We start from the raw sequence: 62,460 nt of genomic DNA on the forward strand, positions 1-62,460 counted from the left end.
GCAAAGCTCTGTCTCCCAGGGCTGGTGTGAGAGGACAGTGACAGATGGGAGGACATCCACGATATCACATCTGCTTGGCGTGGTCTGAAGGGGGGACAGGCCACCTGCCAGCACTCAGCGACACTCTAAATCTCCCAGGCCGCACCCAGTTAGGCCCCTCTCCCCTGGACATGCACCGAGTTTGAAGTCAGTGGAGAAGGGAGCTTAAGTGAAGAAATGCTTCCCACGGGAAGTAGGCTGAGGTGGAAGGTGGGACAGACCCTAGCTGGGGCTCTGGGTCAGGGGAAGGAAGAGGACACCCCTCACCCCTGCTCGTCTTCTTCCATTCCTGTGCCCCAGTATCCTGAGGCTAAGTCTCGGGTGGGGTGAGCCCGGAGCAGGAACTCCTTGCAGAAGAGAGCTTCTGTGGGCCTTGGGCGAGGACAAGCCGGGCAGGGTGGGCATTTGGAGTGGCAATATGCAGAACCAGCCTCCTGTGACATTTCTGCATCCTCTCGCCCTGCTTGCCCGCGCGTTCCCCTCCCCACAGACACCTGCCTCTGCAGCTCCCCTTCACATCAGAGCCGTGGTCTTCCCTTGTGCAGTGGGCACAGCACCTGCTGTGTCCCCTTGCTGCAGTCTGGCTCCTGGTGTTCTGTCACTTGGCCTCCCACCCCCCACCCCATGCAAACCTCCCAGAAGCTGGTTTGCATACAATCTTGCCCCTGTTTGCCGGTGGCTTCATTTGGAGCCAGCCAGGAACTCCTAGATTTGGGGTCCAAGGAGAGCTTTACTACGTGCCTATCTGCCTCAGTAGGACGAGGTGCCTCAAGCCTTCCTCCTGGGGTCCAGGCCGGTGCCTCAAGCCTTCCTCCTGGGGTCCAGGCCGGGACCAGGGTAAGGCCAGAAAGGTGACTACAGTGAAAACAAAAGGTAAGCAGGTGATCACTCTCAGGTGCCAGCCCTGCACTTGCCAGACTCTGAGGGTGAGTGCTTCCTTAAATCTTGCACCCGAGGTTCCTCACTGGCCTTACCTGAGCCCCTGCTAAGTGTTCTTTCCTCAGGGGCCCGGAATCCAATGTCTGGAGCTGGCCTCGGCACTCCCTTCCCTGGCCCCTGACCCCTCTTGGAGGAGAGCTGGAACAGGTGGGAAGAGCGCATGAGGTAGGTATAGGACTGGAAGATGAATATAAGGATCAGGGGTGCAAGGGGAGCCCCCCCACACACACACACCCAGAAACTGAAGGAATCGTGGAGTGACCTGCCTGCAGAAGAAGCCAAACTGGCCAGGCTGTGGTTGGGACCAGTGCTGATGTGAAAGCCAGAACTCTGAGTTCAACTCGGCCCCAGAAGGGTCTGAAGGGCTCGGGAAAGGCCAGGGTTTAAATCCCAGGTCTCTGATCGGAATTAGCTGTGAAAGGGGGGCTACTGGGACACCAGCAGGGACAAGCAGTAAAGGTCCCCTGACTGTGTGGACATGGCGGGGGCGGGGGGGGGGTGTCCCCTGTCTGCATGCCCAGGAGCCTGCACCTGGCCAGGCACTGGGGTGGTCCCAGCCCTGCCCATTCTTCACTCAGCAGGTAGCTTTATCATTCCCGAGCCCTTAGGTAACCCTCCTACTTTCAAAGTGCATCCAAGCCAGAAACCCTCTCTGTGCCTGGGTCGCTATTTGTGGTCTCAGGAAGTATCTTCTTGAGTCTAGTAGAGGAGGACATGGCCGGCTCCCTGGCCCCTTCTAGTGATTGGGCGCCAGGGGTCTTACAGGCCTGTACGACTGGGACAGGGGGTGACCGGGTAAACCAAGGGCAAGGCGAGTTGTCCTTCTCGGTCTGGGGAGATGCTGAGCCAGAGCCGGGCTGTGTGTGTAGGTGCCCCTGGATTATTCCAGTCCAGGCCTTCTACATTCTCTGCATGTCTGGGAGGCCTGAGCTCACTAGACAAACAGCACCCTGGCAGCTGGCCGGCAGGGTATTGTTTCCAGGAGGTGCTTCCTCACTTTGGTTGAGAAAAGGTAAAAACAAAGACAACTGAGGATTCTGAGCCTCACCGGCCAGAGTGTGAAGTGATCCCAAACTCCCTGCCTCCCCTGTTTCTCCTCCCAGCTTCCTTGGGGCTGGGAAGCTCCTGGGAGGATCTGGACCAAAGCTTCCCCCCTGACATTCAAGAGACCTCCGATCGGTGGGCTTGTGCCTCACCTTGGCTTGCATCCCTCCAGTGACAGGGAGCTCACTGTGCCCCAGAGAATATGACGGGGTAAGGAAACAGAACAGACTTTGGAAACAGACTAAGAGGTGGTAACCTGGGGAGGCTGGAGGACGTGCGTATAGACTGGAAGTGGTCAAGTCGACCCCACAACACTGGCCCTGCAGCTTTGACAGTAAAGGGAAACAGAATACGCCACCTTAGAATGTGCTTTGGTGTGCGGATTATTTGAAGCTGGAGAGATCAGGGCCAGCAGACTCAGGAAGGGCTTTTTACCTCCTTAACTGCCTAAAAGAATTTAGATAGGGAGCCTGCACCAAGAAGAGAGCTATAACCAGAGAGAACTTTTTATATCAGAAAGAATGATCTGCAGGGCATGGCAAACATTTGTTTACCAAACATTTGCTCTTCCCATCTTCCCCCGAATGGGCTTCCTCCGCTTTGAAGTCCCAGACCCTTACCCCCTTCTGAGCTCAGGATAGCACATAAGCCTCAATTGCCTGACTACCACTGGGAGTCTTGCATCCTTAAGGGGTTCCTGTATATATGAAATGTGTTTTTCTCTTGTTAATCTGTCTTATGTCAATTTAATTATTAGACCAGGCAAAGTAGGAGAAGGAGAACATTTTCTGACCCGACAGTGGTGTCTGGGGCCCGCTAGCCAATGAGGTAAGTTAAGTCCCGGGGAGAAGGAGCCCAGCTCAAGAAGAAGGAAGCAGAACTGGAGGCCAGGGATCCGGGAAACTGATGAGTTCTCTGTCACGGGAGGAGAACAAGTGGAGCGTAGCCCATAAGCGGAGCTGTGTGGCTTCCAGAGGGCCCTCAGGGGGGACAGGACCCTACTGACAGAGGTCGGCCCAGTTCGAGGTCCCCCGAGGGTCCTGGTAGGACCAGCGAAGAAGGTCCTTGGCTTCACACCTGATAGAAATCAAACGCGAGTGGGAGGAGGTGAGAGCAGAGTTTCCTGAACAGTGTGAGCGAGAGCCCGACAGATGGGCGTCTGGGAGACTCGGGAGGAGAAGGGTGTCTCCCCGCCGCTCAGGTCAGGGGTCTCTACTGGAGAGGGGTCCGGTACGTGTTCCTTCAGGAATCCAGGGTGGGGGTCCCGTGGGAGGCGAGTGTCAGATAAACAATAGGTGTTTTCCCACCAGTCACTGAAGGTGGGGGGTATCGATTCCAGGGTTGCCCGAGGTTTGTTCGAAGCTTCTGTCCTGGAACACGTGTGGGATCCAGTTCCTCTTAGATGTGATCAGGTGTTTGGGGGCCTAGGATGAAACTTGGAGAATGGTTAACTTTCTCGTCTCCCCTTGGAACGGGATCGTGGCTTCTTTGGTTTACCCGGATGCGGAGTATAGAGCGTGAGTCCCTGGGACTTAGGAGAGAAGCAGCAGAAGCGGAGACTTTCTGAAAAGGAGTCCCTCCAGTTTCCCTATTTCACAACTCTGGGAAGATGGCCAGGAGGGCACCTCCTCCCCAAACCCCAGCTGGCCTGTCTGCGAGAGGGCTGGGGTGGAGGGACGAGCGGTGGAGCCTGGGCCTCGCCTGAACAGCCTGCTCTCGGAACAAGGCTCTCGTCCTCTGGCCAGCAGAGCCTGCCTTGCCTTCCTCCCCAGCTCTGCTTCTATCCCAGCTCCCGTCAAGACCCAGCAAAGTCTTGCAGCCAGGTAAGGCAGGACTGCTGAGGAACCCCCGCTGCCCGCGTAGACCAGAGCACCGCGGTGCCCTCGGATTCTTCAGGGCTGGGCCTCCCCCCTCACCCCGGGAGGAGCTAGTAAGTGAGGGCCCTTCCTTCCCAAAGCCCAGACCTGCGGCTCCAGTGAAGTGTCTGGCGTCTGATCCACAGCCCTTGCCCCTCCCGCGCTGCCAGCCTTGGCCTCTCCCGGGGAGAGCTTCACAGCCAGGCACTGACTGGTAGGGAAGGGGGCTCTGTGATACTGCCTGGGGGAGCTGGGGGGGCCAGAAGGGGTCCTCCCGAGTCCTAGGATCCTATAGGGGGGTCTGCTCTGGGTGTGAGGCAGCAGGGATCCATTCAAATGAGATGCAAATCACCCCACAGTGTCCCCGCCAGTCCCCCACTACCCCTTCCTCTTCCTCCGGCCCCAGGGGAAGCCACACTAGGTCGAGAGCAGCCACCAAGGAGGCTCAACGCTGGGTCAGGCCTTCCCCTCAGCCTCACCCTCAGGACAGGCTCCTTTCTTCCCAAAGTCTCAGTTTCCCCACATGAAGCCACGTCTAAGAGAGCTTGGCTCAGGTGAACTGAGGCTGTCCAGCCAGGCCTTGGGGTGAGCAGAGAAGGAGGCGGGGAGGTCTTGGAGGCCAGCGGAGGCAGGAAGCAGTCTCGGCCCTAGGGCCTGACATCCCAGCAATGTGGCCGGCCAGCCTCCAGCTCAAAGGGGAGAGCTAATGGGCCCAGGGTGGGAACAGCCTGTGCTAGTGGTATATACAAGTCAGGATGGTGGGAGCTGTGTACCCCAAGTGCAGGCAGTAAGGGTGGGGGGCACCACATGCAGAGAATTTAAGAACATTAATACTATAAAGTCTATCTGGCTTTTATTTTCGCCCCGTGTTAGCAGCTTTAAACCATGTCAGTGGCAAAACACTCCTCTCTGAAAGTCCACTATTGGTCAAAGTTCTAAGCAACGGCTACAATTACTATTGAATTTTTATAATAAATAAATTACGCATCCCATTAGCACCTCCGCTGCTTACTCATGACTGTTGTGTCATTCATCGAAGTTGACTCAGAATTCCCTGCTGCACACGTGCAGCCCGAGCTGCCAGCACACGTCTGCAGTTCCTGCCGGTCTCACCGCCCTGGCCGGGCCATTCCTGTCCCCAGCGCCTCGGGACGCAGTCCTATGCTTGAGCGGTGGATCCTACATCAGCAAGGTTGCCCCGGGGGTTGCAAAGGCGAAGGAACAGAGCTTACGTGTCTTCCATTCCCGCACTCTGTGATAGCTTGGAGGCTTTATTTCTGTTTAATACTTAAGCTAGTTAAGCTGTGCAAAGTAAGAGGTGTAATCATTTTTGTCTGATAAATGCAAACTTTAGTTCATTATGAAATGTATTCGTTTCATTTCATCATCTTTATGGTATAATCATGTCGAGGAGGCAAGTATTAAAGAATGATCCCCTGAAAGTCAGATGTACTTGAGATGCCATTGGCTGCAGCAGCTCTGCAGAGGTCGACCCCGCTGCTTCTCCACCTGGGGGACCCTGACCCCACAGGGAGGGCAGAGAAAGCATTCAGCCCCCCCAGACAGAGAAATGGCCTGCGCTGCCCTTCCCAGCAGTAGGCAGCCACCCTTCCGGTTCAGCTGTGGGTGAGTGTCCTCAGTGTAGCCTGGAGCCACCCCAATGGACCAGGTCAAAGGGCAGAGAATGGAATGGCTCCAGCTTAGCCGTGAGCAAGCTCTGATAAGGAGTAGAGGCCCCAAGTGGCCCAACCTCAGCCAAGGAGGGCATCCTGCAAGGCGTCTAGAAAACCGATAGGTGCCCTCCTGCTTTGGCCTGCATCTCCTATCCTACCCCACCTTCTCCCCTGCGTGATTGGATGGGTATAAAATATGCCACTGTGTCATAAGGATTATTTTGAGCTGAAGATATTTGAGAATCAACACATACAGGAAGAGGCTTTTCTTCTGAACCTCCCCTTATCTGCCTAAAATCAGAGCCTCCCAAAAGAATTCAGGTGTCATAAATCCCCTCCCCAGGAGTTTCACAACCACCGAAGATTGACCCCTGTCACCTGAGACTAGGATAACAAATCACCTAAACAGACATTATCACAAAACGACTCTATCTTCCATCTATTCTAGAGGCCCATCTATCTTCCCTAAAAGTCATTTGTTTTCCCCTAGCTGTCATTTTTACCCTCCCCCTATGGAGATAGTATCTAATACCTGACAAGGGGTAAGTATCTGAAATACATAAAGAACTCATGAAACTCAATAGCAAAAAAAAACCACAAGCAATCCAACTAAAAAATGGGCAAAAGGACTGAGTAGAGATTTTTCCAAAGAAGACATCCAGATGGCCAACAGACACATGAAAAGATGTTCCACATCCTTCATCATCAGGGAAACACAAATGGAAACCACAATGAGAAGTCACCTCACATTTGTCAGAATGGCTGTTGTCAAAAAGACAACAATCATTGGCGAGGATATGGGGAAAAGGGAACCCTTGTGCACTGTTTGGTGGGAATGTAAATTGGTGCAGCCACCATGGAAAACAGTATGGAGGCTCCTCAAGAAATTAAATTAAATTAAATTAAATTAAATTAAATTAAAAATTAAAATAGAACTACTGGGGCGCCTGGGTGGCTCAGTTGGTTAAGCATCCAACTCCTGATCTCAGCTCAGATATTGATCTCAGGGTCGTGAGTTCAAGCACCGTGTTGGGCTCCCATTGGGCATGGAGCCTACTTAAAAAAAAATACAACTACCATATGAGTCAGCAACCCCACTTCTAGGCATAGATGCAAAGGAAATGAAAACAGGATCTCAAAGAGAAGCCCCATGTTCATTGCAGCGTAATTCAGAATAGCCAAGACATAGAAACAACCTAAGCGTCCATCAACGGATGAATGGATAAAGATGTTGCATGTAAAAAAAAAAAAAAAAAAAAAAAAAGTGTTGTATGTACAATGGAATATTATTCAGCCATGAGGAAAAAGAAAATCCTGCCATTTGTGGCATCTTGTGTGGACCTTGGAGGGCATATGCTAAATAAAATGTTAGGCCGAGAAAGACAGATACTATATGATATCCCTTATATGTAGAGTCTAAATAAAAAGCAGAACTCATAGAAACAAGAGAAGACGGTGGTGATTGCCAGGATGTGGGGAATGGACAGATGTTGGTCAAAGGGTACAAACTTTGAGTTATAAGGTGAGTAAGTTCTGGAGATCTAATGTACAGCATGGTAATTATAGCTAATAATACTGTTTTATATACTGAAATTTGCTAAGAGAGCAAATCTTAATTGTTATCACCCACAAAAAAGAAAAGGTAATTATAAGGCGTGATTGGAGGTGTTAGGCAACCCATGGTGGTCATCATTTTACAATACACAGTTGTATTAAGTCAACACACTGTGCCGCTTACACTTACACAATGTGATATGTCGATTATATCTCAATAAAGCTGGAAAACAAAACAGATGATATATGAGCTCCAAATTCTAACAGCTTTTTTGAGTCACATTTTCCATGAGCTCCTGCATTAGTACATGAATAAACTTTATCTTTTCTCCTGTTAATCTTGTAACCTGTCACTTTAATTCGTGGGTCCTCAATCAGTGAAACTAAGTAGGTAGAGGAAAAGCTTGTCTTCCCAACAGGATTATAATAAAAGTCGTACTAGGTAACGTTCGTTGGCCATGTACCATATGCCAGGCCCTGTCCTAAACCTTTATATGTGTTATTTAATTTAATCCTCCCAATATCCCTTTGAGGTAGATGCTATAAAACAAAAATAAAGGCATAAAGAGATTAACCTGCCCAAGGCACAGAGGATAAGTGGTGGAGCTGGGATTTGAACCTAGTCTTACCCAGAGTTCAAGGCTTAGGAGTTGGGGCTACACCACAAGTGCTGTGAGTCCTGCTTCTGGCTCTGCCACCACCAGCTCTGTAACTTAGGGCCTCAGTTTCCTTGTCTCCACAGGGGGGTTGTCATGTCCCTCCTAGCTCTGACAGTCAGTCCTCAGGCCCAAGACATCAGGGCTGGCAAGGAAGGGACCAGCTTGAGTGTGATCTGTGGAGGTGGCCCACAGAGGCAACGTCAGGCTGTCAGGCCGCAGAAGGAAGCCACTGGCTGCAGAGGGAGGGACTCTGGGCTGAAGCCCTGAGATTCAGGTGTGCCCCCCCCATCCCTGCCACTGCCTTACTGTGGACCTTTGGCCCACCTATTTGTCCTCTCTTGAGTTTCAATGCCTTCGTCTCTCTCCACTTCGTCTTCAGTCTTGAAAATCTGAAGAGGGAGTGTAAACTATATAGAATAGACTCAAAATGTGGAGTGTATCGGAGCGTGAACTGTGAGTCCCAGGGACGTTGTGAGCACCTCTCAGCATCAACGTACGGTGGTTGCCTAATTTGCATAGTTATCCGACTACAGCCAGATTTGAGGGGGTCATGAAGCCTGCGTATCCGCCAATCCTCTCAAGAGCAACGTGTCAAGTTGCATATTGCCAATCATAGTGAAGAAATGAATGGCATCCCCCTTAGGGGAACTGTGGTAAGATAAAAAAATATACATGTGATTATATGTGATACATTTTCCATGTGATATGATACATGTAATGTATATCTACACTATATGTATTCCTGGCACAGAGCTCCTAAAACCCTTGGAATTTCCTGATAGGAGTGTCTTTTGTTATTCACAACAAGGCCTTCCACTATTCCGGAATTTATGCTAATGAGGTGACCTGGCGTGGGGAGGCCCCCAGATGGTTCAGGATGGGGACTGACCACCAGAAACACCAAATGAGCGACTAGAGTGGGAATTTTCAGCTCCGCCCCCGCCCTGCCCCAGGAGGAGGGGGGGCGGGGCTGGCTACTGCATTATAAAACGCTTAAACGATGCGATTCAGAGAGTTTCTGAGTTGGTAAACACTCGGAGGTGGTGGGAGGGTGGCGCACCTGCAGAGGGCACGGAAGCCTCGCCCCATCGCCTGCCCTAGGCAGGTCTTCCATTTGACTGTTTCTTTATATCCTTTATAATTACCCAGTATAAGTGAAGGTAGAGTCTTCCGGGGTTCCGTGAGTCATTCAAGCAAATTATTAAACCTGGGGGGGTGAGGGCGATTGTGGGAACCCCTGAGTTTTTAGTTGGCCCAGCAGAATTGTGGGGAGCCCAGGCACCCCATTTGCAACTGGTATCTGAAGTGAGGGTCATTTTGTGGGACTGAGCCCTTTAACTTGAAAGATCTGGCACCAACTCCAGGGAGTCGATGGCACAACTGAGTTGACCTGTTGGACACCCAGTTGGAGAATTGGTTGTTGGTGTGGAAAATCTCCACACAGGAAACAATCATATAAAGGGAGTTCTCGGGGCGCCTGGGTGGCTCAGGTTAAGCATCGGACTCTTGATTTCTGCTCAGGTCATGATCTCAGGGTTATGAGATCGAGCCCCGTCTACGGTCATGCCACCCTGGACGCGCCCGATCTCGTCTGATCTCGGAAGCTAAGCAGGATCGGGCCCGGTTAGTACTTGGATGATGGGAGATCGAGCCCCAAGCCCTGTGTGTCGAGCTCTGAGCTTAGCAGGGAGTCTGCTTGAGATCCTCTCTCTCCCTCTGACCCCTCCATTCTCTCTCTCTCTCACACATTCTCTCTCTCTCTCAAATAAATAATCTTTAAAGGAGGGGAGGGGAAGTTCTCCACTGCAGAGCGTAAGAACCCCGAGCTCTCTCGCCCTCATGCTGACCGCATCCCGTCTCTCAGCAACATGCACCAGGAAGTTTGAACTAAAAGCAAATCTCCATCCGGAGACTCAGTGTGTTGCATGAAGAGCTTCAAACCAGAGCTGATGCAGAAGAACATTCTAGGCAGCCACCACAGTTAGTGAGAGAGAGCATCTATCCCAGAAAGCAGACACCACAGGCATCCTCCTGGAGCCCGCAGCCCTTTTACTTCTGTCCCAAAGCAGTGTGTACGCGTGCAGATGTATTAATAGAGACTGTTATCTACATAGATGGAGTAATTCTATCTTAGGACCTTTTATGTTGAATAATCATATAATAAATGTGAATAATTTGGAAATGCTACCCATCTTGTCCTGGGTCCCCTGAAAAACAAGAGTCTGGTGCAAGGACTAAGGTGCTAATACTTTATTCGGAGATAAAGGGAAAGGAAGGAGGCCAGTGGGCCGCAGCGTGGGAGTTGTGGCTGGTGCAACCTGTGGCTTCACGACCAACAGGCATGGTGCTCTGTGCAGGGATGTGGCCGGAGGGCTGCATGGAGGAATGGCACCTTGGAGCAGTCCAAGGAGGGACAAAGGAAGGAGAATTCATCTGCCCAGCTGTTTCCCATCTCCTATTTCCCATTGATCCAGTGGGAATGACCTCGGTTGGAATGAGGTCACCCATACTTAGGGTTCATCACCACATTCCTCAGGGGGGACATCCATGCCTGTGATGTGGTATTTTCTCCAATTCTAAAAATGGAGTGTGGCCCAGTGCTGGTGGCGTGCCAGACAAGAATGAAGCTGATTGCGGAGTGAAGCCGAGCAAGCACGCAAGGTCTGCACCTATGGATACTGTGCTGTTTGGGTTCCCGAGTTATTCCAAAGCTGGTAGAATTAACACAATGTGTTCACTGCAGGTTGGCTCACAGTTTCTCCATCTGTAAAGTGAGTTTCTTGGGGAGGAAGGTGACCAGGGGCCCAGCACAGCTCAAGCCCACCTCCACCTTCTGCTGCCTGTGACCATGCCCCCCTCCAAGCCATCTCCCAGCACAGTCCAGCCAAGGCCCAATAATGGAGCTCGCATTCCCCAATATTGCCTGCTGTACACCATGGACTCACAAGTGACTCAGACCCTGTCTCTACTATTTGATTGCTAATAATCATAATGGTCCCCCCAGGACCACCTGTTATTGTAGCAACAGCTTTGTGTCTGGCACATAAACAGGGACACAGACACACACACACACAGGAATCTTGTTTAATCCTGACCGCGACCTTGGAGACAGGCCCCACTTTCCCATTCTGCAGATGGAGAAACTAAGGCTTGGACAATGCTCTGGGATTTGCCCAAGATCGTCAAGGGGGAGAGAGGCCTGGTGTAGACTCAAAACACTCTGTAGTTTGAATTTCTATGGGGAAGCCACTTGAGGAACATGCTAGAGGGGTGCCCATTTTTCCTTAATCAGACAGGTTTTCTCAATATGTTATAAATTGGTTTGTGGCCAATGTCACACACTTCGGGCTAAAGGTCCTGGCGGCTTCCTGTCTAGATAGCTGTGCGTGCGTGCCAGTGCTCAGCTGGAACAGTCGGCCCTTCCCCCTCCTCAGAGCAGCACAGCCTGCTGGCTAGAGGGCTGAGCTTGGGCCCCCACTGTGGGTCATCATCCAGACAGAGCTCAGGGGCACACAGCTCAGCCGAACTTTGTCATCAGGCTCCGGGGTCCTCTTGTCCTTCGCCCACACTCTGCGGCCCTCCTCCCTGGTGAGACGCCCCACACAGCAGCTGGCCTGGAGCCTCTGGGGCTAGTGTGGTCTGAAGAGTGCCTCTTCCAAATCCTCTCTATCAGAAAGACGCCTGGGACACCACGGCCATTCCCCTCAAGGGAACAAATGACCCTTCTTGGTACGTGGAAATACTTTTTTAAGCCAAGACACTGCTGCTCTAAATTTTGCTAAAACTGGGTCAATATTTGGCTTTAATCCCCAGGACACATATCAGGATGGAGAAAGGTTTTATAGCTGTAGATACTCTACAGACCAAGGAATGCAACCAATTGCATGTTGTACAGGTGGGCAGTGAATTGGGCGTCTGCAAATGTCATCTTTCATTTGTTTAGAAGCAAAGGGCAGATTTTTAGAAAGTATTTTCAAAAAGAGCAAAGCGGCCCAATGCAAATATAACACGGAGGAGATGAGGCCTAGAGTTGGGGATGAACGGTCCATAACAAAACCATATCTTTTTGTTTCTTTAACGAGCTCTTGTCCACTTGCAGAGTGCGCCGAGTGCTTTCCCCAGGTGAGGGAGCTTCCTCGCTGAGGAGAACCCTTTGGGAATCTCTTGGGTCTCTCCTCCCCCCAGGATCCCGGAGGATCTCCTGCAGTTCCTGGGGGATCCTGTAGGGGCATTCTTCCCTTACTTGGGTGACACACTCAGGGTCCCAGCCCAGGGCCCCTGGTTCAATGCACTGGGGTCATGGGCCTTTCGGAATTCTTCACCATTTTATCTTTGAACTTGTGTAAATGAAGTCCAGTGGTGGTGATGGAGCTTGTTGCCAGGGGCTCAGGGCCTCCTGCTCACAGCGGGCCCACCTCCTGCCCCCTCCCAGTCTCCCTGGCTGAGATCTTGGCTGCAGCTCCCTACCCCCTGGGGCACCTGCCCCCCCCCCACTCTTCCCCACCCCACAGCCACTGGCCTCCCTTCCCTAGACACGCAGCGCTATGGTGTGTCCAGCTTGGCATCGTGGACAGGGCGAGCCTCTCTCCCACTGCCACCGGCTGCCTAAGCATACCCTGGCTTGGAGATTGGGACCTGTGTGGGGACCCCAGGCCTGTGGGAATGGAAGATGCCTGGCCTGACCTCCTGGGGCACCTGTCCGGTGGCTGGCAGGAGGGGCAAGCTGGTGGCTGGTGGGCACCCTGTGAGGTGCCGTCTTGGGGCCTGTCCACTTCCAGCCCCTCCTGGCAGGTCCTTGCTTGCCCCGTGAGTATCCTCACACTGCAAGGAGTGCAACGTTCAATAAATAATAATGACATTATAGTGGATCGACAGAGAAATCACAGGAAGAAGGAAAACGCTCTCCTTCTGCTTTTTGAACAACGGACCCTGTAATTTCATTACGCACTTGGCCTGGCAAATTATGGAGCCGAGCCAATCCTGTATGCAGGGTTGTGCTGGGGCCGGCTCTCACTGGCTCCCAACTCCAGGATCATGACGTCACATTAGAAGCTTGAAAGAGCCATGGTGATAATATTAACAATACAGAAATCAGGCAAATGCTGCAAAACAGGACTTTTTTTTTTTTTTTTTTTAGAACTGGTTGTTAAACATTTACCAGCACACTGTTGCACAGAGCATTAAATAACTCTGGAAACTTCTTACTCTTGTTCTTCTTACTGACTAAACCTGTAGGCCCAAACTCCTGTGGGGACAGTGCAGAGCCATGCACAGCAGGCAAGGGAGGAAACGCTTAGTGCCAGGCACTGACCCAGATCGCTTCACCACTGTCACAGGGATGAGGATGTAAGCTCGGAGAGGTCATGGAACTCACCTGAAACCACACAGCAGGACAGCTGCTGAGCTCGCGTTTGGAGCCAGAGTCCTAGGTCTGGGGAGAGGCTCGTCAGAGCCACACGGCCCCTGTCCCCACACAGTGCTTAGCACAGGGTTCTGAGTGTCAGGAATAAACTGAGACGAGGGTGCTCAGAAGGAGCAGGCAGGAGGGAGAAGGGGGGAAGGACCCAGAAGTCCCAACCCTGCAGTTCTGTCCTCTTCCAGGATCTTCACGGCCTGAGGCAGAGGCCTGGACAAATGAGCCACAGGACAGAACGTTCCAGCAGCCACTGACTACATCAGAGGCACAAATATTTGCTAAGTCCAGGGGCCTCCCAGACATGCTGGCAGGCCTGGGGAAAGCAAGTGTGTGGAGCCCCTCCCTCTGGGGCAAGTGGATCCAGAGAGGAGAGAAGCCCCTCGAAGGGGTGTCCCCTGACCTGATTCTCTTTGTCATATTTGGGGTTTTTTTAAGATTATTTATTTATTTATTCAGGAGAGACACACACAGAGAGAGAGAGAGAGAGAGAGGCAGAGACACAGGCAGGGAGCCTGATGTGGAGACTTGATCCGGGGTCTCCAGGGCTAGGCCCCGGGCCGAAGGCGGGCACTAAATCGCTGGGCCACCCAGGGGTCCCTGTATCTTTGTGTAGGAGTCTCACAAACTTATAAGTACGTAAAGCGCTATCGCAAAGCACCTTCTGAGCCTGAGCAGGACAGAGAGCTGACCCCCATTTAAAGATGAGGAAACTGAGGCCCACAGAGGGAAGGGAATACGCAAAAGGGCTGGGCAATGGGAGAGCCTGAACTAGAGACAGGACCAGAAAGCTGCTAACACCCAACACAATAGTCTCCCACCGCTCTGGGGCCCACGGCTGCCCTGCTCAAGAACGTGCCTTGAGCCTCGCGGGCTTGGGCTCCCCACGAGTCACTGACCACTGACCCACCTCCAGACCATCTTCTCCGGTCAGACCTCCCGTGGCCTTGCTTCTTACAGCTCCCTGGGCTGCTCCTTCTCTTCTTACCTCCCGGCTCAGGGGGCCCTCCTAGCCCCCCACTCTCTCCTAGGCTTGACCCTCCCGCCTTGCCCAGACCTCCGGTCCAGGAAGCTGTTCTGCACTGCTCCTATCGCAGGGCTCTTGAAGGGCGGGGAAGCACCATCTGGATCCTAGTTTCGGCCCTGTCACCAGCTCGCCGGGTGACCTAGGGCTCCCCTGCTCTGAGCCTCACTCAGACCCCTCGTCCAGACTCCACTCTCCTGCCTCACCAGGGAACTGAGAATCTGGGTGGGAAGATCCTGGCAGCGGATACAGGCCCCAGCAACTGGAGATCTTGGTGGCATCCACATCGTCCCCACTTTGGGTTCCTTCCAGGAACACTGTCATCCGGCCACACCTTCTATTGACTTCTGCCTCTTTGAGGTAGGGGGGCTGCTGTGCCTGGCCTGAGAGCTCAGCTGGGGTAGGCACCTGCTCTCCTGCTCTCCTCCACCGACCCCAGTGAGCCAGACCTGGGCACGGGGCTGGGGGTTGGCAGGGGTGCTGCAGCAAGGGAGTTGGGGGGCCACCTGTTATCCCAGCCCCTAGCAGTCCTGCCCACCAGGGTGTTCACAAGGGCCCCTGGGGAACGCTGGGGTCCCCCCCCCCCCCCCCGCAGGCTCCTGGAGGCCCAAAGAAGGGCTCCCCACAAGGCTTAGAATCAGAGACTGTCACAGCAACGCCCTGTATGGTCCAGGTGGGGAAACTGAGCCCTCAAGAGATGAGGGGACTCGGCACCCTATGGGGAGTCGCTGGTGCGTGCCATGGGGGGCCCTGGTCTTGAGGGCGTGGGCCTGCCAGGCTCGGCGTCTTCTCTGGTTTGAACGTTATTTGTTGTGGCTTTAGGGTTCGGGGCTCAGGCCCTTTCGGGGTCTCCGCCTGGCACCGCCCCTGCCCCGGGCCTTAGGGCGGAAAGAGGAGCAGTCCCCGCGGGCGCCAGCGACCTCCGGGCTCGGTTCCTATGGCCCGGACTGGGCAGCGCGCCCGGCCGTGCCCCCCCGCCCCCCACCCGGCGGCGCCCCTGGGGACCGCGACCCCCCAGGGCTTCCTCCCCCGTGGGCCGGGCGCAGGGTTGCATCACGGTCCCCGCAGCTGCCCGCCCGCCGGTGTCCCCGGAGCCTCCCCGGGACTCCCTGGAGATCCCGCCCGGCACCTGGTGCAGGAGCTGCGCCTCAGTTTCCCCGTCTGAAACCAGGGGCTGCGTTTGTTGAGTGTGGCTCCCGGGGGGCGGCCGGGGCCCTGGGCGGGAGGGGGCCCGGGAGGGGGCGGGAGGGGGCCCGGGAGGGGGCCGGGAGGGGGTTGGGGCCCTGGACGGGAGGAGGCCGGGAGGGGCTCGGGAGGGGGCCCGGGAGGGGGCCGGGAGGGGGTTGGGGCCCTGGACGGGAGGAGGCCGGGAGGGGCTCGGGAGGTGTCCCGGGCCCTGGGCGGGAGGCGGGCGCTCGGCGAGGGCGAGCCGAGGAAGGGCGCCTGGGAGAGCCTGGGGCCGGAGGGCCGCCCCGCGCAGCCTCGGCAGCTTCCCCCTGGAGCCGGAGGCGCCGGAACGCCCTGGAGCACCGCGGGCCGCAGCTGGTCCCCGGCGGCAGCGAGGACGTGGCTGGATGCGCTGCGGCTGCAGGACAGGTGACCCTGCCCCGAGCCCCACGGAGCTGCTGAGCACTTGCAGCCTAGGGTGAGGACCCACCCCCACCCCAGAGCTGGCCTGATTATTTCAAGACATTTGAGATTCGATCAATTCAGAAAAAAAGCTCCCTCGGAGCTTCCCTTATCTAAAAGTATGAACCTCTGGGAAGTGAGGCCACATAAACCAGCTCTTCAAGGGAGTTTTGTGGCCTGGAAGAGGATGAGACACCATCATATCTGTATACACAAATATGATCCCAAACTTTCTTCTCTTTCTTATGTTCCCCTAAAAACCCATCTGTCCCTCCTAAAGAAAGCTGTTTGTTTTTTTTTTCCCATTGGACTATTTCTCCCCGCTCCCTTTTCCCTAGTAAGGTTTGTAACCCTCTAACTGGAATTGTTCAGGGGGGCTGCTGCTTCCCCTGTTGCCTCCTGTATGCATAGGAGATACTCTTTTTTTCTCAGTTAGTTTCTTTTTGTCACTTTAACGGGACTTCCCCAGCGGCCGCACCTCAGAGGGTGGAGGGAAAGGTTTTTCCTCACCTACGGAGCTAGTCCCCATTGATAAGTGCAAGAAGTGTAAAACACACACAGGGTTTCAAAGACAGCATGAAAGAAAAGAATGGAAAATATAGGGGCAGTTGGCTTCCTCAGTGGGAGGAGGATGCAACTCTTAATCTCAGGGTCATGAGTTCGAGCCCCATGTTGGATGTAGAGATTACTCAGATAAGGCTTTGGGGTGGGACGCCTGGGTGACTCAGGGCCTGATGCAGGGTCTGGGGATCGAGTCCCTGCGTTGTGCTCCCTGCGAAGAGCCTGCTTCTCCCTCTGCCTGTGTCTCTGCCTCTCTGTCTGTGTCTCTCATGAATAAAGAAATAAAATCTTTTTAAAAAAATTTTTTAATAAAACTTTGGGGAAAAATGTCAAACATATCATCAATAACTCCATATATTGATTACATGTGCTATCATATTTTGGATAAATTGGATTAAATAAAATATATTGTTAACATTAATTTCACCTGTTTCTTTTCACTTTTTTCCATTGTCTACTAGAAAAACTTTAAAAAACATGTGGTTGGTATTATATTTCTATTGAAAAGGACTACTAACTGTCAGGTAACTTTGTACCTTTGGGTTTACTTTTACCAGGCAGCCCCTTAAGGCTTTATTAACCGAATGCTGTATGTCAGGTCCGGAGCAGCTTCGGCAGCGGGGGGTGGAGGAGAGGAGGCACCATGCCAGCCCTCGGGGAAGCTGCCAAGCCCCTCTTGGCTCTCAGCTCAGGCTGGCTGGGTCCTCCTGCAGTCCTGCCTCCCCTCCTCCACAGGACACTCAGGCCAGCAGAAGGCTGGGCAGAGGGTTCTGGGGCCTGCCAGGGCTCTGGGAACTTAGGGAAGGAGCTTCACGCAGGCCAAGGGTTCAGAAGACAGTGTGGTCAGTGGCCAGGAACCATAGCTGGCCCTCGAGAGCTGTTGCCATGGCCAGGACCACAGACAAGCCACCCAGCTGCCCAGTCCAGGCCTCACCGCCCAGCACCTTCTGGCTGTCTCCTCGTGGCCGCAGAGCCCTCCACCAGCCCTGCCAGCACCACCTGGCTGTGAGGAATAGGCTCCTGGCCCGCTCCGTCTCTCTTGCCACCTCCTGCTCCTCACAGGCTCCACTTGATTAAAAGGTGTTCCTGATAATCATTCAGGGGTAGTTTGGAGAAAAAAGATATCCCAGACTTAAAAAAAAAAAAAAAAAACCACCCCACAACACCAAAACTGCAGCTGGTGTTTCTGATTAGCAGCCCAAACCTAGCAATTTGGAGGGACGGTCCTGCTTGGTATGACCCAGGTTTAACCCATGCAGCTGATACCCATGTGACAGCTTTACAGCCCTGTAAAGCTAACCAGACCTGTACCTAATTAAACAACCTTATCTAACATTCCTGCTTCTATATAAACTCACTTATAACAGCAATAGCTGATGCTCTTGTCATGCGTATGGTGTGCCAGGTACTGTGCTAGTAGCTTGCGTAGATGAAGCCATTTAATTTGAATTCGGTTAGATTTCAGGCACCACAACAGGCCTGTGAGGGAAGTACTATTACCAACCATCGTTCCATCATTCATGGATGAAAGAAACTGAGGCACAGAGGAGTTTAGGAAGGTCACACAGCCAGGAAGGTGCAAGAGCGGGCTTGAAACCAGGCAGTCTAGGGAATCCCTGGGTGACTCAGTGGTTTAGAGCCTCCCTTCGGCCCAGGGCATGATCCTGGAGACCCAGGTTCCCTGCATGGAGCCTACTTCTCCCTCTGCCTGTGGCTGTGCCTCTCTCTGTCTTTCTGTGTCTTTCATGAATGAATAAATACAATCTTTTTTTTTTTTTTTTTTTTACAATCTTTTTTTTTTTTTTTTTTTTTTAAAGTAGAAACCAAGCAGTCTGGCTTTAGTGTTTGTGCTCACAGTCACTCCATTACACAGCCTCACCCTGGATGCTGGAGGATTCTGTTGTGTTTTTTTTTTTTTTTTTTTCTCTGTGACTGGTTCCCCTGCTAGCCCATTTATGATAAACCTGTGACTCGCACTCATGATCTAGAAAGTGTCTGAGATTGCTTTAGCAGATTAAAAGTGATGAGATGGGACAGGGACCAGACTTGTGGGGAAAGAAGAAAATTTCTATCATCCTCTGTCCATCTCTCTACATGGGTGTCAAGGTGCCCTAACGGAGGATGGGTGCAGCTGTGAGAAGGTAAACCCGAGCTGAAGGGCGCTAGGTAACTAGGGGCCCCCAGCTTAGCAGGACGCCTGGTAGGGCTCAGGAACCCGCAGTCATATCTGGTTTGCACATGTGGGTGGGGGCGGAGGGCTAAACTGCCATGCACGAGGACAGGAGGACAAGCGTCGCAGCAGGGGGGAAGGGGGGGTCCCAAAAGGAAGATGCCAACAAGCTGTGACCTGAGTGGGATGTGGCTGAACAGGAAATAGCTGGGGGGGGGGGGGAGCCAAAACGCCCACCACTTGTCTGCCTTGCTCGTTCTGAGTGAGGATGTGGATCCTCCTCATCCTCCTGACCTTTGGTCAAAGCCTAACGCCAACCCTGTGCCAGCCAGTGCTGAGGGGCTGAGCGGCTGGAGAGAGGGGTTCAGCTTGGGAGGCCATGGGCACACGGGGAGCTGCTGGGTGGGAAGGCTGCCCTGGAGAAATGTGTAAACTGCTCTGCCATCCACAGAGTTACCGGGGTCCCTGGGGCCCTGCCGGTTGCAGGTTGGGCGACGCACAAGGGGTGTATTGCCAGGATGGCATCTAGCCCCCCAAATCCAGTACATGCTCTGCTCCCAAGTCAGGCGTCCTGGCACAGGGCTCTGTGTGCCGGGAGTGGGTCCCATGCCCAGGGCATGTGGGCAGGCGGCGGCCCTGTGGGGAGCCCCTGTTGAAAGCCAGAGAATTGAGGCCCCTCGGGCAGCAGTCTCTTGGGCCCCACACACGGCGTGGGTCCTGGGCTTCTGCTTTGGACCCTCCAGAGTAAGAGAAAGCCCTATTGGGCTTTTCCAGGCCTTCCTTATCCTGACTTTAGACTCAGCCTCCCACTTTTTTCTGAGGCTGCCTCTGCAAGCGTACACTGTCCTTGGGACCTCAGATGCAGAGCTGGGGCCCATGATGAGGGTCCCTAGCAATACGCTATGACCAACAGAGCATCTGAGTTTGCTAACTAGGCTTTTGGTATTGTTTTAAGAAGTTAGAGTAGACTCAAGAGTTAGTTCATTTATTTATCCCTTGGTTTCTGTTGTTTATATTGACGTATACACCAGAAACATTGGTTTTTCTAATCTACTGTCACAACATAGCTTTTTTTTAAGTAGGCTCCACGTCCAGAGTGGAGTCCAGAGTGGAGCCCAGTGCGAGGCCTGAGATCAAGACCCAAGCTGAGATCAAGGGCCAGCCACTCAACCAACTGAGCCACCCAGGCGCCCTAATATCTTTAGGTATTTTTATTCCCAAATTTCTTGTTTTTCTTTTTTTAAAGATTTTATTTATTTATTCATGAAAGACACACAGAGAGAGGCAGAGACACAGGCAGAGGGAGAAGCAGGCTCCATGCAGGGAGCCCCATGTGGAACTCGATCCCGGGACCCCAGGATCATGCCCTGAGCCAGAGGCAAACGCTCAACTGCTGAGCCCCCCAGGCATCTCTATTCCCAAATTTCTAATGAGGAAACTGAGAGGCAAGGGGTAGCTGGTATTCAACCCCTGTCTGGATGGTGGGGTCTTCCAGCTTGGCAGGGGTGAGGCTGGGGGCAGGCTAGGGTTCAACCCTGGACTGAAGGAGGGGATGAGGGGAGCAGGGTGTGCCTGCGGACCACAGACCCGCAGAAGAGCCACGTGGGACAAAGGGGAGCTTGTGAAACGCAGCTGGAGCTCGCACAAAGATGGGAACTAGGGAAGGGGGGACAGGGTGCTCTCAGGGCCTTGTGGAAGCAGACGGGGCTGCACAGATAAGAGGCTGGTGGACGCCCAGTGGGAACCGCCCCACAGAGGTGCCCTGGCATGAAGTGAAGGGCTACCTCGAGGGCAGGGTGGGTTGCCCAGGTCTTCTCTAAGCCGTGCAGGAGGGAGGGACTCCAGCGGGGTGAGCTGGGCCTTCCCCCATCCACAGGCACTGTCCAGGGCAGCTGCTGGGGGCGGGGGGGACCACCTCTGTCCCAGGCAGGTGGGAGTGGATGAGCACGCGAGCAGTGTCTTGCATGACACTTTTTTATTTTATTTTTTTTTATTTATTTATGATAGTCACACACAGAGAGAGAGAGAGAGAGAGGCAGAGACACAGGCAGAGGGAGAAGCAGGCTCCACGCACGGGGAGTCTGACGTGGGATTCGATCCCGGGTCTCCAGGATCGCGCCCTGGGCCAAAGGCAGGCGCTAAACTGCTGTGCCACCCAGGGATCCCCGCATGACACTGTTCATTCAAGATCCCCTCTTTCCTCCCTCCCACTGAGAACACAAGAAAGCCACGAGCCCCACTTCAGCCCATGAGAAAGTGGGCTGACGGTGTACAGTGACGCAGCCGAGGTCACAGAGTTAGGCCAGGGTGCAGCCAGGAGGCAAACTTGCCCTTGCCGGTCTGGTGGAGGAACTTGGTGTAACCCTGAAGTGATGAGTGCCAGGCATGAGGTGGGGGAGCCAAGCTGGGGAGGGGGGAAGGGGTGCTTGAACACCCCCACCCCCCCACCCTCCCAGCTCCTTGTTCTGAGCCAGGGCCTTGGAGGGCCCTCCCGCCTTAGGTGACCGGCGGCCCCTGCGGGTGACACAGAGGTCACACACACAGTGTGGCAGCCGGAGAAAGCTGGTGAGCGGACGAGGGCAGGGACGCAGGGAGGGCTGGGCACAGGGTGCTGCTCCGTGGACGTGACAGCCTTGTCCTTTTCCTCCGTGGACGTGACAGGACTTGTCCTTGGTCCTCTCAGCGCCTGGGAGTCCCACCCGGCCAGGAGGCCTCCGCTCAGAGGCAGGTGGCGGGAGCCCAGTGTTGGGAGTGAGGGACCCCAGGCCTGCCCGGCTCCTGCTGGGGAGACCTCAGGCAAGTCCCTTCTCCCCAGCTTCCTCCTCTGCACGCAGACCTATGACCCCGTGCTCAGGAGACAGCGTGACAGCCACCAAGCTTCATGAACTGAGAGTCTCTGCGCCGCCGTCCTCCTTACAAGACCGGTCAATACCCCAGGACAGAGTCTGCAGGGGGGGAACGGGGCGGACAAGAAGCGGGGGAGGTAGAGGAAGGGGCAGAGCCGGCTGGAGAGCAGCGCACGCCTCAGGCGGGCCCCTCATCCAGAAGGGGCGCCCTAGCTCGTCCCGGACCCACAGTCCCCCACGGGCATGGGTGCTGCTGGCGGCGCAGCCCAGCTTGGGCCCCCAGCCCTCGGCGCACCTCCTCCAGGAAGCACCGGCATTGCCACGTCCCAGCTCACGCGGGTTCCCCGTGCTCACAGGCTCCTGTCTGCCTGATTGTGCCGTGGCAGCGGGGACGGCTTCCTCATTTTATACCTGCATGAACTTCAGGAAGGTGAAGTGACTCGCCTAAGGCGACACAGCCAAGAAGTAGCAGGGGCGGATGGGAGCCAAGGAAAAGCACCCATCTTCCTGGCTGCCCCGGCCCGGAGCGTGGGCCCCCTTCCCCCGGTCCCCTGGCCCCAGGAGCACATTCCTGAGATCAGGGACGGCCCTCATGCTGCTCCGTGAGCCTGTCCTGACTTGTCGCGGGGTGGGGAGCCTGGCATCCTGTTGGACGCACAGCAGGTCACGGCGCCGGTCCTGCCTCCACCCCACTGAACCTGGAGCGTGGGCTCAATCAGGGAGCCCCTCAAAGTCCCCGGGGGTGCTGGCCACCTGAGGGGCTGCAGGAGGGGGCCGGCCCGGCAGCTGCTGAGAAGCTGAGAGGGCTGTGCCTGGAGAAAGCTGTGCTGGGGCAGGCCCCGGGCGGGGTGGGCCTCCCGCCTCCAAGCCCAGGCCCACGTCTCGGTCCACTGGTGCTCCCTGCCAGCTCCCAGCCTCAGAGCCGAGCAGAGCAGCGGGCACAGCCCCCCCCCGCCCCGGTTCCCCCAAATGGCTTTACAGACCTTTTGCCCTCAAGGGCTTCATGCTGCCACTGCCGGGGACAAACAGGGACTTGGTCACAGGCAGGGCTGGGGCGGACCGCAGCCTCCACTGGGCTGTGCTGCGCCGTCAGGTTGCAGGCAGGCCCAGAGACTCCGGGACGCGGCTCAGAGGGTCGCTGTGCTGGAGGAGGACCCCGCCTGGGGCCTCTAGGGACCGAAACATGGGCGTTTCCCTTAATTGAACACCCCCCACCCCCCCACCCCCCCCACCCCAGCCTTTTGTCCCTCTTGGGTTGTCCTGGTGTGCTTCCCGGGTGTTGTCTCAGGATCGGGGTGGGACTGGAACCCGTGGCGGTGAGGATGGGCAGGACGGGCGGGGGCACCGAGGGCAGAGAGCGGGGCTTGAAAGCAGGAGATGTGAGCGACCCCCGCCCTGCGCCCCTGCGCCCGCAGAGCCTCCGCAGGGTCTGGGCGGCCCCACGTGGTCTCGGGCTACAGGCCTGGGCGTGGGGGGGCCTGACTTCCTGCCCCCTCCGTCCCCCCTTTCCCGCCAGGCCTGACACGCACTCCGTCTCCCCAGCCTGAGCGCCGCCGCCCCGGGCCTGCGCTGCTGAGTCCGGGGGAGGGAACGAGATGTGGCTTCCCTTGGCCTCCCTTGGCCCTCGCCTCCGGCTCTGTGGCCCGGTGCCACTGCCACCTGCCTCCCACCCCCGCAGCGCTCTTGTTCACCCCACACCCTGCCTCTTAGGATCCTCTCTGGGCCCTGGGGGCGGTGAGTCTTACTGTCCCCGCGTTAGAGCTGGGGACACCGAGCTCAGTCAGGGGACCTCGCTGCCGGCCCGGCCCCTGGAGCCACGCCGACCCCACACTGCGAGCACCTCAGGACTTACCACCGCCTCCGGGCTCTTGCGGGACCCTCCGACCCCAGCAGCCACAGGCCACCCCACCCCGGCCCTGCCCTCGGCCTCCCGGATGGACTCCAGCTGGTTTTGCCTCCTTCCCTAGGGGAACTGGGGACCTGGCTGTCCTCCTACCCTTCCCTGCTGCCCTGCCGTGTCCCCATAGCCTAGCGGGCTGGGGTCCCCGCATAAGCAGAGCTGCTGAGGAGGTGTGTGGGGGTGTGGGTGCCTGGGACGGCTGGGAGAAGCCCGTCCTGCCTGGGGCTCCTCGCCCCCCCCCCCCCCCCCCGCCGCCCTTCTCCAGTCCCCGAGGGATTCTTTGGGGGGGGGGCACTGCCCTGTGTGGGGAAACTCCTGCCAGCGAGTGCCAGGGGGCATCTGTAGGTGCAGGGAGACCAACAGGGGCCTTGGGGTCTGGCCCCAGGCCTGCCTGGACTTGCCCTCGCCCTGGGCCCCTGAGGTCACAGAGACCTCCCGAAACCCCTTCCCGGGGGAGCCGTTCAGAGGCAGACAGGCCTGATGAGGTGCTAATTACTGAGCTAATTGGAGCCCGTGTGAGCTGCAGATGGCCTGGCTGCCGGGGGGAGGGGAGGGGCTGCCCTCGAGGTAAGGAGCCAGGCCCAGGTCCTGCAGGCCCTGTTATGTGTTCGTTCACGCATTGCGGGCTCACCCGTGCTGACCGACCGGCTGCTTTGAAATGTGGCCCAGCCCCCCCATACCTGGGCCCTGGCTTTCTCTCCACAGGACTCACGCTCCGAGGCCCTACTTGTCGGCAGGTTTCACGGAGCGCTTGCGGGGGCAGAGTGCTCTGCTCTGGGGCGTGCGCGAGGAGAGGGGAGCCCCGCCACCCGGTCCCGGGGCCTCCAGGCCCGCCGCAGGCACACGCGTGCCACCGGAGGCGGCCTGTGAGCACAGCGGTGACGTCACGGAGCTGGGTCATCTTGGAGGCATCTGGGTCTCACCCCATGCGAGCCTTGCCTCCTTCTGGACTTTGGCCTGGGCCCTGTCCTAAGGACAGGCCTGTAAGGCCTCCTAAGGGGCCGGAGAGCCTGGGAAGATGGACTTGTGCCCCGTGACCATAGAGACCTTACAGATCAGGGATGAGGTTGGCCCCTGGAGGGAGGGCAGAGGAGTCAGTGTGGCCATTGTGCTGCACCCAGGACAAACAAGTGGCACCTCCCTCCCTCCCTCAGATTCCCTGCTTCAGGCCCCCCCTGCACAGACCGGTAGTTCCTAGCACCCGGGAGCTAGGGGGCACCCTGGTCACTTGGGGCCAGACCCCAGCCTCAGCAGGGCAGCGTGCGGCTGTTACTCACATGGGCCTGGGTATCTCAGCAGACCCCAACTCTAGCCCCGGCGCCCCACGGCTCCTGCATTCTCTCTGGTCTCCAGGCCTTTATGAGGCTGTCCACCCCACCAAGCACCCCTCCTCCTCCACTGCTGGCTGCCTAGTAAGGTCCTTTCCGCTCTGCTCAGGCTCCCTCTGCTCCGTGACCCCCTGCTTGACCCGCACCCCAGCCCCTGCTCCTCCTGTTCCCCTACACTCCTCACTCGGCCTAGGACCCATACTCACATAACCAGGAGACAGAGCTGGGAGGCTACCGCCCCCCCGCCCCCCCGGACCAAAAAAGATGATGGGTATGAAAGGCCTTTAGTAGTAATACCGGCTTACTAACACGGTGATACTTGCTCCAATTTTATAAACCCCTACTTCTGGGCCACGCATCGTGCTTGGTACCTTCTTAGAGCAACCCTCCAGGAGCTTTTCCTGTCTTTACTTTCCAATGAGGAAAACAGAGGCTCAGAGAGGCCAAGCAACTTATCGGAAGTCACACAGCAACCAAGTGACAGCCTGACAACTCCCACGTCATCCGCCTCACAATGACAGGGGGGTTGTTATTATTTTTTTACCAGCCTGTCTCCTTCCCCCTTCCCCCTCCCTCCCAGCGTGTTATCCTCTACCTGGTGAGTTTGCATCATTACTGGGGCCCCCGGGTCCAATTAGGGGGCCTCCCCAAGGGAGCTGACTGAGGCAATCCCTGCCCCAAGGGGGCCTCCCTGAGCCAAAGTTTTAATTAGCCGTCACTGCTCTTCCTGAAACTCTGACCCGCCCACGGCTACACCACAAGCAGCCCAGCCTGGTTTTGTGGTGGGAGGCGGGACTGGCATCCAACCCAGTGGCACGGTGAAGCCACCCCAGCAGGGCAAGGAGGCGTGCCTGGGCCCCTGTCCCACCACGGCTCCCCAGGTATACCTCAGCATTACCTCATTTAAGCCATTAAACGGATTAATCAATGGATTAAGTCACTTAATCCATTAAATGGATTAAATAAATTAAATGCACTAATATTTGTAAAGCACTTAAACCAGTGCCTGCCACCTAGCAAAGGGCTATAGAGTAGTAAGTTGAAAACACAAGGCGGCAGGGATGGGGGGAGCGAAGGGCAGGGGGTGCAAGTCTATTCTTGGACATGACGATGGCACGTTCCGACTCACCCGGCAATGCTGGGCGGCCAGCGTGTCAGCATCTGTAACATCTGCCCCCTTGCAACGTGGGAAACCAGGGGCTCGGGGGAGGGGACCCAGCAGGTACGGAGAGGCCGGGCGCTGCTCTGAGCATCTTCTACACTGCGCGCTGCCTCATGAGACGGGGCTAGCGTCGTCCCGTTCTCTAGAGGAGGGAACTGAGGCGCAGACAAGCAACAACACATCCAAGGCCACACAGCCACCCGGAGGCCGGGAGATCTGACTCCTGTGTCCCCCACATCGGGCCACAGGGGGGTGGTCAGTAAGGTTAAGGCCACACCCCGGTCCCTGAAGAGGGAGGCCCGCCTCTCGGCTCCCACTCGGCTTCCCCCAACCTCCCGGAAACCTGAGGGCTCTGAGCCTGGTGTGCAGGGCCCTGGACGGCCAGGAGGCCCCTTTCCCGGGGCTGGGCCCGAGCCGAAGCCACGGGGATGACAAGGAGTTCTGAGCTGCAGAGCGAGGCCCCACCCCCTGCCGACGACGGTGACCCTGGCCTCAGCCGGCCTGGCCGCAGCCTCCCCTGCAGCAGCCGCCTGTGCCAGCCCCAGCCAGAGCCAGCCCTCCCGACGCGGTTGCCTGGTAACCAGCCCTAAGTGACGGAAACCCCAGCAGGCCACTAACGGGGGCAGCGCCAGGCACCTGGCCCAGACCTCACTGCCCCTGTGGCCCGAGGAAGGTTCCGATGGACAGTGCGCAGGCCCGCCCGGTAGGAGGGGATGTGCTCCGGCACAGGGGGAGGGGGCCGGGCAGGGCGGGGAGGAGCTCTGTGGGCAGCCCCCCAAGACCTTTGAACTGGGGAGCCGCGGGAAGGTAATTCCCAGTGGAAGCCCAAGTGAGGCGGGCGCTGGGCAGGAGTCGGGGCTGTGGATACGGCCCGCCCAGGCCCAAACCACCATCCTGGAAACAGCTGTGCTGCTCTGCCCAGGGCACGGAGGTGGGGGGAGGGGATCCCCAGAGAGAGGCCCTGGATGGGGAAAGGAAAGGAGGTGATTAGGGAGGCTGGCAGGAGTCCAGGCTCCGGCTAGGGGGAGCAGTCTCCTGCAACACTGAGGGGGAAATGCATCAGCCTCTCCTCTCCACTGAGCTCCCTCTCCTCCTCTCCTCACCGCCCCCCCCAACAGGCTAGGGGCCTCCAAGGAGGGGGCTGCAGGCAGCTGGAAGCTCAGGTGGAGCTCAGCCAGGTGTTTTTCCATCCTGGGTCTGGGGATGGAGAGGGAGAGGGAGGAGCAGTGGCAAAACAAGAAAAAAGCAGTGTGCAGCTGGACAGGCCCCTGGGAGACCTGGGTTCGAGGCCCCCCCGCCCCAGGCCCGAGGGCCCGGGCATGTGGCTGCTCCTCACTGGGCCTCAGTGTTTCCATGTTGAAATGGGTACTGGCAGCAGCGGGCTGCTGATGGTCTGAGGTTTGCTGTCATGGGTCTTGAGGGGCTGAGAGGCGGAAATACAGGGGCTTTAGGGGAGCTTTTGGCCTAGAGGCCCCTTTCTCTCCTTTCAGGTGAGCGGAGTTCTCCTTTGCCATTACTCTTTCACTCCCTAACCATGGCCCGAATCCACCCCGTGCTGGGCACCGAAAGTGTCAGCATCCGGGCAGACCCAGGCCCTGCCCTGGGAGAGAGCCCTCCCCAGTCTAGCAGGGGAGCCGGGCATGTAACCCGGCCACGCTAGCACAGGGAGCTGCGGTTGGGCTAACCGGCTAATGCAGAGGGGAGTTTGGAATGCTGTGAGGCTTCAGAAGAGGTGACCCAACCCAGCCTAGAGCTCTGGAAGGCTTCCTGGAGGAGTGGGTCTGAAGTGTCTTGGAGACAGGCAGGAGCTAGCCAAGAAAGAGCTGGACAAGCAGCAGAGGCTGGTGCTCTCAGCCAAGGAGAGCATGTTCCAGAGCACAGAGGTATGCCCCAGCGAGGACCTTGGGCTGGCTCTGGGGGTTCTGGGGGCTCTGGGGGCAGGTGGTCGGAGAGAGCCAGTCAGGAGGCAGACAGGAGCCTGTGGGAAGTTGGATCCCACTCAGTTGGAAGGTGATAGGCTCAGACGTGGGCATTAGAAAGACCTCTCTGGAGGTAGGAAGGTAATGTTTCCCACTGCTTCCAGCACCGAGCCAGTGGGCTCAGCATAGCCAGAATGGGGGACCTTACCCTGACTTAAGGCCCGGTGCCCTATTCCTCAGGCCTCGTCCCTACACGAGCACACGTCACACGGGACGGTCGTGGTCTGTTTCACATCTGTGTCCTTCACTGCACTGGGAAACAGTACTAGAGGGAAGGACGGGAAGGAAGGTTAGCCCACCGTGGCCCCTACTGAATCAGAGTCCTCCCCGTCCCCTGTACTAAGTTCCCCCGAGTTTCTGTAGATGGGCTTTTCTTTCTAGCCAGGAGGTGGCAGGCACAGTCCTCCAGAGGGGCCCAGTGAAAGCCCATCTCCCTTTCTTGATCTTTGGGATTCCCGCTCTGGAGAAGCTCTGATTTCCTCTGGAGGCAGAGTGGGCTCCTCCGGAGTTTGGGGCCTTCCCACTCCCTGCCCACCTGTCAGAATCACAGGCTACCACCCCCCTGGCCCTCCCTGCCGAGGGAAGCTCTGGTTTGCCACCCACCTTCAGGAGAGGGCTGAGCTCAGTCTGATGAGGTCCCGTGCCCCTGCCCCCCACCCCAGTCCTATCCAACCCGGGCTGTCTAAGACATTGTGAGTCCAGGATGATGGCCCCAGTCCTCGGGCTTTGTATGCTTGAGCGCTAGAGAGATCCTGGCCACCAACTGTACCTGAGTTTTCTCTCAGAACAGTTTGGGGTCACACAGTTCTTCGGGGGGAGTCCCAGATCCTCCATTTCTTGGCTCTGTGGGCAAGCCACTTCCCCCTCCTCCTTTAGAGCTACTACCGGTAAAGGTCTTACTCTCAGGCAAGCTGTGAACTCATCGGGTCTGCAGGAGGCCTGTGATATGTTCTCATTATGCCCATTTGACTGATGAGCAAACTGAGAGGTTGAGGGGCTGCCTTAAGGTCACAGAGCTCGGTCTGCCTGCCTTTCAAACCCCGGCCTCATATGGCTGTTGTAAGAATTAAGTGAGATGTCTATGGGTGACTTGCACGGGGCCAGGCTCCCAGTAGAACTCCTCGCCTTGCCCACCGGCTCCGAGCTACTCCTCTACTGTGAGGAAGGAGGAAGCGGAAAGGGCCGGTGTTGCGGTGGCGGCAGCGTCCGAGGCCTCCCTGCAGACGCAAGGTGCGCGTGCAGGGCTGGCTCTGAAGGGGCAGGAGAGCACTGCTGGGCGTCTTAGGGGAAAGCGCCACACCTCCCTGTTTCTCTGCCTGTACCGGCTGCCAGCGCCACACCTCCCTCCTCTGGGGCGAGAAGAAGCTCCTCGGAGGAAGGAAAGGATTTGGAAATAGCAAGTGTGGCCTCGTTAGAGGGGTCGACAGTATTAGTGGCCGTAGGTCCTGCTGAGGTTTGGGGAGCTGACCTTTTACCTCATCTGCCCGAGAGCTGGGGTGGGAGGAATGATCGGTGTCGGGGTGGGGTGGACAAGGAGTGTGGAGCCTGTGTAGACCGGGGGTGGCAGGGTGAGGGCTGGGGCCTGGGGGGAGTGTGAAACCTCCCTTCCAGGCTTTTCTAGGCTATTTTCCTTTGTTAATCCCATCCAGAAAGCCCACAGAAGGCCAGACTGCTCCCTTCTCCGCTTCTGTTAGCACCGTCCCTTCCAGCCCTGGCACCAGCTCTCCTCTCCAGGACCAGGACCACAGCCTAATAAACCCCAGGAAGCCCCCCAGGGCCTCCCGAGGATGGCACCTTGTATCGGTTGCCTTCCTTCATCCAACAGACCCCTGAGAGCCACTTTTCTTCACAGGCTCTGCCCACACATGACCCTCCGGGTAGAGAAGAAAAACAATGTCAGGGCCTTCGGGAGCTCACAGCCGACACGCTACACAGCTTTTTGTCACTTCCAAGCAAACTCCCACACTGATTTTGTGCGACCCTCACCTCAGTCTGTGAGGTAGGTCTCACGGGTTGCCATTTTGCAGATGAGGAAACTGAGGCCCAGAAAGTTACAAAGCAGCTCCCGAGTTCCCCACCCCGTGGGTACCTCTCTTTTGCAGCGCAAGGTATTTAGGTGATGCTGAAGAGGAAGGGAGGGGGGTGAGACAGGTAAGACGCCGATTAAGGGGGCTGCTGTCTTTGTGAAGTGTCCCTGAATTGAGGCAAGACTCATCAGGGCCGCAGAATCTGAACAGGGCCCTAGGGTCTCCACGGGTTCATCCTGGCCTGGGTGGGAGATTGGAGAGAACACCAGGTGACCCGAGCGAGCGCACGACCTGAGAGCGCTAGGCCTTAGGAATCGAGCATCCTCCCCTCCTCCCAACCCAGCAGCAGCGCACAGCGGGTGAACAGGACGGAGATGGGGAGGGCAGAGTGGTGAGGAGCAGGAGTAGGGACCAACGTCCTGTGACCTGAGGCTTGGCCATGACCCCCACTTGTCACACACGGGTGTACTGTCCTGATGAGAAGGCGTGGGAGCCAGGAGATCTGGGGTTTATCTCAGCCTGCAGTGTAACCTCGGGAGAGCCCCAACCCCGAGTTGCTGCCGCTCCATGCTCGGGTCTGTCATCTGTCCAGACCCTCAGGAACCCCTCCAACTCTCAGCTAAGTGACACTCTCTCCCCTCCCCCCAGGTAACTGCCGCTTCCTCTTCCTTTTCTTACCTGCTGTGTCCAGCCCCTCCTCCTCAGCTCCAGCTGCTTCCTCTTGGAACCTGTGGCCTCAGGCCTGCTCTGCCCTCTGACTCAGGCAGCCCTGACCTTTGGGATCTGAGCAGGTAGCCTGGGTGCTTTTGCCCCATGAACTTGCTCTGACCTTCGGCATGTCCACCTGCCTCCCCCCTTCCACTGCACACACCTGTTCTTAGCCCCTGGGTAGCCCAGGAACTGTTAGGGACCAGGTTTCTTTAGAGAAGGTAGCAGCATCCAGGGGCTTCCCATCCGAGGTCAGACGGCCCCCCAGAGGGTCAGGACCAATGGGGACAGCCCGTCTGCCCCTCCAGCCCCTCTCTCTGCAACAGACCATTCCTGGCTGGGAGTGCTCCACCTCATCCCACCTCCCAGGCTTCAGGGGCTCAGGCCTGTCTCATGGAGGGAGGTCTGCCAAAAAGGCTCCCCAACTGAGGCCACTTGGCAACCCCAAGCGCCCCCATTCCTGGCCCACTAGGGTGATGGAGGATTCACCCCTCCCTCAGATACACGCAGCGCCCCAGCAGGGGGGGGGATATATTTGTCTGGAATCTGACCCACGGGCTGAGCTGTGGGGACCACTGAGGAGCCCTCTGCAGCTCCCTTCTGCGCCCCGTGCTGGCCAGGGGAGCCCGAGCACCTACTGTGTGCCAGGTACCCTGGTGCGGCCTCCTCTAAGCCTTCCGCCGCCAGCGCTGATGAATAACGCCAGTTTTGCTAAAATAAGGAACCCGAAGCCCAGCGGGGTCGAGTCGAGGGGCCGCGTAGCTGGAGGCGGCGACGGACGGAGGGTCAGGGAGGCGCTGCATGCGGGGGGGAGGGGGGGCTCCGCGGGGCCGAGCGCCCGGCACCCCCGAGGCGCGCGCGGCTCAGCCCCCGGCGCGGCCGCCCCGCCCCCGCCCCGCCCCCGCCCCGCCCCGCGCGGGACCGCAGACGGCGCCCAGCGGCGGCGCGAACGGCCGCGAGGAGGGTGGCTCCGGCTCGGGCTCCCGCGACCCCCCGCGACCCCCGCGACCCCCCGCGCAGGGCCCTGCGGGACGCGGCGCCGCGGGGCTGGAGGATGCGGCCGCGGCCCGGGCGGCTGCAGCAGCGGGAAGCAGGGGCGCTGCAGGTACGGGCCCGCGCTCGGGCGCCGAAAGTTGGGCCGACTCCGCGGGCGGCGCGTGGAGCCGCTGCAGGGCGCCCCTACCGGCCGGCCGGGGCGCGGCGGGGGCGCGGGGCGCGGCGGGGGCGCGGGCGGGGGCGCGGCGGCTCCGACCCTGCCCGGACCCGGGCCCCCCCCGGGCGCGCCCCGCAGCTCTCGGCGGGGTCCCGGCGGCGGCGGCGGCCGGCTGGGGGCCCGCTCACGTGGACGCCGGGGCGGGGGGCGCGCGGCTGAGACGGGGCGGCCCCGCGGTCTCCGCGCCCCGGCTTGACCCCGCGCGGGTCTCTGGTGCGGGCCGCGGGGGCCGGGGGCGCACGTGCGCGGGGCGAGGCCCCGGGGCAGAGGCGCACCGGCCGGCGCTCGCGGGCAGGGGGGCGAGCGCGGCCGCGGCCTGTGCGGGGCCCCGGGGTGCACGTGCGCCCAGCGCCCGCCGCCGGAGCGTGGGGACACCCGGAAGCCCGCGGGGGGCGGAGCCTGCGACCCTCCCCCTCCAGCCGCGCCTCGGCCGCGCCGGGTCCAGCAGCGCCCGCGGCCTCAGCTCGGGGAGGGCGGCGCAGCCCTTGGGGGAGGCCGGGTGCCCGCCGCGGCCCGCCAGGATCCCGCCAGGATCGCTCCCCTCTTCCGGGCCTTTCCCAGCTCCCAACGCCGCTGGCCTCCGGGAGAGCCGCGGGGAGATGAAGAGGGCACGGATGGCGCAGGGGTGGGGGCTCCTTTCCTGCACCCTGCCCTGGGCCCTGGCCAGGTTGGCCCTCCCAGCCCCAGCCAGCAAACAGCCTGGCGGCCCGAGGGGTGATGGACCCTGCTCCCTGGGGTCCCGCCCTGCTCCAAGCAGTTGCTTGCCTCCCCAGTGTGTGGGGGTGGGAAGGAGGCAACATTGTGGCTGTTGTCTTGAGTGGGGAGGGGCTCCCCTCAAGGGACTGTGCACTGGGCTCTTTGTACTGGCAGGAAGTACGATCAGCCCCATACCCTTCATAGCCCTCTGCTGACTCCCTAGAGCCCCATCTCTCCCTCAAAGACTCCCCAGGGTCGCGAGTGGCTTCACCTCTATTGGCTGGGTTCCAGGAAGTCTCCGGGGCAAAGGGCTCGAAATGGGCAGAGCCCAGGAGACAAGACTCAGGGGGCTGGGGTGGGTGTGGAGCAGGCCCCAGGAGGCATGTGGGGAGGTGAGACCACAGCCAGCAATTAATCCAGAGCTCCCCAGGGTGGTTGGGATGGGTGCAGGAGGCTCAGCACCCCCGAAACCATTCAACTCCTTCTTGGCAAGGTTGCTGTGCAACAGGATGGGGCTTTCCGTCTATCCCTGTCCTAGAGCGAGCATTGCTATCAGCACCGTTACCCTGTTGTCTCTTCCGGTCTTTTCTAGGAAACATCCCCTTGTCTAGGCTGGCCTGAGGTGTTGGATTCTGGCCAGGAGATGAGCCAACTTTTTGAGAATCCCGCCTGGCTTCCTTGGTGCCGTTAGGCTGGGATGGGAGTGGGCATCGGCCCTCGTACGAACCTTGGCTTTCCTTGTCCCCAAGATGCGTTAGTCTCCTCCTGAGCCTGTGGTGGGCATTGGAGAGGGGGCTGGTTAGTGATAGAAACTTGTGGCACCTGGCCCATGGCCTAATCATAGCAAGAGTGAGCTGATTCATCCTTTCTAAGCCACCTGAGGGTTTCGGGGAACAGGATGCTAGGGGAGGTAGAAGCAGGGCAGTGCGGCCCTAGAAGACTGGCCTCAGATGACCCTGCATGGGTCATTGAGTAGCTGCTGCCTTGAGGAAACCCATGCGCGGCCTCTCAGGGCCGGAGTCTTGCTCTGCGTCTGTATCAGTGCAGTAGGAGTAGTTGCCAGCTAGCCTGTGGCCCCTGGGGACTCTTTCCCTGGACATTCACATCCTCCCACCTCCCCACCTGCTGGTCCTTGTGCCATGCTGCCCTCATATGCCTTAGAATAGGCAGCGGCAGCTTTGGGGCTGAGACACAGGCTCTCCGGCTGCCGCTCTTGGGACCTTCCTGCCGGAGCCACAGCACCATCTGCTGGTGGCCGCGCCTCCGGCTGGGGCCAGGCCTGGTCGCCGCTCGGCTTCCCAGGCTTCCCAGGCTTCCCAGGCTTCGCACCGCTTCTCCTGGGGGAGTAGCCCTGCCCTGTGGAACCAAGCCCAGGATCTGTGTTGCTCTGGGCCTCGGGACCTGGGTTCCAGGCTTGGCTCTGCCGTTTTTGACAAAGGTTGGCAAGTCCGAGAGTGAAATCTCAAGAATGTCTCAGGACACCTGAATTCATAGGCAGCGTCCAGTTCCACATCTTAGCTGCCGTGGGCATCTTGAGATCCCTATGGCATCTGGAATAAGAGCTGTGGTGGGAGGTAGGAAGCCTGCCTCTTGTCCCATCTCCTTTATCAGTGACTTTGGGATGAATGGGTCTCCTCATCTGTATATGGGGAACGGGGGGAGCCAAGAGAATTGGTCCTCGTCAGACGGTGCCCTGCAAAGTGTGAAACCCCAGGAGAGGGGCTTGGGAGTCCTATGGAAGGGAGCTGAACAGAAGGGGCTCCTGGAATGGGGGTGGCGGGTAGAGGTTGGAAACCTCTGTGTTGTATGACTCATGCATTCATTCATTCATCGTCTTCATCAAGCATCTACTAAGTGCTAAGCCCTTCGGTGTGGCGATGCGCCAGTGAGAGCAGCTTGTCTGTAGCCCTTCTGACAGCCTCTCCCTTTCTCCCTCTCCTCTCCCAGGTCAGCAGTTGAGTAGCTGGGGCCCCCCCGAGGGCTTGAAGCCTTCCCAGTGATGGCGGAGAAGCGGCCACTGGGGACCCTGGGGCCTGTAATGTATGGCAAGCTGCCCCGTCTAGAGGCAGACTCCGGGCCTGGGCACAGCCTGCCCCCCTCTGCTGGCAACCAGGACCCCTGCAGCTACAAGGGTGCTTACTTCTCCTGCCCTATGGGGAGTGCTCCCAAGGCAGGGTCTGAGCGGTTAGCATCCTGGATCCCATATCCACCCTTGTACCCTGCCAGCATGGCAGGGCCCCCTCTGCGGACAGACAACCTGTTGACCAGCTGTCTGCTCTACCGCCCACCAGCGGAGAGCTCCGAGAAGGTGCAGGACCCTGGCCCTGTTGAGCTCCTGTCCTTCGGTCCCCAGTCTCATTCCTACCCGGGCCCACCGTTGGCGGCACCCAAACCTGTCTACCGCAACCCTCTGTGTTACGGGCTCTCACCCTGCCTGGGGGAAGGGGCAGCAAAGAGGCCACTGGATGTCGACTGGACAATGGTGACTGGACCTCTGTTACCCCCGGCTGACCCACCTTGTTCCCTGACGCCGGCTCCTGGCAAGGGCCAGTCCCTGGATGGCACCTTCTTGCGTGGGGTGCCGGCTGAGGGACCCGGCAAAAACTCCGTAAGCTTCTCCCCGTGCCAGGCCTTCCTGGAGAAGTACCGGACCATCCACGGCACGGGCTTCCTGCCCTCTAAGTATGCAGGTCCTTACTCTGGGGACTCCAAGCAGGCGTTGTCCGAGGGACCCCCCAGCCCTTGGACCCAGCTGGCCCAACCCCTGGGCCCCGCCTGCCAGGATACAGTGCCTACCCACTACCCACTCCCCCACCCTCCCCAGGCCCTGCCTTGCCCATCAGCCTGCCGCCACCCAGAGAAGCAGGGCAGCTATGGTGCAGCGCTCCCACTACAGCCTCTGGGAGCCCACAAGGGGGCTGGGTACCCGGCTGGTGGGCTGAGCAGTCCCTACCTGAGGCAGCAGGCAGCCCAGACACCCTATATGCCCCCAGTGGGCCTGGACACTTTTTCCTGCCCCTCTGCCCCCCCGCCAGCACCCTCACCAGGCCTCAAGCTGGAGCCGCCTCTCGCTCCCCGGTGCCCCTTGGACTTTGCCCCCCAGACGCTGAGCTTTCCCTACGCCCGGGATGACCTCTCTCTCTACGGAGCATCCCCCGGGCTTGGAGGGACGCCACCTTCCCAAAACAGCCTCCAGGCTGTGCCCCAGCCCAGTGCCTTCCAGCGGGCGTGCCAGCCTCTGTCCGCCAGCCAGCCATGCCCCGAGCCTGGGAGGCCTGTGGAGAAGCCAGCCCAGGAGGCAGAGGAGAAGATGTGGCTGCCGAGCTGCAGGAAAGAGCAGCTCCAGCCCCAGCTCGACGAGCGCCCCGGAGCGCCCATCGTCATCGGCGACAGTCCGGTTCCCCACACCCCCCCGGGACTCGCGCCCTGTGCCCAGGAGCGCCGGGCTCTTCTGCAGAGTGACGGCGCGCTGCCACCCGGCTCGCCACCCATGCCTGTCATCGACAATGTCTTCAGCCTGGCCCCGTACCGCGACTACCTGGATGTGCAGGCCCCCGAGGACCCCGCTGAGCCCGCCCCGGCGCCAGCCCCCAGCGGGAGCCCTGCAAAGGACGGTGGGGCGCCCCTGGCCGCCCGGGAGGTGCCCGCAGAGCCCCTGTGCTCCCGCAGAGAGGAGGTAGCGCTGGACCTAAGCGTGAAGAGGCCGGTGCCCGAGGCGCCCATCGGGGCCCCCAGTCCCGCCGCGCCCCCCCAGCCGCCCGCGGCCCCCGAGGCGCCAGGTGCGGGCAACGCGCTCCCAGAGCTGCCAGACCCGGCAAAGGCAGCCCCCGAGGCCGCGGGGTCCCCTGTGCCGGCGACCGCCGACGAGGCCGCCCCCAGGACCAACTTCCACAGCTCCGTGGCCTTCATGTTCCGAAAATTCAAGATCCTCCGGCCCGCACCCCTGCCTGCGGCCCCGGCCCCGGCCCCGGCCCCGGCCCCGGCCGCGCCCCCCGCGGCTGTGCCCCCCGCGTCCGTGCCCCTCGGGCTGCAGATTCTCAGCCCGCCGCTGCCCGTGGCCTGCTTCAACCTGGCGCTGCCCAGCCCGCCCGCCGTGGCCCTGGCCTCCCGGGCCCTGGCCCCCGCCCCCGCCCCCGCCCCGGCCCCGGCCCCGGCCGCCGCCCCCGCCGCCAGCTCCCCAGAGCAGCACTTCACGGGCCTGCACGCGTCCCTGTGTGATGCCATCTCGGGCTCCGTGGCCCACTCCCCGCCCGAGAAGCTGCGGGAGTGGCTGGCCACGGCGGGGCCCTGGGGCCGGGCGGCGTGGCAGGACTGCCAGGCGGTGCAGGGGCTGCTGGGCAAGCTGCTGTCGCAGCTGCAGCGCTTCGTGTGCACCCAGCAGTGCCCCTTCCCCCACGTGGTGCGCGCCGGGGCCATCTTCGTGCCCATCCACCTGGTGAAGGAGCGCCTCTTCCCGAGGCTGCCCCCCGCCTCCGTGGACCACGTGCTGCAGGAGCACCGCGTGGAGCTGCGGCCCACCACGCTGTCCGAGGAGCGGGCGCTGCGCGAGCGGGCCCTGCACGGCTGCACGTCGCGCATGCTCAAGCTGCTGGCGCTGCGCCAGCTGCCCGACATCTACCCGGACCTGCTGGGCCTGCAGTGGCGGGACTGTGTCCGCCGCCAGCTGGGTGAGCACGGGGCGTCCCCGGGAGCCCCCGGAGCGGTGTGAACGAGTGCCAGGTGTGTGGCTGCGTGAGTGGTCGGCGGGGCTGGGCGCCGCGGGGCCGCGGACGGGGTGGCCCTGGGGGGGGCTCTGCGGGCCGCCCCCCATCCCTCCCCACCTGGGCACCACTGGGCCTCCGAGCCACCGCTCTGTCCCCATGGAAATGTTCTTGGCCTTCCCCTGTGCGGTGGCTTCGCAGCTGCCCTCTGCTGTGCCCAGTCCGGCTTCAGGGCAGACTTCTCCTTTGGGGTCTGGGGTTCGCCGAGGCCCTGTTCTCTGTGTGAGGTCGTCTCCCCTGCGTCTGTGTCCCACCCAGCCTCCCTCCTGAGCTTGAGCCCCAGGTGACTGAATGCCTGCTGGCCTTCTGCACCTGCCATCTCCCCGACCTTTAGCTCCTCCCAGACCCACACTCCGAGCTTTCCCCTAAGCCGTCTGCCGGCACCCCCACACCCCCACACCCCACCCCCGCCTTCTCCACCTCAATGAATGACCCGATTCCTGAAGGTGGGCAAGGATCCCCTTCTTCCCCCCAAGCACGGTTGCCTTATGAATGTGCAGGGTTTCAGTCCTCCCGGTATTTATATTCACGGAAGTGCACCCATGAGTCAGAGCGATGTTTTGTGGTTTGCTTTTCCCCTACTAAATGACATCTCGCGCATATTGTTCTCAACTTGCTCTTTTGATGTCTTGGAGCGTTACATGCATTGGTTCAGGCTGTGGCCCTGCTCTTGGGAGCTGCTGCAGGGTCTCAAGGCGTGTACACTCACTTCCTTGCCCGGGACGCCGGCGATGGTGCCAGGTGGTGCCCATCGTGGCCTCTCCTACAACAGGACGTCTGGCGTATCAAGGCCTCTGACAAGCCTCTGTGTGGGCTGTGTCTCCACAGGAATGGTTTCTTGTCCCCTTGCCATCCTGGCAGCCTTGTCCCAGCCTCTGACCCTGTCCTGGCTCCAGGTCAGCATGGGAAGGCGCCCCAGGCAGTGAGGCACAGGTGTGGAATATCTGGGTGACAAGTATAGTGGCCCTTGAGCACTTGAGAAGTTGGAGCGTTTGACCTAATGGGTGCAGAGAAAACGCCAGCAGGATTGTTGAGCGTGGTGGGGCGGGGGCCTCTCACATGGCTCAGAGGCTCCAGCCCCGTCTTCTCCCTGGACAGCGGGGCTGTTGGGCCCAGAGAGGACAGGGCCGTCTTTCCTGGGCTGCCCGCGGGGCCCTGGGGCCTAGTGCAGAACTGAGGGACCCAGCTTCTTCCTGCCCCTGGCTGGATTTGGCACCCTGGTCCCCGCTCCCTCCCTGAGCTGAGTCCTTCCCCGATGTGGGGAGGGGGGTGCCGCCCATCTGGATGTCCTATCCCGTCTGCTGGGTCCTCCACTTCTGGGCTCTGGGGCTGGCAGAAAGACAATGGCACTGATGTGTAGCAGAGCCCTCTTCCCCATGCCTCAGTTTCCCCGGCTGTGTAGGCCCATGGTTCCTGGCCCGTTTCCTTTTCATGTGCCAGATGCTTCTGAGTGGTGGCGTCACCTGCTAGAGCTGCGGCATCACCTGGGAGAAGCACCCCCTTCAGCTTAATGGTCTGGCCTCTGGCACATGTGGGGACAGGTCCATCCTGATGGCTGTGACCCTGCTGGGGCCATCCAGGCCTGAGGCCATCCACTGGTCTAGGTGGCTTTGGAAACCAGGAGATGGGACCTGAGGGTGTTGGGTCTGCAGCCTGACTGTGTGTTCGTTTTCCAGGTGACTTTGACACTGAGGCTGGATCTGTGCCCTCCTCAGAACCCACCATGGCCAGAGACGAGCCGGAGAGCCTAGCCCTGGCTTGGAAGTCACCCGTCCCCAAGGCCAGGAAGCCAGGGAGGAAGCCACCAACCCCTGGCTTGGAGAAAGCAGAGGCAGCCCCTGAGGAAGGGGCCCGCGGTGCCTCACCCGCCCCTGCCGCCAGCACCTGCCCCCAGGGCCCCATACTAAGGGCCCGCTTCCGCAGCCTGCTAGAAACTGCCTGGCTCAATGGCCTGGCACTGCCCACTTGGGGCCACAAGGCCACAGGGCCGGATCGGTCCATGCCCCAGCCACAGGCGCTGGGCGACCAGAGCCATCCCCTGTAGCACTGGTTGCTGTCTGGACAGCTGCCGTGTGGGGTCACCCTCTGTACCCCTACCTGCTATAGGCCCGGCTGCCCAGGGCCAGAAGCAGACATGCCCTGGATGCTTCTCCTCTCGCTGCCACCTTCACACCCCATGGGCTGAGAGCCCCCGAACTTTTAACTTGAGGGCCTTTATTATTAGGACAACTTCCTGTTTCTTCCTGAGAGAAAACGTGTGGGCTTTGGAGCTCACCAGACTCGGGCTCAATCCTGGCTCCGGTGTTCCTTGCTGTATGACCAGGCAAGTCACTTCCTCCTGTGAGCCCTCAGTTCTCCATTTGTAAGATAGGACAACGCAGCCTACCTCACAGGGTTGTTGTGGGGGTGATGCCTGGCACACACCCATTCAGGTTTGCTCTCTGCTCTCTCCCCAGGACAGGGGCCTGGAGCTCAGCCAGGGCCTGGGATAGGAGGCTAAGGCAAGCAGAACTTTCTAGAAAGTCTTCGTGTGTCATAGGTCATTTAGGGTGGTACAGTGTACAGTGTGGATGACTTCTACTTCCTAGAGTCCTTTCCTGGGAAAGCCTGGGACTGTGCCCCAGCGTCTGGGATTGGGCCCTGACCCCCAGCCTGGAGCTCCTTGGGGAAGCCTGCCCCTTCCCTCCGTCACTACAGGGGGTGCCAGGATGCAGCCTGGGGCTGGCATCCGTGTTCTGGGCCTGCTGCTCTTACCTCTGGGGGGCCAGGCCGGTCCTGAATCGACACCCATGACTTCCCTGAGCTGACTCCTCCACCCGGTGCGTTTTCCCAAGAAAGTTGTACGTTTGCTGGAAGCCAAGAGGCTGCAGGGACTCAGGGACGAGACAAGACAGGCTGAATGACAGCTCAATCCTGGGAGGTCTCTGAAGATCTGGACTGGTGGCCTCGGCCCTCCCCAAGCCAGAGCCCCATCGGTCATGCCTGCTGTGAGTTACCTCCTTGCAGAGTGCTAAACTGAGCCAGAGGCTGGCAACCTTGGCCTTTGGCCTGGCTAAGGTTTCTAAGAAGGCTGTGGGTCCTGGAGGCAGGCCATTAAACATTAAAGCATTTGGGTTGTTTTTGGACCTGGGGCCTGGCTGTGTGTTGTGGAGACGAGGGGAGGGAGGAGAGGGGAGGGGCGCAGATTTAATAGGCCATCCCCCAGTCCTTAGCAGTTGTCCCTGCACCCAGCGCAGAAGGTGCTGAGGCTGTCTGGCACCATTGTGCCATGCGGGTCCTTGTCACATACCCAGTGGGCAGCCACATCCCTGCTCAGGGACAGCCCCTTCCTCCTGAGACCTCGTGGGTCCTGATGGTTGTGAGGTCTGTAGTGCACTGCCCGGTGAGAAGTGCCAGTCACCTTCTTCCAGCACCAAGGCCATGCCCGCCAACAGGTACATAAAAGTGCAGCTTCATCCACCTCGTTGCCAGGGCCTTGCTGGATTGGCTGTTTGTTCTTTCCCTTCCTTCCTCCTCCTTCCCTCCCTGCCATCTTCCTGCACTTCCTTGCCCAGCCCTGGTGTCCCTGCCCCCCGGGCGGCCTACCTCTCAGCAGATCCGGGGCCCAGGCAGACACAGAGCTGCTCAACACCCGAGGGCATCCTGTGGACCTGGATTTCGCTGGGAGAGGTGCTGCTCCCAGAGGACAGCTGCGTCCCGTCCCGTGCCGGGTGGGACGGGGAATGTGCCGCCCCGGGCTCCCGTGTGACAAGGCCGCGCTCCTGCCCCTCTCCGGCTCTTCGGCAGGCCCACTCCATTCTTCAGTAAGGGTGTTGCTGGCTGAGAGCTGAGGGCAAGGAAGGGTGTGCGTTGGGGCAAGGGGAAGCCACAGCGTGCCCCATCTGGGCTAAATGTGGCCCTTCTGGCCCCAGGGTCCCCCTGTAACGGTCCAAGGCTTCTGCTGGGCTGAGCCCAGGTAACTCTTCTCGGAATCATCTGGAAAATGTTTTGCCAGGCCCCGTCAAGAATGGGCCTAGGCAGAACCCAGAAAGCTGGATTTGAATCCAGCTCCCAAGGTGATGGAGTCCAGTGTGGAGGGATCCTTGGAGGAACACTGACGACTCCCTTCAGGTTACGGGAGGAAACAGGTCCAGGCACTTGCTGCTGGTCACGTCAAGTCAGGGGCTGGGTCAAGAGGCCCAGGTCCTCTGGGCTAGTCAGGAGGCAAGAACCCTCCGCACCTGCTCCGTCCCCGGGCTGAGCCCAGCCCTGCTTGCCAGGCTTCTCTCTACCTCCGATGGCCTCACCAGGTAACAGGTGTCTCTAGCCTAAGTCAGCAAAGGGAGGATGGCGCTCAGGTGAGCCTGCAGCCTGACCGAGGGAGGCGCTGCCTCCTGGCTGCCCTACTTGGCACTGCAGCCCAGGGGAGCCCAACCCACTAGCCTCCCTGCCACCTGTTAAGCCGTAAGCCTGCAAGGTAAGTGACCGGGGCAGCTTTGTCTCGAGCCTGTGATGGGGGGAAGAGGAGGGCAGGGCTATGCCTGACCAGGGGCTTATGAAGACCCCCTTGGTAGCCTCCAGGTGCTTCCTGCCCTGCCTTGTTCTCAGTCAGGGGTTGCTGGGGAAGGGCTGGGTCTCCCAAAACCCCCACAGGGGGAAGGGAGCAGGACCCACCTCCCCTCCCTGAACGTGCCTCTTCTGACCCCACAGCCCTGCTAGAGGTGGGGGTAGTACCTCCAGCCCATGGGCCGCCACCCCCCAGCCCAGCCTGCTGCCCCTTTGGCCCCGGCCGAGGAGGGCCACAAGGACGCCCCAGGCGGGGGGCGCTGAGCCCTGCCGTTGACTCTATTCTCCCGTGTGCTCTCCAGACCCCTTTCCTGGGCACCCCTCCCGGCCCAGCCTAGTGCAGCCCCCCCACCCCCTCCTACCTCTTCTCTAGCCAGCAGAAGCCCCTGGACTGGACTGAGGCTGACAGGCAGAGGGGCTGCCTCTGGGGCCCCTGACCCCGGGTGTCCTGGCTGCTGCCCCCTCGGAGGCCTCTACAGCCGTAGGGCTACACTGACGCGCGCCCCAGCCTGCTGGCCCCTGTGCCTCCAGCCTCTGCCTGTGTCCTGGAGGAGGCCGACTCCCAGGCTTCTGTGTTCTCGGGCCAGCGAGGGCCTGGGCTGCTGGGAGGAGGGTGCTGGGCCTCTTGGCCCCCCTACGATTATTAGACCCGGCAGGAGGCCCCTTGTTTCCTCCACTAGACACCAGATAGTCCTCTACAGGCCTCTTCCCAGAGGGGTGATGGGGACGGAGCAGGCTCCTCTCCTACCTCTAGTTCAGGTCCTGGGCCCCAAGATTGGCGGCTGCTTCTCCAACCCTGTAAACCTCCCAGACCCCAGCTCCCCGTCAGAACTGGAACCTTGGCCTGGGGCCCCTCCTCCCAGAGGCCTCTGCTGCCCTCCGCCCTTCCTCCTGGGTGTCCTTAGGCCTGGGCTCCCATCCACCTTGAGTGGGCAAGAGATCTCTGGGGAAAGCCCCTACTCCAAGAGGCCTGGGGCCCCCAACAACCCGGGACCCCTGCCTTTCCGGGAGGCTTCGCACCTCCCTCCCTTCTGAGAGCCCGGTGGCCCCATGCGGCCTTCACTGCCGCCCCCTAGCCTGGCACCTGTGGCCCTGAGGACACACCCGGTCTCCCCAACCCCTGCCCCTGGCCCCAGCCACTAGAGGCCTGGTCCTCCCCAGATCCGCCCGCTGCCTCCCTCACCCTGCCTTGCAGCTCGGGGGGTCGCGCTCCCCCCAAACCCCCACCGCCCAGCTTCTGGTGCCCAGTCCTTCCTAGCCATCACCAGCTTGGAGCTGCCTGGATCCGGGAGCGCCGCCGTCCCACCTGGAACTGGCTTAGACCCCTGTGGTCTCACTGGCACCTCCAGTCCCAGGTGCCCGCTGTGCCAGGCCTCTCCCAGCTCAGCCGAAGCCACGCTGTCTGCGCCAGACCCGCTTTCCCTGCAGCTGCAGCAGGTGGCCCCTTCCCCTGGGGCCCGCAGCCGCCTGCCACGGGGGCCCTAAACCTCCCAAGCAGAGGAGGTGACGAGGCTTTGGTAACACTTCTCGTGCTGGGCTCCCGCCCGGGGACCCCCCAAGCCTGGTTCCGTGGACCTGGCACGGCGCAGGCCCCCTTCCTCCTCACCCATCAGGGGCTCCGTGTCCACCCAGGCCGCTGCCTGTTGGGGGGCTCAGAGCCACAGCCCCCTTTCCGACTGCTGGTCTTGCCACAACCTGGGCACTTGAGCCTCTGGGCAGAGGTTTGATGGCCCCCGGGACGTTCCTGCCAAACAGAGAGGCTCCCTGGGCTGCGCTGGGCAGCGGGAGGGCTCGGGCCTCCAGGGCAGAGGGGCTGGGGCCGAGGAGCCAGCACCCCCAGTCCCTGCCGCGTTTCCGTCCGATATCCCATGTCGGAGACCCAGCTCTTACCCGGCTGCTGGGTCCCCGTCCCAGCTCACCCAGGGCTCACGGGGAGACCACACCAGGGAGCCGCGCCCAGGGCCTCTGCACCCCTGTTTATGGGGCCACTTGGGCGGAAGGGGCTTCGGTTCTGTGGGGGGACTTTAGCTCCTCTCTTGCCAACCCCTGGGGGGGCAGCCCGGGGATGCGACTGCCCCTGTCCCTAGAGTCAGCCCGGAGTCTCCAGGCCAGCCCTGCCCTCAGGCAGAGCCCCGTTTGTCCCTCCAGCTGGTCTGCAGCCCGAAGTCCCCGTGGTGTCAGGCGGCCCGTGTCCCTTGCCCCTGAGGGGTGTCTGGCTCCGGTTCTGGCCTAGAATTTGGACACCCTGAGTTAGCCACACCTGGCAGGTTCCAGGCGAGCCGTCCCGCGCCGGGGCGGGTACACGTCTGACGCCCAGGCTCCCGCCCTCTCCGGCCCCGTGGCCCCAGGTCACCTGTGCACCGCTCCTGACGAGCCCGGCTGGCAGGCACACCGGCCGAGAGGAGGACGGGACCAGCTGAGCGTTGGTCAAGAAGCGGGGAGCCTGGTTGGGGTGCGTGGGGAGGGCCCGAGGCAGGATGTCCCGGAGCTCCTGCCTGCCTGCCTCCTTTCTCCTCGGCCCTGGAGGAAGGCACTTAGGCCTCCGCCCCTGCCCCAGCACGCACCGCAAGGCCCCGCGCTTTCCCTCCCTAGAAGGGGTATCGTCCTTTTCCCCGTGGGACTGACAGCTTTGTTTTGCCCTCAGTCCACGTGAAATGTGGTTTTCCCTGCTTTCCTCATCAAAGAGGGTCAACTGAGGCAGAGAGATGAAATGGCTCCCCCTCGGCCCCAGCCCCTCTCTGGGTGGTCATGCCCAGCGGGTGCCAAGCTTAGGGGCCTCCCTCTTACCAGCCTTCACTCAGGCATGAGCTGTCCTCATGCCCAGAGCCTGTTTCTTTGAGTCTTGGCTCCATGGGGCTGGATCGGGTTAGGGCCTAGGGTTAGGGCCCTGCCCTGTCTGCCTGTCAAGCCCCTTCCAGATGAGGGAGAGACGTGGGCCTCCACTGCTACCGATGCCCACGAGCCGCCTCCTCTCCGCACCTGCTCCCTGCAGCCAGAGGTCAGGCTGGGGGCACAGCCGAGTGGAGGTCGAGGGGCAGATTCCACCCACCAGCTCGTACCTATGCCCGGTGGCAGCCAACACGGGCCAGCTCACGGCCCTGGCCTGGCTCAGCCCCAGTGGGGAGTGGGAGGATGCTTGCCATCTTCAAGCACATGCCCGCCCCTCTTTGTACCTCCTGGCTTCCCTCCCTGGTAGACCTGTCGCCTACCTCTGACTGCCTGGAGGCCCAGCTCAAGCCTTCCCTGCCCACCAGAACCTTTTCCTGAAGGGCCATCCTCCACCTGTACGCCCCCTCACCTCAGAGCTCTTGGTAGGGGTGCATGTTAGGGTTGGATATAGGCGATGGCCTAGAAGGGTCCAGAGGAGGGCCCAGATAGCTGTAACTCCTACAGGGCCAGGCCCTCCTCTGCCCAGCCTCACCCTCCAGGACAGCTCTATGTCCTGTTTCCTTTGGTCTTGGGTCTGCTGGGAGCTAGGGTTGTCCTTGCTTGATTTGACTTTCAAGGCAATACTGACATCTCCAGAAGACAGAAGGGAAGACTGGCCTAGCAGGGGTTGTCCCAGGTCACCACAGGGTCCTGACTAGGTCAGGGTCACCACAGCAGGGCCTGGGCCTTGGCACAAGGTGGCCCGGGGGCTCCGTTCAGGGTCCTAACGCCCTTCTAGTTTTGTGTCCTGCAGGGTATACCTGGAGTACCCGGAGCCCGTGAAGCTGCCCATCACCTTGGTGATCCTGGGATCAACACCCTGCTTATGGTGAAGGCCAACCTGCTGAGCAACCTGAAAGCAGGTGCAGCCCCTCCACCTTCCACAGCCTTTGAGTCTGGAGGATGTTGTTCTTAGAGGCGTAGGGGATGGGAGCAGACCAGGAGGACAGGACATCTCAACACCAAAGCTCATAGGTCGTCCTCCTCAGGGAACGCTCTGGGCTCCAGGGATGGGACCTCTGACCCTGGCCCTTCCCCAGTGGGTCTCCAGACTCAAAAAAAAAAAAGAGCATTTGTCCAAGGTCACCCTGCAAGGACGGGCAGAGTGGGACCCTGGCTCAGATACAGCTTTCTCTCCCCTCCGTCTCCAGGGAATAGAGACCTGGGTGGCCTGTCCAGTGAAAAGTTCACCTTCATTTACATCTGGGAGGGCTGGGAAGGAATAGGGAGCTCAGGGGTCTCCCAGCCCTGCCTTCCCTGCCACCTCTTCTCTCATTGGAGGACGGATGTCATCTGGGCTACAGCATTAGACAAGGCATCCCCTGGCTCATCACCGGGCCCTGGGCAGAGTGCTCATGTGTGCTTCCTGAGGCAGATGCCCAGAACCTTGGGTCTGTCTCACTAGAGGTCTTCGGCCCCCAGCCCTGGAGCATTCTCTGCTCCCAGTCCTGGAGGATCCCAGGGCTTAGCCATCCCCATGGCTGCCACACCAAGACAGGCTTTGGCCAGTGCAGTTTCCCCCTGGAGCCTCAGGCCGTTGCCCTGCCACCTTCCCGCCCCTGGAGGGACACTCAGCCTATAGCTCCTGGGCCCTCAGCCAGACCTGGGTCCTTCTGTCCTGGATGAATCGTCTTGGCAGATTGGACACAGCTCTGCTGGATGTCCTAGGCTGGTCTAGGCCATCTCCCCATAGCAGTAGGATCTATTTGTTGAGGCCCAAGCAGGCTCTGAGCTGAGGGTAGGGAGGGGTGGAATCTGATGTAAGTGGACAAGATGTCCCAGGACATCTGCTTAAGTTCTTGGCTCCGGTGGTCTCTTTTGGGCATGACACCTTATCATGTGTAGGTTCCTGCATATGCCCACAAGAACCTCTCCCCCCACCCTCCCTATCTCAGGCCAGTGTCAGGGCACCTGTGGTTCCAGGCAGAAGCCCAAGTGCACAGCAAGCCAGGCCTGGTGAATAGTCCCCAGGTGCTGATGCTGATGGCCCTGGCCAACCAGCCATGGCTCCAAGCTCCCTCACTGTGGCTGATGACACCCACCACCCTTCCCCAGCCTGTTGTTCCTCTGGGAGCCAGGTGTGGCCCCGCCTGACCTTTATCTGCCTTTAGCCTCTCTTCTGCCTGCCTGCCTGGCTCTCACCTGAATGCAGCTGTCTTGCCTATTTCCTTGTATAGAGCCACTCAGACATCATGTCTTTTGTCTACCAGGCCCTTGCCAGAGACATGACCACTTCAGTAGGCCTGGGGCCAGGCTTAAGGTACCCAGTGGCTCCTGTAGGCCTTTCTCCATCTGAGCCAAGACCTACCTGATGGGCAGCTGCCCCTTCTCCAGTGCAGGGCACCCTACAGGGGCAGGAGAGTGGGGAGGAAGGTCAGGCAAGAGCTCTGTTTCTGCCTCCCCGGCTTAAGGTTTGATGAAGGTAAGGCGTCCATCCCTGCCTACCTCCCCTTCCCTGACTTCCCCTCTAGATTCCATTTTGAGGTCCCCAATGAGTGTCGAGGTGGGGTGGGGGGCTGGGCCTCAGCACTGCCCCTGACTTTCAGGGCCTGGACAACCACTGGCCCAAGAGAGCCTTAGCCAGCTTGTTTCCCACGGTCATCTCCCAGTACCTAGGGCTGCATGCTCTGTCCTCAGCGTGGGCAGAAGAAAGGCAGAGTTCCTACCTTCCAGGTTCAGATCCTAATAAAGCCACTGCTGTGGGGTTGTGGTGGTTAAGAATGCAGGCTGGAGTCATTTGGACAGCTGGGGTTTGAGCCCAGCCCTGTCACTTTGTGATCTCGGGCAAGTCACTTAACTCCTATGCCTCCCTTTCCTCAGCCCTTATATGGGGACGGTAGCACCTTTTCACAGGTACTGAATGAGCAGTAGGTTGTTGGCAGGAACAGAGTTCTGGAGGAGGCGGCAGGCAGAGTGGTTGAGCCTCTTATCCACCTGGAGAATGGGGTTGCACGGTGTCAGTGTTGCTGTGAGAATGGTGCGTGTGCTGCTGGTGTGGGCCGTGGGAAGAGATCCTGCAGCCCCATCCTGCCCACAGGGAAGACCCATTTAGGAAAGACTCACTCATCTGTACGGGGGAGCTGGTATTCCCAGCCCCAGGCCAGACCCCTCCACCATCCTCCTGATGCTGGTGATGGCTGTCCAGCCTGATGGCCATCTGGCTGACTCACCTCTCCAAGTGGACCCTTTCTCCTTACATGTTGTGGGTATATCATGTCATCTCCAGAGAGGCCATGCAGGTGCGTGGGTTCTCTTCCCTTTGCCCCCCTCCCAGGGTGTGTGCCACCTCCCCAGAACCCACAGGGTTGACTCAATGTGTCTGAACTATATCTTCATGCAAATCCTCACATGAGGCTTGACACAGCTTGGTCTGTGGAGGGCCAGGAACCAAAGCCCAAAGAGGGGAGGGGTCAGCTCCCACCAGGCTTTGTCCCCATTTATCCCATTACTTTGCTCTCAGGTCAGCTACGAGGACTCCCATGGTAATGGAGGTGGCTCAAGAGAACAATCCCTAAGACAAACCTAATGGGGATGTTTTAGACATCCTAACAGTTGGGGGAGCATCTTCCAGGGATCCCTCTGACCCCTTGGCCTCCCCTGGCCCTTTAGTCAGAGGTTGTGGAGAATGAGGAGTGATTCAGGATATGTACATATATCAGGTTGATCTTTGAGGTGCTGGAGTAAAAACTTGGGGGACAGGGATCCCTCAAAGGATCCTCAAAGGATCTCAAAGTAGAAGAACATGTAACAAGTCATGTGACTGGAACATGTCACCCCTGTGTGGTGACCTTCTTGCTGACCCTCTCTGCCATCTTTGGCTGGGCCCTGGGCTCCTGGGGCACCTCATGAGGCCTGCTGGCTCTTCTGTAGGTGGAGGAGCCTAAAGTAGGACTACATTTTTTAATTTTTTATTTTATTTTATTTAAATTCAATTTGCCACACCCAGTGCTCATCTCATCGTGTAAGTAGGACTACATCTGAGTCCCCATTTCCTTCCAGGTCTTGAATTCAAAGTCCATTCCCCCTGTGCTGCCAAATCTCTCTCATGACCCAATGGGCCCAGGAACTGTTGGATTTTTGTGAATCAAGGCCTTTTCCCACCTGGATGTCACCTGCAGGTCACCAAATCTGCCTGCAGATGGCATGATGCTATACATTGGAAACTCTAAAGACCCCACCAAAAAACTATTAGAATAAATGAATTCAGTAAAGTTGCAAGATACAAAATTAATATATATCTGCTGCATTTCTATACACTAATAATGAAATAGCAGAGAAATTAAGAACACAATTCCATTTGTGATTGCACCAAAAAGAATAAAATACCTGACAATGAACTTAACCAAGGAGGTGAAAGACCTGTACTCTGAAAACTATAAAACACTGACGAAAGAAATTGAAGATGACACAAAGAGGAAGATATACCATGCTCATGGATTGGGAGAATATTGTTGAAATGTCCATACTACCCAAAGCAATCTATAGATTCAATACAGTCCCTATCAAAGTGCCAATAGCATTTTTCACAGAACTAGAACAAATGATACTAACGTTTGTATGGAATCACAAAAGACCCTGAATAGCCAAAGCAACCGTGAGAAAGAACAAAGTGGGAGGTATCACAATTCTAGATTGTAAGATATACTGCAAAGCTATAATAATCAAAACAGTATGATACTAGCACAAGAACAGACACATATATCAATGAAACAGAACAGAGAGATCAGAAATAAACCCCACAGTTATATGGTCAATCTATGACAAAGAAGGCAAGCATATACAGTGGAGAAAAGATAATTTCTTTAATAGGAGGTGCTGTGAAAACTGGACAGCTACACGCAAAAGAATGAAGCTGGACTGCTTTCTTGCACCACAAAAAAACACCTAAATGTGACACCTAAAACAAACTCTTAGAAGAAAACATAAAAAAAAAAAGAAAGCATTAGCAGTAATCTATCTGACATTGGTTTTAGCAACATTTTTCTAGATGTGTTTCTTCAAACAAGGAAAACAAAAGCAAAAATGAACTTTTGGTACTAAAATAAAAAGCTTGCACAGTGAAGGAAACCATTGACAAGATGAAAAGACACCTACTGAATGGGAGAATATATTTGTAAATGATATATCTAAAAAGTACTTAATACCTAAAATCTATTGAGAACTTCTAGAACTCAAAACCAAAAAGAAACCCCAAAACCCAATTCAATTAAAAAATGGTCAGAGGACCTGAATAGACATTTTCCCAAAGAGGACATACAGATAGTAACAGATACATGAAAAAATAGTCAACATCACTAATCATTAGGGAAATGCAAATCAAAACCACAATGAGATGTCACATCACACCAGTCAGAATGGCTAGCTACAAATAAATAAAATCAAAAAAATAAGAAATAAGTGTTGGTAAGGATATGGAGAAGAAGGAACCATCATTGTCCACTATTGGTGGAAATGCAAACTGGTGCAGCCACTGTGGAAAACAGTATGGAGTTTCCTCAAAAATTTAAAAATAGAAATATAATCTCATAATTCCACTACTGGATATTTACCCAAAGAAAATGAAAACACTAATTTGAAAAAATCTATGTACCCCTATGTTTATTGCAGCACTATTTACAATAGCCAAGATATGGAAGCAGCCTACGTGCCCATTGATAAATGAGTGGACAAAGATGTGGTATATATGTATACAACGGAATATTACTCAGCCATAAAAATAATGAGACCATGCCATATGCAACAACATCAATGGACCTAGAGAGTATTATATTAAGTAAAATAAGTCAGAAAAAGACAAAACCAAACTTCAGTTGGGTGTGAAATCTAAAAGAACCAAAGCAGAAGCAGACTCATATATACAGAGGACAAACTGATAGTTGCCAGATGGGCTGCAGGAATGGGCCAAACGGGTGCAGGAGAGTAGGAGATACAGGCTTCCAGCGGAGGAATATATAGATCACGGGGATGAAAGGTACAGCATAATGAATATAGTTAATGGTCCTGTAGTGTTGTCTGGTCACAGATGTAGCTACACTTGCAGTGGGCAGAGCATAACAGAGTTGTTGACTCCCTATATGGTACACCTGAATCTACTGTAACATTGGGTGTCAACTGTAATTTTATTTTTTTTAATATTCTTTTTTTTAAGATTTCATTTATTTATTCATTTCATTTATTCACAGAGGAGAGAGAGAGGCAGAGACACAGGCAGAGGGAGAAGCAGGCTCCATGCAGGGAGCCTGATGTGGGACTCGATCCCAGGACACCAGGATTACGCCCTGGGCCAAAGGCAGGCACTAAACCACTGAGCCCCTCAGGGATTCCCTCAACTGTAATTTTAAAAAAAGTTATGCGAATGTGGTCTTTCTGTCTCAAAATATCCTAGTGTACTATACTCACCCTTCTTGTGATGATGTGAGATGACAAAATGCCTAAATAATGACATGAAGTGAGGTGAATGACACAGCTACTGTGATGTAACATTAGGCTACTAGTGACCTTCTGACATATGGCAGGATCATCTGCTTCCAGATTACGCTTGACTACAGGTAAAACCACAAAAAGCAAACACACACACACACAGAAAGTGAAACTGCGGATGGTGGGGGCGGGGGGGAGGGCGGGGAAGAACTGCTGTATACATATATAAAACTACACACATACATGTGTCTAAATGAGTATGGTTACTTCCTTTTTATGGAAATTTTCTATCTATACAGAGGTAAAGAAAATAACGATCCCATCACTCATTTTTAACAACTACCAAATACAGATAATCTTATTTCGTCTGTACTCTCCATACCCTGCTCATACGGAATTACCTGAAGCAAATCCCAAGCTTCATATAACATCATCTGTAATTCTTCAGTATATATATATTCAAGGTAATGATTCTTTTTAAACAAAAACATATGACTATTATTAGACCTAAAATGTAAAATTAACAATTCCTTAAAATTATCAAATGTCCAGAAGTCCATCATTCCAAGTTCCTAATTTTTGTTTCTTTTTTCCCAGATGAATATGCAAATTAAGATTCTTAAAATATCTTTTTATTGTATAAGTATATACAATGGAATATTACTCAGCCTATCTTTTTATCATATAAAAGGATGAAAAAAACCTGTATTTTTTGGTTTCTACCCACTTTAAGAGACTATCTCATTTTCGAAAAAGCACAATTATTAGTGTAAGAGCTAGTATACTACAACTTTGTTGTAATTCCAAATCTTTTTTCTATGTAATCTGTAAGACTAATGCATTTAAAAGAATCATTAATTTATGTTTTTGGACACATAATGTATAAAGATGTAATTCTGTGGCATCAACAACCAAAAAGACTGAGGATAAAGTCGTAAAGGAACAGAAGTTTTTTGTTTGTAAATAGGCTCCATGCCCAACATGGGTCTTGAACTCACAACCTCAGGATTGAGAGTTCCATGCTTTACTGACTAAACCAACCAGACACCCAGAATACTTTTGTATGTTATTAAAGTTAGGTTGGTATAAACTCAAATTAGAAAGTTCTGGCTTTAAGATGTCAAATGTGAGGGGATCCCTGGGTGGCGCAGTGGTTTAGCGCCTGCCTTTGGCCCAGGGCGCGATCCTGGAGACCCGGGATCGAATCCCACGTCGGGCTCCCGGTGCATGGAGCCTGCTTCTCCCTCTGCCTGTGTCTCTGCCTCTCTCTCTCTCTGTAACTATCATAAATAAATAAAAATTAAAAAAAAAGATGTCAAATGTGATTCTCACAGTAACTACAAAGAAAACAGCTTTACAATATACACAAAAGGAAATGAGAAAGGAATTTAAACATTTCACTACAAAAAGAAAATCAACTTAACCCAAAAGAAGATGTGAATGCAGGAAATGGGGGACAAAAAAACTATAGGACATACAGCAAACAGCACAATGACAGACATCCTTACTCATCAGTAATTACTTCAGATATAAATGGGTTAGATTCTCCAGTTAAAAGACAGATATTGGGAGGCCTGGGTGGCTCATGGTTGAACATCTGCTTTCGGCCCAGGGGTGTGATCCTGGAGATGGGGGATCGAGTCCCACATCAGGCTCCCCGCAGGGTCCCTGTGGTATTGGCATAAATATAAACATAAAAACCAGTGGACTAGAACAGAAAGCCCAGAAATACACCCTCACATATATGGTCGAATTATTTTTGACAAGGGTGCCGAGACCATTCAATGGGGGAAGGATAGTTGTTTTCACAAATGGTGCTGGGAAAATTGTGTATCCACATACCCAAGAATGAAGTTGAATATTGTCTTATACCATATACAGAAATTAACTCAAAATGGATCAAGAACCTAAATGTAGGACCTAAGTTAATAAAACTCTTAGAAGAAAACAGGACAAAAGTTTCGTGATACTAGATTCCTTAATGATTTCTTGGATATGACACTAAACCAAACAAAAAAAATAGACAAATTGGACTCATGAAAATTAAGAGATTTTATGCTTCAAAAGACAGTATCCATGGAATAAAAATTCAACCCATAGAATGGAGGGAAAGATTTGCAAATCATACATCTGACACCAGGTTAGTATCTAGACTATAAAGAGAACTCCTAAAACTCAACAGCAAAACAACCTGATTCAGAAGTGGGCAAAGGGGGGATCTCTAGGTGGCTCAGCGGTTTGGCGCCTGCCTTTGGCCCAGGGCGTGTCCGGGAGTCCCGGGATCAAGTCCCGTGTTGGGCTCCCTGCATGGAGCCTGCTTCTCCCTCTGCCTGTGTCTCTGCCTCTCTCTCTCTATGTCTATCATAAATAAATAAATAAATAAATAAATAAATAAATAAATAAATAAATAAAACCTTAAAAAAAAGAAGTGGGCAAAGGACTTGTATAGACATTTCTCAAAGAACATATACAAATGGCCAATAAACACATGAAGACGCTCAACATCACTACCTATTAGGGAAAATGCAAATCTAAACTACACTGAGGTACTGCTTCACACTTATTAGGACGGCTACTACAGAAAAACAAACAGAAAACAAGTGTTGGCAAAGGTGTGAAGAAATTGGAGCCCTTGTGAACTGTCGCAGCAACAGAAAGTGGTACCATTGGTATGGAAAACAGTATGAGTTTTGTAAAAAAATTAAAAATAGAATTATCATATGATCCAGCAATTCCACTTCTGGGTATATATTTAAAAGAATTGAAAGCAGGATCTTTAAAAAAAAATAAATAAATGGTTTTATTTATTCATTTGAAAGAGAGATAGAGAGAGCCAGAGAGCACAAGTGGGGGGAGTGGCAGAGGGAGAGGGAGAAGCGGGCTTCCTGCTGAGCAGGGGGGCCGAGGTGGGGCTCAAACCAGGATCCTGGGATCAGGACCTGAACAGGCAAATGCTCAACCGACAAGCCACCAGGCGCCCTGAAGGCCGATCTTGAAGAGACATTTGGACTCCCGTGTTTGTGGTAGCATTATTCCCAGGAGCTAAGCCTGGGAGCAGCTCAAGTGTCCGTGGGCAGAGGACTGGAAAAGCAAAACGTAGCATATGCACACGATGGCCTATTGCACGGCCTTAAAAAGGAACGGAATTCTGCTACACACGTGAGAACCTTAGGACGCGATGCTAAGGGACATCAATCAAGCCAGTCACAAAAGGTAAATACTGTATGATTCCACTTCTGTACTTACAGTAATCAAAACCATAAACACAGAAAGCAGAATGGTGGCTGCCCGGGGCCGGGGAGGGGGGGTTGGGGTATTACTGTTTAGTGGGTACAGACTTCCAGTTGGACAAGATGGAAAGTGGTGGACGCGGTGTGATGGCTGCTCGACAATGTGGATGTATTTAATACCACTGAACTCGACACAGAAAAATGGTTAAGGCGGTAAATTGTATGTGTATTTCATCACAATAAAAAAGAATTTTCCCGGGACGCCTGGGTGGCTCAGCGGTTGGGCGCCTGCCTTCGGCTCTGGGCCTGATCCCCCACCAGGGATCAAGTCCTGCGTTGGGCTCCCTGTGAGGAGCCTGCTTCTCCCTCTGCCCGTGTCTGCCTCACTCTCATAAACAAGTAAAATCTTAAAAAAAAAAAAAAAAAGAGGGACGCCTGGGTGGCTCAGCAGTTAGGTGTCTGCCTTTGGCTCAGGTCATGATCCCAGAGTCCTGGGATTGAGTCCCACATCGGGCTCCCTGCATGGAGGCTGTTTCTCCCTCTGCCTGTGTCTCTGTGTCTCTCATGAATAAATAAATAAACTCTTAAAAAAAAAAAGAATTTTCCCTCACCAACTCTCATATTTGGTAATCCTAAAATATAATTTATATAAGATATAAGAGAGGCAGAAAAAAATACTTGATTCTTTCCATTTTACTTACCAGTTTTTACAATAAAAGTTGGTTCACGAGAATACCCCAAAGGTAACTTATTTTTTTTCTAAATAAATAGAATGGCAGACTTGATTTAGTCAACAATCAACTTAGAGCAGGGATGCCTGGGTGGCTCAGCAGTTGAGCATCTGCCTATGGCTCAGGTTGTGACCCCAGGGTCCTGGGATCGAGTCCCACATCCTGCTCCCTGCATGGAGTCTGCTTCTCCCTCTGCCTGTGTCTCTGTGTCTCATGAATAAATAAATAAAATCTTTTAAAAATAAAGGTTTTATTCATGAGACGCAAAGAGAGGCAGAGACGTAGAGAGAGAAGCAGACACCCTGCGGGGAGTCTGATGTGGGACTTGATCCCAGGATCCTGGGATCACAACCTGAGCGAAGGCAGACGCTCAACCACTGAGCCACCCAAGTGTCCCCAGAAAATATTATCTTTTATATTCTTCCACATATTTATAATTTCAATGTTCTCCATTCCTTTGTTTTGTTTTTTTAAAGATTTTTTAAAAAGATTTTATTTATTTATTCATGAGAGACACACAGAGGGAGAGAGAGAGAGGCAGAGACATAGGCAGAGGGAGAAGCAGGCTCCATGCAAGAAGCCCGATGTGGGACTCGATCCCGGGTCTCCAGGACCGATACTGGACCAGCTAAACCGCTGAGCCACCCAGGGATCCCCTCTCCATTCCTTTGTGTAGATTTCCATCTGGTATCATTTTTCTTCTGACTAATGAACTTCTCTTAACATTTATTATATGCAGTTCTGCTGGCGATTATCTCCACTTTTGTTTTGTGAAAAACTTTATTTTGCCTTCCTTTTTATTTTTTATAATACTTTCATTTACTATGTTGTTGTATTGAGATATAGTAGAGTTAAAAAAAAAAGATTGTTTTATATAATACCAGTCCATTTTTCTCTTAATTCTTTTAGGTGCTGAGAAAACAAAATGAGAATTTAACAAAATTTGCCTTCATTTTTTTTTTTTTTGCCTTTTTTTTTTTTGCCTTCATTTTTAAAAGATTTTTTCCTTAATATAGAATTCTAGGAGGATGGCTTTTTTTTTCTTGCAGCACATTAGAGATAGCATTCAACTATCTTTTAAAAAAGATTTTATTTATTCATTTGAGAGAGAGACAGAGAGCACAAGTGGGGGAGGGAGAAAGGGGGAAGGAGAGGTATAAGTCGACTCCCTGCTGAGCGTGAAGCCTGATTTTAACTCAATCCCAGGACCCTGAGCCAAAGTTGGATGCTTAATGCCTGAGGCATCCAAACAGCCCTCAACTATCTTCTAGTTTACATAGTTTCTGAGGGGAAGTTTGGTGTCATTTTCATTCCCCTGTGCATAATAAGCCTTTACTCTCTACCTTTTTCAAAGAGATTTATCATTTTTTTCCTAAGCAATTTTACTATAATTTGCCTTGGTGTAGTTTTCTTCTCCTTGGGGTTTATTGAGGATCTTGGGTTTGTAGAATTACAGTTTTCATCAACTTAGGGGAAATTTTGACCATTTCTTCAAATATTATTCTATCTTCTTCCTCTTTCTTTCTTGGATTCCAATTACCTGTGTGTTAGATCTCTTGATATTGTCTTCCAAAACACTGATGTTCTCTTCATCATTTTCAGTCTCTTTTTCTAGCTTTTATTTTGGATAGCTTCTACTCAACTTCACTGCCTTCAGGTTCACTGATCTTTTCTCTGCAATGACTAATCTGTTAACCTCATACTTTGTTGACCTTTTTTTTCCTCTAGAAATTCCTTCTTTAATATCTTCAATTTATCTCTTCTCATCATGTTCAGATTTTTGTCTACCTTCTTGAACACATGGAACATATTTATAACCACTGTTTTTAAATGTCCCTATCTGCTAATTACATCATCCCTATCATTTCAGGGTCTATTTCCATGGATTGATTTTTCTTCCTGTAATAGCTCCTACTTTCTTCCTTCTTTGCATTCCTGGTAATTTTTGAGTAGGTGATAGATGCTGTGTTTTTGATGTTGTAGATGCTGAATTCAGTCATTTTCTTTTCGATACTTTTGGACTTTGTTCCCATATCATTTAAATTACTTTTTTAAAAGTTAGATCTATTCAAGGTTTGCTTTCAAGCTTTGTTAGGACAATTTCAGAGCAGCCTTTATCCTAGTGCTATTTGTGCCCCCACCCCAAAGCTTCAGGAGCCACCAGGAGTCACCTCATTAGAACAGAAGAGGCTCCGATTACCTATGAAACTTCAAGGGATTCTGTTGCTCTGTGTCAGGAACTGAGAGCAGAGACCAAATACATATTTCTTATTTGTCACAGTTGCATATGCATGGAAAAAAAAGCCAGCTAGGACTGTTAGAGCATTGGGGACAGAAGGAGTTTACTAATTTTTTTTGCTTGTTTCCTTAACTTTTCTGTATTTTGTGATTTTTTTCATGCCTTTTTGTATTTATTTTATTTTTTTAAAAGATTTTATTTATTTATTCACGAGAGACAGAGAGAGAGAGAGAGAGGCAGAGACACAGGCAAAGGGAGAAGCAGGCTCCATGCAGGGAGCCCAATGTGCGACTGGATCCCAGTTCTCCAGGATCAGGCCCTGGACTGAAGGTGGCGCTAAACCACTGAGCCACCCAGGCTGCCCTTGTGTTTATTTTAAAATGAAATGTGTATAAGTTTTTATTTTTTTAATATTTTATTTATTCATGAGAGAGACAGAGAGAGGCAGAGACACAAGCAGAGGGAGAAGCAGGCTCCCTGTGGGGAGCTCAATGCAGGACTTGATCCCTGGACCCGAGATCATGCCCTGAGCCAAAGGCGGATGCTCAACCGCTGAGCCACCCAGGCACCCCAGGTTTTTATTTTTTAATCACCATTGCTCACCACAACAAGCACACTCCTTAATCCCCATTACCTCTTTTACCCCCACCCCCAACCCCACTTCCTCCCTGGTGGCCATCAGTTTGTTCTCTATAGTTAAGAGTCTGTTTCTTGGTTTGTCTCTTTTTGTCCCTTTGTTCATTTGTTTTATTTCTTAAATTCCACATATGAGTGAAATCATATGGTATTTGTCTTCCTCTGAGTGACTTGTTTCACTTAGAATTATACTCTCTAGCTCCATCCATGTCATTACAAATGGCAAGAATTCATTTTTTATGGCTAAGTAATATATATATATATATATATATATATATATATATAATCTTCTTTATTTTTCTCAAGATTTTATTTATTCATGAGAGACACAGAGAAAGGGAAAGAGAGGCAGAGACCCAGGCAGAGGGAGAAGCAGGCTCCATGCAGGGAGCCCGACGTGGGACTCGATCCCACCGACGTGGGACTCGATCCCAGGACTCCAGGATCACGCCCTGGGCCAAAGGCAGGCCCTCAACCGCTGAGCCACCCGGGCGTCTCAAAATTTTATTTTTAAGTAATCTCTACATCCAAAGTGGGGCTTGAACTTGTAACTCAAGGTCAAGAGTCTCATTCTTCACTGACTGAGCCAGCCAAGCTCCCCTTCTCATCTTCGTTATCCATTAGTTAATTGATGACATGTGGGCTGCTTCCATAATTTGCTGTTATAAATAGCTGCTATAGTTGTAGGGATGCATCATCCCTTTGAATTAGTGTTAATGTATTCTTTGGGTAAATATCCAGTAGTGCAATTGCTGGATCATAAGATAGTTATCTTTTTGACTTTTAGAGGAATCTCCATACTGTTTTCCACAGTGGCTGCACCGGTTCGCATTCCCACCAAAAGTGCAAGAGGGATCCTTTTTCTACATCCTCACCAACACTTGTTGTTTCTGGCGTTCTTGATTTTAGCTATAGTGACAGGTATAAGGTGGTATCTCATTGTATATTTGATTTCCATTTCCCTGATGAAGAGTGATGATGAATATCTTTTCATGTATCTGTTGGCCATCTGTAAGTCTTCGTTGAAGAAATATCTGTTCATGTCCTCTGCCCATTTTTAATTGGATTACTTGGTTTTTGGGTGTTGAGTTGTATACATTCTTTATATAATTTGGTACTAACCCTTTATTGATTATGTCATTTGCAAATATCTTCTCCCATACTGTAGGTTGCCTTTTAGTTGTATTTTGTTATTTTTATTTATTTTTATTTTTTTTAATTATTTTTATTTTTTAAAGATTTATTTATTTATTTATTTATTCATGAGAGACAGAGAGAGAGAGAGAGAGAGAGAAGCAGAGGGATGGGATCCCTGGGTGGCGCAGTGGTTTAGCGCCTGCCTTTGGCCCAGGGCGCGATCCTGGAGACCCGGGATCGAATCCCACGTCAGGCTCCCGGTGCATGGAGCCTGCTTCTCCCTCTGCCTGTGTCTCTGCCTCTCTCTCTCTCTGTGACTATCATAAATAAAAAAAAAAAAATAAAAAAAAAAATTAAAAAAAAGAGAAGCAGAGGGAGAAGCAGGCCCCATGCAGGGAGCCTGACATAGGACTCGATCCTGGGTCTCCAGGATCAGGCCCTGGGCTGAAGGTGGCACTAAACCGCTGAGCCACCCGGGCTGCCCTGTGATTTTTATTTTGACAATCATGTTTAGTTATGTAATTTTCTTTTTTATTTTACTTTTTTTTAAGATTTTATTTTTAAGTAATCGCTACACCCAATGTGGGACTTGAACTCACAACCCTGAGATCAAGAGTCACATGCTCTACTGACTGAGCCAGCCAGGCAGCCCTTATTACATGATTTTAATGTATTAAATATCAGTTTTAAGAACACGAAGCCTTTACTTGTGATTCAGCCAAGGGTGACTATAGTTGACAGCATCAGAAGCCTTCTGTGCACAAGCTGGGCCCTCTGCCTGGACAGCCTCACCTTAAGTTTGCTCCCACTGCCCCCTCCACATTCACACCCACCATCACCTCCTATGAGGGAGGCCCTTCCCTTTCCCCCAGCCCTGGGTGCCCACTTGAGGACAGCATGGCCTCAGAGAGGGGAACTTTTCAGGACACTCTGCTTGACCTATTATCCCAGAGCCTGGCACAGAGCCTGGGAGTATGTGGGGAGGTGGGGAGGAAAGGAGAGAAGGTAGATAGGGAGGAAGGGAGGGAGGACTAATCCTGAAAACAGTGACTGCCTAAAACCTTTCCCCAACTGGTGAGACCAGTTCCCCTTCCAGCAGCCCCCTGGGCAGGGACCCAAGTGTGAGAGGTAGGGTGGGTACAAAGCTCAATGTTTTCACACTGAGGCTTGCAGTGAGTCTGGGGGTGGTCATGCTGCTGTGGATGCTGCAAAGAGGCGGCCAGTATCAGGAGGAATTCATCCCCTAAATCCCTGCAGGACCCCCCGGTGTCCTAAAGCTCCCTTTCCCCCAGTCAAGGCTATGCGGTCCAGGAGGGCCCAGCTGATGATGTAGGTGCACTGGGGCTTGTTTGTGACTGGCCACCTGGTCCAGCCCAAGGAGCTGACTCTAGTGCCTGTGTCCTCAGTCCCTCGGATCCCCTAAGGGAGACACCCCTGTTTGATGTGCAGCTGCTCAACTGTGGCAGCCAGCTGCAGATGAGAGGGAAAGGTGAGGTAGGCCTTGGTGTTAGAAGCCAAAAACACATCCTGGCCAGAGGCTGGACTGGTTCCCCACTGCCGTCTGTGAAGCAAAGGAATATGTTCTTCAGCTTGTCTTAGGGTTCCTGGGTCTGGTTGGGGTCCTTCCTTTATGGGCTCAGTGGCTTGGGCTGACCCTGCCCCTCCCCCAGCCTTGTCTCTGTAAGGGAAACTGGGACTGGGCCAGGGCTCTGGAGACCTCTGGCTTTCTCTCAGGCTGACAGGAGGTCAGACTGTTGTGGCCTGGGCTCCCCTTCTTGCCTGTATCTCTCCACCTGTGAGGTCAATGCGCCTGGGACAAGAGAGCACTCACCTGACTCCTCTGCCCCAGGTAGGCCTGGAGAGCTTCACACAATGCTCCACCACACACACACACACACACACACACACACACACACACACACCCCATGCCAGCTGGCATTCTGTGCCTTCTAGTTTTTCTTCAATTTTCTAGATAGACTGTCATCTGCAATTATGAGTTTATTCTTTTCCAATATTTATGTTAACGATTTTCCCATGTTTTATTTATCTAGAATAGAGCTTCTCAACACCAGCACTATTGACATTTTTGGCTAGATAATTCTTTGTTATGGGGGACTGTCCTGGGCCTCGTAGGACGTCGTAGGACGTTTAGCAGCACCTCTAGCCTCTGTCCTCTGGATGCCAGGAGCACTCTCTAGGATGCTAAAAATATCTCCAGACATTAGCAAATATCCCCGGAGAGGCAAAATCACCCCCAGCTGAGAAACGCTGGCCTAAGCATCTAGAACGATGTTGGGTCATAGTAATGCTGGCACACGACTGCTCCTGACTTTACGGGAGTCGTCTAGGACTGAAGCATACCAGCATCTCCTGCTCAGGGCCAGTGTACTGCATCAAAGTTTAATTTGCATAAAGTAAAAAGCATGACTGTCATACAAATAATGAAAGAATGCATATCAAATTTTTAATCAGTGAGGGAATCAGTAAGATGGTAAAGCGAGTTCAAGTAACATTTTGGGAAGAAACATTTCTAGTATGTGTCAAATTAGAAAACCTGTTAATGTCTCGCAGGGTGATAAAACTAATCTTCGGAGTTACCTTTTCTACTGGACAGAAATCTACAAGTTAACATAGGACTTTTCAGGTACATTTTCCTACATTAGTGATTTTCAAAGTATAGTGTCTCCAAAGCCGAAGCATCAGTATCACCTGCGAACTTGTGGGAATTGCACACTTTCGGATCCTATTCCAGGCCTATTTCATGAGAAACTTTGAGGGTGGAAAGCACCTCTTTCTCCTCAAGCCCTGTGGGGGATTCTGATGCTCTGTGAAGTCTAAGAACCACTGTTCTAAATAGTTAAATAATGTCTATTTGTGAAACAAATCTGTGAGACAATGCTCCAATGTAACATTAAAAGGACGTGCCACCCACCTTTTTGCCTTGCTTCCAGATTTAAATAATGTTTGTCTATCTGATATTAAGTCTCATGTTTGCTCTTTTGCTTTTCAAATATTCTGTCAACTTAAGGCAGTTTCCACCTATTCCCAATTTTTTCTTTCTAACCTTTTGGATCAAAAATTATTTTCTAAGTCTGTCAACTATTTTCTTCTTCTTTTTTAAACTATTTTCTTCTTTAACCTACTGATGTGATGAAACAGAAGTTGAACTGGTCTTACAATTCTTAAGATGAAAATTTTCTTCGGCTTAGTGTAGTATTTTAACACATTGTTGACTTCAACATGCTGACATTCATGATTTTTTAATAGTTCTTGATAAGTGAGATTGATTTGAGCATGAATTGGGAAGCTTTCCATCTTCTTCTATTTATGGAGCAGTTGAATTGCAATGGGTTCTGTCCTTTGAAAGCCTGAAAGGCTGCAACAATAAAACCAGCTGGGCCTGGCTTATTCCGG

At 55.2% G+C, this 62,460-nt stretch overlaps 1 protein-coding gene and 1 long non-coding RNA gene across 4 annotated transcripts; one reads left to right on the forward strand and one right to left on the reverse strand.

Moving 5' to 3' along the window:
* Nucleotides 1–26,318: 26,318 nt before the first annotated feature.
* On the forward strand, nucleotides 26,319–40,305 carry C30H15orf39 (chromosome 30 C15orf39 homolog). 3 transcript variants are annotated; one of them, XM_038581026.1, is made up of 3 exons: nucleotides 26,319–26,500; nucleotides 34,368–37,087; nucleotides 38,857–40,305. In XM_038581026.1, the coding sequence occupies exons 2-3, from the start codon at nucleotides 34,420–34,422 to the stop codon at nucleotides 39,222–39,224; spliced, it is 3,036 nt and encodes a 1,011-aa protein (XP_038436954.1). In that variant the 5' UTR covers nucleotides 26,319–26,500; nucleotides 34,368–34,419; the 3' UTR covers nucleotides 39,225–40,305. The 3 variants fall into 3 exon arrangements, with proteins under 3 accessions (XP_038436954.1, XP_038436953.1, XP_038436955.1); XM_038581025.1 differs by lacking the exon at nucleotides 26,319–26,500 and adding an exon at nucleotides 31,513–31,616; XM_038581027.1 differs by lacking the exon at nucleotides 26,319–26,500 and adding an exon at nucleotides 33,696–33,994.
* LOC111093300 lies at nucleotides 37,724–46,386 on the reverse strand. Its single transcript, XR_005381888.1, has 4 exons — nucleotides 46,257–46,386; nucleotides 43,332–43,469; nucleotides 40,766–41,006; nucleotides 37,724–38,177 (listed from the first exon to the last, which is right to left on the reverse strand). It is a non-coding gene; the product is annotated as an uncharacterized LOC111093300 (long non-coding RNA).
* Between the last annotated feature and the right edge of the window lie 16,074 nt (nucleotides 46,387–62,460).

Source organism: Canis lupus, chromosome 30 (assembly GCF_011100685.1).
Source record: "Canis lupus familiaris isolate Mischka breed German Shepherd chromosome 30, alternate assembly UU_Cfam_GSD_1.0, whole genome shotgun sequence".
Classification (NCBI taxonomy): Eukaryota; Metazoa; Chordata; class Mammalia; order Carnivora; family Canidae; genus Canis; species Canis lupus.

Coding starts and splice junctions, on each gene's coding strand:
- C30H15orf39 (XM_038581026.1), top strand. CDS start 34,420: ATGGCGGAGAAGCGGCCACTGGGGACCCTGGGGCCTGTAATGTATGGC. Junction 37,088..38,856: donor CTGTGTCCGCCGCCAGCTGG/GTGAGCACGGGG, acceptor TTCGTTTTCCAG/GTGACTTTGACACTGAGGCT.